Source organism: Pyxicephalus adspersus, chromosome 3 (genome assembly GCF_032062135.1).
Source record: "Pyxicephalus adspersus chromosome 3, UCB_Pads_2.0, whole genome shotgun sequence".
NCBI lineage: Eukaryota > Metazoa > Chordata > Amphibia > Anura > Pyxicephalidae > Pyxicephalus > Pyxicephalus adspersus.
The window spans coordinates 25,054,433-25,126,521 of NC_092860.1; the positions used below are offsets into that span (position 1 = coordinate 25,054,433).

At 37.2% G+C, this 72,089-nt stretch overlaps 1 protein-coding gene across 2 annotated transcripts; it reads right to left on the reverse strand.

Annotated features, from left to right (window-relative positions):
- Positions 1–10,093: 10,093 nt before the first annotated feature.
- On the reverse strand, positions 10,094–53,025 carry STAC2 (SH3 and cysteine rich domain 2). Of its 2 annotated transcripts, XM_072403997.1 has the most exons (12): positions 52,280–53,025; positions 51,902–52,021; positions 32,871–33,174; positions 25,849–25,946; positions 25,648–25,729; positions 24,039–24,151; positions 22,937–23,009; positions 22,763–22,809; positions 22,586–22,689; positions 19,909–19,960; positions 17,322–17,459; positions 10,094–14,262 (listed from the first exon to the last, which is right to left on the reverse strand). In XM_072403997.1, the coding sequence occupies exons 2-12, from the start codon at positions 51,992–51,994 to the stop codon at positions 14,161–14,163; spliced, it is 1,206 nt and encodes a 401-aa protein (XP_072260098.1). In that variant the 5' UTR covers positions 51,995–52,021; positions 52,280–53,025; the 3' UTR covers positions 10,094–14,160. The 2 variants fall into 2 exon arrangements, with proteins under 2 accessions (XP_072260098.1, XP_072260097.1); XM_072403996.1 differs by having other exon boundaries at positions 51,902–53,025.
- Positions 53,026–72,089: the final 19,064 nt, after the last annotated feature.

A 72,089-nucleotide genomic window follows, 5' to 3' on the forward strand; every position in this document is an offset into this window, starting at 1 on the left:
TTGGACATCAGTCTCTAGCCTGCCTTTTCTGATTCAAGAAAGTTAAGAAGAAAACAAATATAACTTTGTATTGCTTTTAATGTCCCAGTGCCAGATTATATATCCCTGATCACTTGGGTATTAATGATTTGTTTGTTTTATTATTTCATGTATTAGTTTCAGTTTATTTAAATATTTCATTGTTTCATTCGTTTTTTTTTCCTCAGAAGTATTTAAAATCCATTCTCTTCCTTCATAAAGACATTCCAACCACTGAGCACAAACAAGCCAAACTTCATCTCTTTAAAGACCCCATGAACTTCAAATACTTGAACGCTATACTCCACTTTTCTAAACTCATAGGCACAAAGACTAACTAGACTTTGAAATGTATACATTGGATGTAGATGAAGCTCTGAAAAAAAATATTTCCTAAAGCAGGACTAAACTTGCTTTAACAAGAGTCACCAGGAGGTAAAAGTTTTGGCAAAAAAATACCTTTTTTTTCCTGAAAAACCCTTTCCTGACTCCTGGTAAGATTTTGTTTTGTATTATTTGTAGCCATCCAGTGGCCCAACAGAAATGCCCGGTGATCCAGAAGCACTGGCATGAAAGTTTGCGGAGGGTGCAGCAATGATGGGATTCTGAACCCATCATTTTACTGAACCAGCTCAGAGACAGGTAGATGTGTGCCATATTCTGCAAGAATGCTGTAAACGTTTAGATTATGACATAAGCTCATGAATACATTTACTTCTGCTTTAAGAACTCCTCCAAAGGTCTTTAAGTAAGAAGAGCCAGGGAGTGCAAATGTCTGTATTTAAACTAAAGTCATGTGTCTCTTATTTATGTTTAACTGTTGGGAAGATACTTGCTTTAATTGTATTGTATTAAAAATTCACAAAGTGTCTTCTGAAATCAAGTTTATGTCTTGCTAGGGAACAGCTGGGAGTTTATCTAGAATCATTTTATGCCAGAGTGTGAACATGTACTAGTATTGGAATGACGCCATTAAAGCTAAAGTTGAATTTGCTTATCCCGCCCCCCACACACTAATCAACATTCTAATTAACATTTAAAATTGAACATTTTATTGTAGACCCAAAATGTCATTTCTAGGCTACTATAGTAGGCTGGCTCTTGGAAGAGGTTTGCAAATAGACAAGATGGGTCTATGTTGGTCTACAAGAGTTAGAATTCCTAAGCAGACTGCATTCTGCAATGCCCAAATGGTTCGTTGAGCATCCACGATTGAAAAAACTGAAATCCAATCAAATAAATAAATGGCCCAGGAACAGCCAAGCTGGTGAAAAAGGCTTGATGATGATGGATGTCCTCCATTCAGGAAAAAGGAGCTCTGTCTAATTTGTGCCAGATTTTTTATACACTGTAACACATCAACCTAATGAAAGCCCTGTTGCTGGTTTCATTACTTTTTGGTGTAGCAAACACATTTGGACTATTGTTTTTGCATTCTGAACCTATCGCATTCATCTCATTGTGCAAGACAAGCACAACATTGGAAATTTCTCCATAAAGTTGAAAGTTACATTAATAGTTATTATCAAAGGGGTTCCCTGAAGACCTAAAAGTTATTTCAATGGTTCCCCCATGTTAAGGGTTGATTAAACAGTCCTACACACAATGCTGTGAGTTTTTGTTGTGATCACTGACACCAATTATGGGGTTAATATTGTGGTCACTGACACCAGTGTTATGAGTTATTACTGAAGTTACCAACACCTATGCTGGGGTAAATTATTGTAACCAGTTACACCAATACTGTGGCTATTATTGAGTTCACTGACACCAATTATGGGGTTAGTATTGTGGTCAATGACACCAATGATGAGATAATTGTAACTAATGATGCCAGTACTGAAGGTATTTATTGCAGCCACTGTCACCATTGATGTCTGCTGCATTCTCTTCAGTGTAGTATGTTTCAAAAAATCCCTTATAATTTTCAAGTTGACCACCACTGCCCTAAAATGCTCACAGTTCATGACACTGTGCATAAAGTGAGACCATACATAAGCTTAAAATCCCCTAAATTAATAGCCTTAAAAATAAATAAATATTAGCTTTAAAAATTAATAAACCCTTAGCCCACTTAACCCTAACAGGAACTTGCATTTTCTATGCCTCACAGCGTATGTAGCTGTTACACATAATATATAATATATGTAATATAGACCTACATAACAGACATAACAAAATGTAATGTAATTGAAATAACACAGATGCTGTTTCAAATTCCTGAAAACCACTTTAGCCTACATGTTGGCCCCTTCAAGACAAAATAACATTTTAAAAAACATTTTCTTGCATTAAATAATGTTACTGATCATTTGTCCCGGGAGTGGAGGTCGTCTTTAACATACTAGGGAATGAGGGAATGTACTTTGTACCATCACAGGATAATGAAAACAAAAAAATTTTCAATTTTACAGTTTTCCTGATTATTCCCCCTTTATTGCTGCTTAGAGGTAAAAATAATTTTGCAAGGAATGTCAAAAAAAAAACCTTTATGGTCACATAATCTACAAAAGTAATACTGTCTATTACTGCTGAGAAAAATGTCTTGTTGGGCCCTGTGAAAGTAACAGAAAGTCAAGAAACTTAGTGCAGTTTTAAAGGACAAGGAGGCAAGGGTAAAGGTACTCAGTGTTGCTATACAATGCAGCAAGGGTAGGATAGAATATGGCATTAAAAAGCAGTGCAAACCCTAAGGACAATACCAAGAAATGGAGCGGAATGAATGTGAGCAACAGAGCAGACTGAGAAAGGAGAGGAATCTCAGGGAGATGGGGGCGAATGAGTGAATTAAATGAGGACGGGGGAGGAAGAGAGGGGTATATGAGTTTCATTGCAAAACAAATAGAAGGGAGGAGGTTGAAACAAGCAAATTGAGATAATACTAATAAGTAAAACATCATGACAGATTAGACAGAGGAGAGGATAAATCCTAAAACCTATAAAAGAGGTAGAAATCAGAGAATAGAGATATGATTTGAAGAATGGAAAATATGAGGTTTAAGCAGGCAGACAGAGATACCATTAACACTTGATGGAATATAAAAGTTTGGAAAGAGGTTTTATTCATTAAAAAAATGGAGGTAAGAGGCAGTGTACGTTTCAATAAAAATAAGAGAAATGAATGAGGTGAAAATAAATGAGAAACTTTATTACAAAAAAAAAATAATTAAAATAGTGAATAGTGGCCAGATAATAGGAGGTATATATCAAGTGGGTAACCAGAAGGGCTACGGAATTAGAAAGGTAAATACCAGTGACCAAGGAAGTAGAGAAGTAATGAGGAGAGGTCAGAAAATCAGAGAGGTAGACTGGAGAGGACAGGGAATTAGAGAGGTAGACTGGAGACACTAGAGAAATGAAAAGGTAAGTTACAGAGGCATTGGGGAGAAAAGAGGTAAACTAATGAGGTCAGGGAATTAGAGAAGTAACGTGGAGAAGTCTGAAAGCCAGAGAGATAAACTAAGGAGGCCAGATAAATAAAGAGGTAAATCAGAAAGGCCCGGCAATTGGAGAGGTTAACCAAAGTGGCCAGGGCATTGGAGAGATAAACTTAAGAGGCAAACCATGGAGAATATAACTGCCTTTCTCATTTTTTTTTAACATAGGAGAACCCTTAAAATAACTTTCAGGTCCTCAGGGAACCCTTTCTATAATTACTAAATACTCAGCTAACAGTACATTAGCACGGTGATCATTGAGAGGAATGTCTTTTACTTTGCTGGCCAGTGGAAAGAATGTCACCCTTACAGATAGCCAAAATGATCATTGGAGTGGCTCTAGGAACCCCTAGCAACCTCTTGAGGAATGCTAGGATTCCATGGAACTTTAATTGAGAATAAGGATACGGAAGGTAAACTGGAGAGGCCAGGGAACTGAAAAGGTGAATTGGAGGAGCTATGAGATAACTATAAACCCTGTAAACTGGAGAGGCCAGAAAAACAGAGATACATATTAGTTGAAGACTGGGACTTAGGAAAGTAAACTGTAGATACCAGGGAATCAAAGAGGTGGACTGGAGAGATAAGTGAAAAAGAAAATTAAATGTGTAACAGCGAAATTATAAAAGGGAATTTGGTGGTGTACTAGAGAGGACTGCCTAAGTGAATGGGTTGTCAGGTGAACTAGAGATTCCCCACAATGAGAAAAGAAAACCAGAGGACAGAAAATGAGAGAGGTAATCAGGAGAGACCTCCTAATGAGTGATGTAAATGAGATATCAAGAAATGAAAAAGGTAAACTATGCACTTGCAAGTTAATGAGAAAAACTAATGCGAGGCAAGGGAATTCAAGTGAACTAGAGAGGCCAGGAAATGTGAATGAATTCCAGCGAATGAAATGCCAATGTATGAGAAGTAAGCAGGATTTATTTATAAAATAAGGGAGCTAGGAAGACCAGAGAGTCTATGAGATGTAGCCTGGATAGAATAATAAATGAATGAAGTGAATTATAATCTACCCCCTAACTGTTCCAAATTTTGAGGGACTTTCCTTCTTTTAGATACAGTTCCCTGTTCCCTCCTTGCCTTCTCTTGTGCCCTCTTTCGGGTGGATATATATTATATATGTATTGTTCATCTGTTAAAAAGTGTTATTTTTACATTTTTAATCCATTCTCTACCAGTGTTTCTCAACCAGGGTTCCGTGAAACCATAGGGTTTTGTAACTCTCAGGTCAGTTTAACTGACACCAATTATCTTTTTGGCTGTCTGTAAGGGTGACATTCTTCCCCTCGCCAACATTGTAAGACACTAATGTACTGTATGAGCTGTGGATATAGTAATTATAGTAGGGGTTCCCTGAAGACATGAAAGTTATTTCAAGGGTTCTCCCATGTTAAAAATACAGAGAAACACTGCTCTAAAATACTTTGTTATTTCGAAAAGCTAATAATAAACTAAATATGGTGGAAAAAATACTTGTTGGTATAACCAATTTTTTGTTTTTTGTTGTTATTACTTTTGGATGGACTTTAAAATGGAGGGCATGGTAGAGGTGTGTTGTTGGCCAACAAAGTTCTTCATAAGTTGGCAGGTATGCAATAAGCAAGATGACCAAAACTGGAAAGCCAAGACAATAAATAAGTTGTGTGAGAGGTAAGAAAATATGAAGGCAATCGCTCATGATTTAGTTGTTAGAATATTTCTAGACAAGTAGAGAATATAATTAACAAAGGGGTGGTACATAGGGCTATGGAGTGGTGAGATGATAGTTTGTCACCCCTCTTCAGTGCTCTTTGTATACCTTTAGGAGGATGCACACCCTCTAATTGCCCTGATCAACAATGTCAATGGGAATAAAAGTGATAGTAAATCCAAATTTTGCCATTAGAACAGAAATAAAGAGTGGATCTATCAGTTGGGACAACAATCTAAGTGGGGATTTCATTTTTATTGCAAAGATATCCTCTAAAATTCCTAAAGTCTACAAGAATAGAAAGTGAAGGTATCAAACAAATGGTATTAAACTTAAAAAAAACAAATCACAGTGGTTTTACCCATCTCCTACTCTATCCAAAATTAACAAAAAATACCATTAAAATATATGTCTATTAAAATAGGTTAGGAAGGGTTGGAGCCTTTGTATTTTAACTACTATCCAGAGCTCTCCTAGCTTAGATTTAGAGATTTATCCTCTATATTCCTGTCCTGAGGAACCCTTGTCAGATCTTTCTTTTTCTCTGTTTGAGATTTTCCTTTATTTTTTGTTTGCAATTGTTAGCAGAACAGAAAGTAAAGCCACAGATGGCAGTAAAAAAAAAAAAACAAGAGTTGTAATCCATCCCCACCCTATCCAAAGCTAGTAAAAAGTTTTTGGCTTGTTGAACAATTTAAGGGTTCCTGGTGGCATTTTTGACTTGTAATTTAAATCTCAACGCAAAATAGCAATTAAAAAAACAGTGGGGGACATTTATTAATTATGTAGCACAGCAAGATAATACTAAAGAGAAGCAGTGGGGTAGAAACATGGAAAGGTCACAGGCTGCAGTCATAAATTTCTTCTTCAACTGCTATGTAGCACCTAAGACCCTGATCACTACTTGTCTCAGAGCTCCACGAAAGGTTGTAACCAATAACTGATAGGAGAGCTTTCTGCAGTTTACTGTAACATGTCATAGCTGCGTGTTATTGCACATGGTGGGGAGTACTACCATTGGATTCTGGTTGTTAAGGAGCGACATAAAAAAGAAAGGAGGCAAAGTAGAACAGCACTCAATTAGGTAAAAAATGGCCAATCTTGATTAATGTTTCATTGATCAACAAACAATCAATTGGAAATCCCCTAGTTTTTGATTTACAAAGATTAACATTAGACTTTAAATCTAAAGTTTAATCAATTGACACCATTGACCAGTGGATGTCCACCTTTAACCTGCAGAGACTTTGCTGAATTGCAACTAATAGTTTTACTAATTTGCTCCCAATGAATCTTTCATTATCGGTGGCAGTGTTCAAGAAGTGCACATGAGAATCGTTGAGTCGTTTTAGAATGTAGCTCATCTTTTTGATCCTGAGCAGATAAAGCACTGACAGTCAAAACACTTTATAAAAAAAAGAAAAAATAGAGGAGGAAGGGTTAATAATAAAGAGGCAACAAACGTAAATGACTAAAAATATGGAGAGGCTGCAGTGGAAGAACAAATAATGATGGTGTGCAAATTCACAGAAAGGTCAGAGCATAACGGAGTATAATATGCAGGTAGCTGGTCCAGAGAAAATAATTCTAATGGGCATAGGTGAACATGGATGTAACTATCGCTTTTTATAGCCCACATGGCGGTCAAGAAACCTCAAAGTACTCACTCACACAGTTTTTCTCCCACTTACTGCAGCCATTGACTGAACATAAATCATTAGGAAAGGTAACTGGGTAGACAGAGTGACAAGGGTGACTATGAGTAAAATGCTTAAGACACAGTTAAAATATACATTTGTGGATGATTTTACCTACCAAGGAATTGTGAATCACTGTCCAGTTTTGTTCAGTTCTGTCTTGTGAAATTGAATATTTTGACTTGCATATACATTTGTCCCACTTTGACTATTTAAACTATTGAAGGCTACGGCTACTGAGTCCTCATGGTAAATGCAAAGCCTCTGAACATTGTATTGGTGCTTAAATTGTTGCACATTTCTTTTTTTTTGCCATGTAATTACCTTGAAAAGTCAGTGGCCATAAAAAAAAAAATCCTAGAAAAGTTGAATTTTTACTATAGCAACTTTTTTGAGTCACAATTGACCTAGTTGAAATATTAGTGTCATCCCTCCTAGGCATTGAAACAACACAAAGTAACCAGTCCCTATGTTGCCATGAGGAGGGGGCCCAGTGACCCTTAAACTTTGGATTTGTAATATTTTGTGACAATGCATTTATATTAAAGGAAGAATACTGTATTTTGTAGTGTTGGTGATTGTTGCACCTCAAGATTGTTCATGAATATGTAAATAGATATGTATATGTATATAGAGGTGTGTATGTATGTGTATATATGTATATATATATATATATATAAATATATATATATAGAGAGAGAGGTATGCATAGGTATGTGTATAGGTGCAGGAATGTTGAAACCTGTTTTTCTTTGTACTGGCCATCTGGATCACCTAGGGGATGTCTTATCAGTGGTCAACCAAGGAACAACAAACAAAACAAATAATAAAACATGTCAGTACACAAGATCTAGTTCCCATAACAAACTGGTTACCAGTAGGACCCTCACGGGGCAATTAATCCATCAAACCAGAGTGGGCAGAAGATGGATGCATAATCAAACAGATGGGTTGGGTTGATAACCCAGCTGGACCTCTGGTTGACCCTTACATTTAGATTCCAGCAAGAAATTGTTATATCAAATTTAGTTGGGAGGTTCATCAAATGACAGTAACCAATCCCAATCCAGTGGGGTGGGTGCCAACTGATGGTCATCGTACCAAACACACCCACTAACCAATCAAGGAGTCCCAATGTTACCTAATGGGACTTAAATATATAAAAAGGGGAGCTAGAATATAACAAAGGAGAAAAGGGAATGATGGGAGGGAATCAGGCTCATGGAGTACCCATCAACATCCATACAGGTAGCTATTACACATTCTTGAATTGCATTCTATGTTATTTGATGTATTGTGTATTACTTAGTTACTAGATTATTACAGGGGTTACTATTAATAACTTTATGTTCATGTAATATATATATATGTGACATTGATTCAAGTTCCTATGTGTTTAAATATCTGACAATATTGCTGTGCACTTTGTCTTACCTTGTTGTCTTAATTAAACTGTTTGAATGACTAGCTATTATTTGTGCATGAACCTTCTTTAATTGAATATCTATATGCATTGATAGGAATATAATTTCCATATTTATGCAGATAGAAGATAGATAAAATATACCTAAATAACAGTGATGTGTTTGTATTTCCACATGGCGTTATGTGTGGTTGTCATTTCAAGCATACTAATGCATGATCTGTTTGAATAAATGAGTTTTACCTATCATGGACATTCCTCCTAGCCAATCTGATGCATCTAATGGAATAGTGATGCCATATAGGTATGTTGACTATACGTGGTTTTGGATTTATCGCATATTATTAATCTACTAGGTTTCACCTGTATAAAAATGAGATGAATATCATCTGAGTGCACCTTGGAGATATCATAGAGGACTAATGTGCCAATTTGAATAATAGATAAATGTTTGTAATAATTTTGATCTTCAGGAATTTCTTAAAATCATTTAAATAAGAGAATGAGAAAATGTCTGTGATAACTGCATACATTGTTGAACATCAATTGATGCTAACTTGGGAATATTGAAAGACTTTATGACCCTAGTAGTAGATTTTATTTAACTTGGCAATTATATTACATGATATTACAGTCCAGTGGTTCATAGGATGTCATACGTTATTTAAATATCTTTGTGGCTCAGAAAATTAAGTTATGAAATTGCTTCTATGATTGATATTGGGAACATTTACAATTATGCTCCTTTGAGCAAATTGTTACCATCCAATATAATATTTTATAAGGTCATTACATTGGATGGAGTCTTCCATATTCTGTTTAATGATTGTGTTCTTGTTTAAACACTTTTTATTATCTGGTTTAAGAAATGTAACTGCTGAGTAAATATGATATTTTTAAATAAAGATTGACCTTGTAAGGGAATTAGCAGAGTGTCTTTTTTTTCAATTTTTGTTCAGGGGCCCAGATTTTGATTTATATTGGAGTATTTAACTAATCCTCAGTTTCTCTTTGCTTAAAATATTAGGTGTGCAAAAGTTTCACATGGTATAATGCCAGATTTTGGTGTGACACAAACCATTAAAGTTGAACAGCTTACATAAACTGTGCAAAGAGCAAAGCCATGAAGGACCTAATAGGTCTACCTACGTCAAAGTGCCTGCAGGAATATACAGGGGAGCAAATACAAGACCAGTAACCCTACACAGGAAGAGAACAGCACTAACTGGTCTGTATACCAGGATGTTCCTACAAAAAGGCAAAGTTTTCTATTGGATTACTGATATATCTGGAAGGAGTACACAAAGGAAATCATGATCCACATGTATTTGGACAATATTTGATTAATCCGACTGGTACTTGCCACCTATGGTAATCTGATAACCTGTGATTTTTTTTCTTTTTTTTGAAGTCCTAGTTCTTTTGGGCCCTGTGATTTCTAGTAACACCCTATAAAATAGTTTTTTCGGTGAGAATGACTGAAGAGAATAGAATATATATATATATATATATTTATATAAAAGACCAGCTGATATTTATTTACATTGCCTCTATTTAGTTGATAGAAGTCAATGAATAAAGAAAGCAAGTAGAACCTGTAATCATAAAATGATTGCTGATGTATGATGTATATGTGGCGTACCTCCAACATTTCATAAAATTAGAAAAAGAAGCATCAACTTTTGGAAGCCAAGCACAAGCCCCTGCTGTGCTCTGTTATATTGATCCCTTATACGCACAACAGAAATAATAGATCTAGACTTTCTTTTTAACCACTAGTATTTCTTTATGCTGGCTTTTTGAAAAAGCAAAAGCAATAATATAGAGGTTGAAGTAAAGTTTTAATGTAATATAACACTTTCTGTAGGTAAATAGTACATTTTATATAGACCTGTGCAACAGAAAAAAAGAGAAGTGGGATAAATGATTTTGGTAGCAATAGATTTTTTTAATTTCTGCCCACCTAGTTTGTTTCTATTGTGTTATCTATGATCTTGTGTCTTTTTGGTATTATAGTTTATAGGTATGCAAGTCACATTATACACACAATGATATTCCAGAGATTATAAAAAATGAATCACTATGAATATCTACAAAACAGAAGACAAGTCTGGTGCCACCTAACAAGGGCTTGACATTTTTTTCTTGACAACTTTTTTTTGAAACAACTTTAAACAAAACTGCCAGTTATTAGTAAGAAGTGATTTACTTGTATATCGCTAAAGAATCCTATTTATCCAGACCTCGATATGGATAGTTGTAGTTAGTCAAATCCAGCTAGACTCGATGGAAGACGTTTCCTTGATTTTGTTCTTAACATTTTCATGTGTTATTAGTGTATGTGTGGTGAAGAAGGGGAGAGGGTTAAAGGAATATGAAATGAAAAAAATAGGAAAACCCAACAATGAAATAACTAAAGATGGGTCTGAGAGGAATGTAAAGGGGAACATTAGGCTAGAGAACAAAAAAAGGATCTGAAGGTGACTGATAAAGCAAATAAAGAAGAGTGACTGGAAAATGAATTATTTATCCGGCGCAAAGAGCTGACACAGCAATACTAGAGAAAAAAGAGAAGCACAAGAAGCGCATGGATAACCGTACAGCTGGCATGTTGGAGATAGCATTTAATCCACCTGGCAGACATTGCCTAAATCACAAACTTATACAGACACAAAAATACAAGGATATATTTACCCCCTTACTCCAAGCTATGTTCATCACTGAAAATAATGATACAACCGCTACTACTGCCAGAGGGGCAGCAATGATTTGCTCGACATGGGGTAGATATGGTATAGACAGCACAGGATGTGATATCCTGAAGAATGGATGTAGAAGTTAGACATATGTACTGTATGTATATATGTGTATATATATATATATAAATATATATATGGATAGATAGATATGTTACTGTATATTTCTTCACATACAGACAGTGATGAGTAGTAGTGAAAAAGAACAGTTACGTCTTCTTCAGACTTCTTTGCAATCTTTCTATTCTCTCAGCCAGTCTGATTGACTGACAAATCTGCTGGGCGAGAAACGTCATATTTTCATAGCCTATCAGAAGATTATTAGAAATAATAGATGAATTGAGAGTTGAAATATTGAAGGAGTTCAGAGTGTTCATATAGCAAAGCAAGTTATCATTTTGCAAAGGACTCTTCTCATTTGTTCCTGGATGTTCATGAATGTAGTGAAACCCTAATTACTAGAATACCCAATCACATACAAGGAAAAGTTAAAAAAAAAGATTTTTGCTTTACCTGATTGAATGGCAGATTGGCAGAATTCAATAACTCAATAAATAATAAAACTCCTTGCAAGGTGATAATTTACTAATCTGCCTGAACTTCTTTCATAAATTACCCTAAGGTTTCTTTTCCTATACTACAGGTTGCAAAAATTATTAGAAAGCTAATAATTGATCAGTTGCTATGTATAATTTCCACTTTTACCATGCCCCTGCTTTTTGAACTGATAAAGTAGATCCTAGACCTTGTTTAGGCTTTATGAATTGCCTTCTGCTCTGTATGTCTCCAAGGAATAAAAAAGTCCTGCTCGCTAAACAACTACATCCTACTTGTTACAAATTGCTGTCACCATAGGCTTTGTTTTACTCTGCCTTTATAAAATGCCAACTGTTAAGCTGTTCCCTTTTTAAACCTACGTGCTCTACTCTATAAGAGGACACATCATGCAGTGTTTGCCATGCTCTGTGTTCTAAAATAGGCTTTTTGTTTCTAAAAAGTTATTTAGTCCACTCGTGCTAAAAATCTGCTGTACCCCATGCTGTCTCTAAAGATCTGACTAATGTTCTTTCTAAAATTCTTTCCCATACCTTTGTTTCTATAAAATTCTAGCTTCTCTCTGTGAAAGCTGTATACTGCCAACCTTAAGCAGCTGTTGCCTACTTTGTTATAAAAAAAAAGGCTTGACTGTTCTTTTTACAAAACCAGACAGTGCTGCTGGTGCAAATAGCACTGTTCTTTGTGTAAATAATAGCTACACATTACTATCTAATTAGACAGCTGCATAATAAGGGTTTCTTTGTAAACATTGCTTCATTTGTTTTTGAAATGTTTGTTTTTATAGAAGATGCTAGACTTCCATTACTGCTACTCTGGGCTCAGTAAATAACCAGAGGCTATTCTAATTTACAACCACTTTTGCTACCATTTTATCAATCTGCAACCTTCCATCCTTTGTATCTTAATACATATAAGCACTGATGACCCTCCAAGACTGTGACATCTGTCTGTTCTTTGTGGACAATTCTCCTAAAATATAGAGGAAGGCCACTCTTCTTCATATATGCAGTGACCGCTGAACCCCTGGCATCTGACATTTATTATCTAGGACTAAAGATTGACCATACAACATGCAAACTCTACACATGTTCATAGTCAAAGTCATGACTCTCGGAACTAAGCCTGTCCCCTAAAATTATAATTGTCCTAACATAAAAAGGACATTTGGAACAAAGCCATAAAAACTCATATTTCTCCAAACATCTTCAAAGTCATGAACCTTTACATTAAGCCTTTCCATTTTAGGTTCAAAAATCATAACTGTCCTGACACAAAAAAGGACATACATGACAAAACCATGCAAAGTTCACATATATCTGTCCATACTTGGTCAAGTCATGACCTTCTGCAATAAGCTTGGCCTTCTTTGAGAAAGGACATCTGAAACAAAGCTGTGGAAACCGTACACATATATGTTCAAAGTTCTTCAAAGTCATGGCGCTTTACATTACGCCTGTCCCCTTTCAGGTTCAAAAATCATACCTGTCCTGACATAAAAAGAACATCTGGTGCAAAACCATGCAAACTCCACACATACCTGTCCATAGTTGGTCATGACTCTCTGCCCTAAGCCTTTCCCCTTCTGGTTCAAAAGTCCTGTCTGTCTTGACACAAAGGACATCTGGGTTAAAGCCATGCAAACTCCAAATACATTTGTCCACAGTTGGTCAAAGTCAAGACCTTCTGTACCAAGCCCATCTTCTTTGGGATAATAAAACCATAACTGTCTTGACATAAAAAAGACATCTAAGACAAAGCCATGCAAACTCCACACATTGGTCAAGGTCATAATCTTCTAAGCTAAGCCTGTCCCTTTTTAAATTCAAAAATTACCCCTGCTGCATCTGTGACAAAGGACTTGCTACAATGATTATCACCCTTTGCTGCATCACACTGTTTTCCATGTCTCTCTCGGCTTGTTTATCTTCTGAAGGTATGAGATCACAGGTTTAGTGAAAGACATGTAAAAATGAATATTTCATATCTGTTCCATTAAAAATGTACTCAGTGTGTCATTAAAAGCCCTACTTGCAACAATCCTTCTGTTGATTCTGCTCCCTCTATTTATTTTATGTGTACTCTTCATTTAAAGAGGTATATAAATATTGATATATATACTCCTGCTTATTTCTAAAGAAAGGTGACATAGCTGATGGTGACTGTTACAGAAACCCAACTCCTGAGTCGCCTTGTGCTAAAGGGATTTTGCTACAGCAGCAAGCCGCACATAGGCAGGGTTCGGTTAATTCTGGTCCATAATTCATGACATCAGAACCTTGGCATGGGGTCACTGAGTGATTTTCCCTGAAGAAATGGTCCTGATTGATGATGTCATAGACACCCAGTGTGAACATATTGCACAGTACGCAGTTATGTACATCTATATACATTGTGGAAGAGGCTTGATGCAGCATGTAAAGGTTCTGCCAGAGTTGTCAAGGCAGAAGGTGGGTTATCCAAATGTTATCATCCCACACAGTTTCATCACCGCCCTGAATGTCTTATTGCTTATTACATGGAGTCTGTGAGCTCAATCAGGGAGCAACAATTTCTGTGCTAGAGCAAATACGCCCACTCAGATCTCAACCAGACAGTCCTGAGGCACCAAGCCTCTTTTCTTTCCACTGGACACTCTAATGAGGCCTTCCGAATCTGGCTTTTCAACTCCCACACAGACCTGAGGATAAAAAAGATTAGAAGTTGTTAGGGAAGTTAAGTGTCACAGCCTCCCTATATATATATATCATATTTGAAGAAGGTTGGAGAAGGAATTGATTGTCAGTTCAAGTGTAAATATAAAGCTCGGTATGAATTTAAAGATAGATTCATATTAAATAACACTACAGATTTCTCCAGTGTAATTGCTTTTATATTATTTTTATGTTTTCTTTTTTAATTTACCCCCTACTGCTACTGAAAAAAAATCATTTTAATTTAAGAGTTTAATTTCTGAGAACAATTTCTCAGAGCAATGTAGATGTTTGTCGTGTATAATCTACATAACCCTGTGTTGTCCTCTCTAATATAGCAAAATGTGCCTGAATTGACAAGCCTAATTCTTGCAGAATTGAAGTAGGATTTTGTCAGAGATAATTACATCAGTTATTATTATATGGTGCTTACCATGGCTTTAGGCTGGTGAAAACTATATGGGTTTTAATAACATATCTGTTGAGGTCAGTAGCAAGATAAGAACAATTCAAGAGAAACACCCTGGGGACTATTTATACATGTTTTCACTAAATTAACACAATTTTCATCCAGGATTCACATTTTTTTTAATTTATTAAACTATTTTATTTATTTTATAATGTTATTTAACACTGTAAGAACTATGTCATGCAATTATTAATAAAAGCCTAGCTTCTGAGCAGAGTAGCCTAGACTTCCATTGTAAGAGCTCAGCCCACGCAATTAGGCATTGAGGTTGTTTTTGTGTCATCAGAGACAGCTGATTTCAGTGTTCCTAGTGATTTCAGTCAAAGAGACCCTATATAAAAGACAGTTAGATAGCCATACATAGCCAAATATGTATAACTACAAACTTGCCAGAGAAACACACATTTTTAAGAACATTACGATATACTGTAATTATTACATTACAACAAATGGCAAACCTATGTACAGCGGGGAGAAAAAGGACCTCCTGTGGTTTTTAGTCACTTGTTACCCAACAATCAAAAATCTTGCAAGTGTTCACCACCTCATTTCTGTGGCTACCTAAGGAGTACTGCTGCTCATGTAGACACAGGTTTCTACCATAATACAGAGATAGAAAAGTGAGAAGAGGGTTTTTTCAGGCAAATATATATTGAAATACAAAAGCATAAACAGCTTGAGTAGTAGTAATGATAACAATATTACGGATAGGATTGGTATAGTCCCAGCCCCTTAGATAGTTTTAGATTTTTTCGAGACTGTATGTTAAACAATTCTCTTCTAAGAGTTACTTAAAGTCCATAATCTCCATCTAGGAATACAGTGACATAGAACACTTGTAGGAAACATATAGGTCTTAAACCCGACGCATTTCACCTGACTAGACGTCCTCAGGGGAGCATGAGACAGAACTATAACTTAGTATGAGAAAACATCTAGAAAGACTATCATAACTACATTTTATCTTATAGTATGATGAAATAAGAGTACAACATTTGTAATCACATGCCATTGTACTAATATACTAATAATAAGAAGATAATCATGATAAACATCATATGATATAGATCTATGTTGTATATAGCACGTGATTACAAATGTTGTACTCCTATTTTATCATACTGTAAGATTACAAAATAATTCTGATTGTCTTTCAAAATGTTTTCTCATACAAACTTTTAATACTGCTCCCTTGAGGAAGCCTAGTCAGGTAAAACGCGTTGGGGTTTGAAACCTTTATCTTTCCTACAAGCATTCTATGCCCTGTGCCCCTAAATGGGAATTATGGATGTAAAATAACTCTTAGGAGAGAATTGTTTAGCATGCAGTCTTAAAAAAACACAAATATCCAAGGGGTAGACACTATACCAATCCAATCTGTATTACTGTTATTATTACTACTACTCAAGCTGTTTATGCTTTTGTATTTACCTTTATAGTTGCCTGAAAGAACCCTCTTCTCACTTCATTTTTTTCTTCTCTAATTTTGATTTAGGGGGTGCCACGTACATTTAGTTTTAAATTATTTGAGTAATAGTAGGTAACCACTTCCTTGGTCTATAAAGAGATAGTAAGAAAAATAGCATGGATTCTACTGATTTTCCTGCTTTGGTTGTCACATAGAGACATTTGATAGACCCGTTCATTGGTTAAATTTAAAAATAATTTAATTGTGACGGAGTAAAAGGGGATAGATGGCCAGGCTGAAGGGTATGGGAAGGAGGCATGAAGATTGTATAGTGAAGATAGGCAAAAGAATGGGCAAAAAGACATGAAACAGTGACTTTTGATTGTGGAGAAAGGGGAGAGACTAGGCAATGAGATGGTATGGAAGGGGCAGTGAGGTGAAAGGTGGTTAAACAGTAAGGATGTGAGGTAGCAAGTCCAAACTTTAGAAGAGCAAGGTAAAAGAAGCAATGTGGCTGAATTATGGAAGAGGGGAGAGGAGGACATATGTGTCAATCTTTGGTTGAGGTCTTAAAAGGTTACTAGCCTCAATTTATTTATTCTGTATTGACCCAAAAGGTAAATTTCCCATCCTTCTAGAAAATGACATGCAATGCATCTTGACCATAGGAGGAATCCTATGGTCAAGATGCATTGCATGGCATTTTCTAGAAGGATACAGTTCAATTTTTTTTTAGGTAGGATGCTCTGTTTCTAATTCTGTATAGTCATTGGAGTTCTGAATAGTCAATAGAAGTTGAATTAATTAATAAATATGAATTTTCTTCAGGCTGCTGATTCTCCTAATATTATTGAGCATCAATAATGTTAGTTTCCATTTAAATGTTGTTTCCATGGTTTGGGGACACTACAAAGTAATGGTCCTGTCCTGTATGCCTGCTTTGACCCTGGTTATATAAGAACACAGTTTTTACTATATTATAGATATATATGGAAAAGTATCTGATAAAAAAAAACATTGCTCATTTGCATTTAGCAGTTAGTTTTTCCAATTTATTGTGAAACATTATCAATTAGTGTACACAACACAGTTTCTTTTTTTAGACATTTTTTGTGACCGTTAGACTATGAGTAGCACTGAAGACCCAGGGACCTGTGAATTGCACTTACTTGTCCTTCCTTTAGGCTAAGTTGGCCTTGTTCTTTGACTCCATGGAAATTCCTTATGCTCTTCCACACTGTCTCCCCCAGCCGGACCCTCTGAACAAAGTTTGCTGGAAAGAAACCAGTCCGGTCACCACATTTTCCCTGCAAAATCAAGTATGATATAACAAGTCAAATTACTGTTCACCTTCACTGATACATAGCTGCATAGCTACATAGATTAAACAAAAAAGTGTATTGAGTTTAATTATCCCTTTCAAACATTCCCACTTGTTAAATTCTGCATAGAGCACCTGTATGGTAATGCCTGGGGACAATGAAGCAGAGGCAGAAGGGGGTGCACATGGTAGCAAGCAAATGAAAGTAGGGAAGAAGATAGAGAGGGTTCAAGTAAATGTCAGGTTAGTAGAGGGAAGGAATGGGGAAGGGTGTGAGAGAATAGAAGGGGAAGATAGAAACTGAATGAGGTCAGACTAAAGTAAAGAGAGTGTCACATGGAGTTGAGTTGAAGTGGATGATATAATAGGCTTTCATTCAGATGAGGGAACAAGTTGGTTGGAGAGATGATTCAAGGACCTTCAGGACAGTAATTCTGGTATTATGGGACGGTGGTAGGAGACTCATTTTAGGAGTGGTGGAGTCCAAAATAGGGTTCTTTGTTGTGGATGGAGCTGCATGTTAATATTATTGTTTCCAAGGCGGTGTAGTGAGGCTGGGTAGTAGTGTGTGCCCTACAGAAAAATGCGGGACTCAGGACAAACAGGTAAATTCTATTTTCTATTCTATTCTATTCTTTCTATTCTTTTCCTGTGGACTCTGGGTCAAATATTAAAAAACTTATAGAGGTTTCAAGTATCCTAAACTCTATCCATAGATTATGTAATACCATCCCATATCACCTTAATTCACAGGACCATAATAGTGTATTTACTGTTGCATCTCATGAGCACCTGGATGGATTTTTGCAGTTGGTGCTACCATCTATCCATCACATTTTCTAGCAGAATTACAGAGTTTACAGTTGAAGTATCAACAATACTAATATATATGTAGTGAACCCCCAGTGGTAAAAAGGAGATCCAACTCCATCCTTTTACACAGTGCTCGTAATTGTAATATCTTAATACTGTTGGCTCTGAAAGGGGAGTGATTGACAATCTATGAAACTACAGGGAGGGAAATGACAGGTATGAAGTAATAATATCCAGTAAATGGCAATCTAAATACACCCATACACTAATATTGTTTTTATTTATATTATAATAATTATTAAATTATTATTTATATTAAGTATTTATTTAGCACTAACATATTACGTAGCGCTGTACATTAAAGTACCTTATTGGAGGAGCGGAGAGAGCGGCAGGAGGAGTATTGTTCTATCAGGTCAGAAAGGTAAGTGGGACAAGAACTGTGGAGGGATATGGAAACAAAGCACAGGAGCTTGTATTTGATTCTCAGGTGAAATAGAAGCCAATAAAGAGAACTACAAAGAGTAAGCGGTGGGAAGGATGGATGAGTCTGGCTGCAGCATTCATAATAGATTGTAGAGGAGAGAGTCGAGTTAGTGGAATACCAGAGAGGAGGAGGTTACAGTAGTCCAGATGGTAGATGCCAAGAGCAAGAACAAGGAGTTTGGTGGTCTCTGGGGACAGGTAGGGGAAGATTTTGGAAATGTTGCGCAAGTGAAAGTGACAGGACCTGGAAATGTTCTGAATATGGGGGGTAAATGAGAGGGCAGAGTCAATGGCAATGCCAAGACAACGTGCCTGAGGGGAGGGACAAATAATAGTGTTAGGGACAATTAGGAATATGTCAGGGGGAGATCTGGAATGTGAAGGGGAGGATGATGATGAGTTCTGTTTTTTCCAGAAAGAGTTTCAGAAACCTTTCCGCGATCTATGATGAGAATCCTACTTTAAAAGACAAAGTATTATCTTTATCTATAACCCTGCTTCGGAGGGGAACATACCCGTACCTTAAAAATATACAGAGTTCAGGTAGACTTGAACCCTGGATCTCCAAGCTCTGTGATCTATGTGACCTACCCAAAACCCATGCTGTTCCTCACTTCTGATCTTATTTCCTGTGGTCCCTAATATACATGTAGCAATCCTGCTACAATGTGCTATTATTAGGTTGTATCACAAATATTTTTTCACTCTTCATTTTCGCCTTATTCCTCCCTCTACCTGCACTTCTGTAAACAATATATGACCCCTCCTGTGTTTATCACAGCGTGACCCCACACTTCTACCCACACACAGAGTGGGGCCTGGGCACTGTGACAATGAATTATTTGCAGTGAGGCAGTAGGGTGGATATTGTGGGTGTAGGGGTCATCATGAATAATTACTTCCTTGCCCATATATAACAACAAAAAACATATTTTCTCTACCTGTCTTTTCACTGCTCACTCCTCTCCTTCCAAGCTATTTCTTCACACTTCCCTAATACTTATTTCTTATCTGTCCTTAGTAAAAAACAAAACATAATCCACAGACAAAGCCTATTCTTCACTCTTATTTTCACATGTTTACTGTATTTCTCTCCTTGCTCTACCTGCTGAGACCATAAAATCTGGATTTCTCACCTTCCACCAATCCTCGTTTGAGTCATCCATCACCATAACTCTGTCACCAGGCCTGTAGGGAGGTAGAACAAGAGATAAATTATAGGAGGGAGGAAAGGTGGAGAAAAGGGTGCTGTGTAGATAAAAGGATGGGAGACAGAAATAGAACAGAGTGGTGAAAGCAAATAATAAAGAAGAAAAAAAAATAAGAAGCGTGTAAAAAGACAAACAAGTAATAGAAAACACTAAACAATGTTAGGGATGTCATCCATATATCAACAGCCTTACTGACACAAATTTATGTCATATATCGGGGACATAAATAAACAATATTTCAAAAAAGTAAGGACACAATATACATGAAAAGGACATGAGCAAAAAAGAAAATTGCGCACATGTATAAAATCTATCTGTATATTATGCATGTAATAAAAACAGTCCTTTACTCTATATTTTCTAAATGCATAGAAAAAGAAAAGCATAACACTTGTTATCTTTTTGGTAAGCTGTTGAACAATAATGTTATACTGGGGAATTACATCTTTTATTATAGTTTTTACAGTTTAGCGATTCTGTATGTATTAGATGCCAGGGTCTGCATGCTTACTGCTGTTCACCTCCCCTCCCTTCCCCAGCAACTTTATTAACGGTGTGTTTCTGAAGCAGTGTGCAAGGACACTTGTCAGAGTTATTACTAATATTTATTTATATATCACCGATATATTACACTGTACTTTGCAGAGTCCATAGTCGTGTTAGAATTTGTCTCTAGAGGGATGCAATCTAGTCCAAGGCCGTTTTAGGAAGGGTGGCACCAATTAACCTGCCAACACATTTGACAGGTTCAGAGGGAGAACATAAAAACCCCTTACAGCTTGTTTCCAGATTGGAGACTTGAATCCAGAAAGCCAAAAGTGCTAGCCAATGAACCACCATTCCACATTGCATATGAAGATTATAATGGTAAAGGAACTGTGGAACTTGTTATATGGTCTTATGCTCATAAATATAATCTAATATGGCTTAAACTATGACTATGAACTGAAAAAAAATATATAAAACATATAAATATGGACCCAAAAGGATTCGTTTGTGCAGCAAATATTTTATACTTTCAACCATGGAAATTTGTATTTGTTTATGCTTAATGGTAACCCCACTACCACCTCTACCAAAAAATATTTATCTGTTTAAAACACATCTGTTTAGTAAAAACACTTTTTTTTTTTTACTAAAAGTGTTATCCTTTAGTGGATAACTGAAGATATTATGTCATGCTGATTTTGGAAAATAATAGTTGGTTGTTATCAATATATAATAAAGTAAAATATTTTACTGATGGAAAAGGATGCAGAAATTACTTTATCATTGATAAAACATTTATCTAAGTTTCAGGTTCAGAGGCAGTCAGTTCCCCATCTGGATTGAGTTTATAGGTTCCCCCCATGTTTGCATGTTTTTCTTCCAGGCATTTTTTTTTCACCACATCCTTTATTATTATTATTATTATTATTAATATTATTATTAATAATAAAAAAAGGATTTATATAGCACCAACATATTATGCAACACTGTACACTAAATAGGGGTTGCAAATGACAGACGAATACAGACAATGACACAGGAGGACGAGAGACCCTGCCCCGAAGAGTTTACAATCTAGGAGGTTGGGGAAGTAACACACAATAGGAGAGGAGATATGTAGATATCTAGTAGATTGGTAAGTAAGTTTAAAAATGGGTTTTGAGTGCTTTTTTAAAAGAGCAGAAAGTAGGAGCAAGCGGAATAGGATAAGAAAGACCATTCCAGGTAGTTTGGGCAGCTCTAGAAATGTCTTAGAGCCGTGCGTGTGATGAGGTTATGAGTGAGGAAGTCATTAGTAGGTCATTGGAGGAGTGGAGAGAGCGGCTAGGGGAGTTTTTTTTTTATCAGGTCAGAAAGGTAAGTGGGACCCATGAACTGTGCTGGGATTTGAAGGCAAAGCACGGGAGCTTAAATTTGATTCTAAAGTGAAATGGAAGCCAATGAAGAGAACTACAAAGAGATGCAGTGGAAGAGGAGCGGAGGGAAGAATGGATGAGTCTGGCTGCAGCAATCATATTAGATTATGGAGGAGAGAGTTGGGTTAGTGGAATACCAGAGAGGAGGAGGAGTTTGGTGGTCCGTGGGGACAGGTAGGGGCAGATTTTGGAGATGTTGTGCAGGTGAGAGTTACAGGACCTGGAAATGTTCTGAATTTGAGGGGTAAATGAGAGGACAAAATCAAAGGTGACTCCAAGACAATGTGCCTGAGGGGAGGGACAAATAACAGTGTTGTTAACAGTTATGAATATGTCAGGGGGAGATTTGGAAGGTTAACTGGCTTCTCCCCCAAATTACTCTAAGTTATGGTAAGGACATTACTTTGTGAGCTCCTTTTGGGGACAGTTATTGACATAGTTATATCATGAGCTGTAAGGCACTGTGGCAGATCTATATTACCACATAAATAAATCAACCTATTAAACATTCTTTTATAGAATGGTAATTATAATTATTATTTATGTATGAGTCAGTGGCAAATGGTACAAGGAACCCAGCAGCATAATGTGGCTAGGAGCAAGATTTTAATAAGTTGCAGTTTACATTAAGATAAAAGATCATTTAAAGCTTCGGCAGGTAAATCACAGGTTAGAAGGACACAGTATCATGCACTTACTGCAGGGGAAGATCGTTGATCTCTTGAGGTAGGAACTTGTATAGAGCCACATAGCAATACATGGGAGATATCTCCTTTCTTGTTCTGCCAGTTGACGCCAAACTCTGTACACAAAGACATGCTGGTTAATTGGATGAATCCGAAGTAACAAATCCCTTTTGGCTGCCAATTACTCACCGACATGCTGCGCGTATCTTCACTTATGCTGGCCTCATCTGCAAACACTGAGAATAATGAACATATCAGTAAGATCACAGTCAAAAGTGTTGACTGCATAGAGAAGACAGGAAGATGGAACTGAAGGATTGGAAAAATGAGAAGAATGGAAGATGTTGGAGATATCACACCCACCTGGGTGACTTGGGCTTTCTTCACTGCTTTGGATGCTACCCTCTGGGTCATCTGTTCGTTCCTCTCTCTCACTCTGCAAATGGTATTACTTACAATAAACTTGGCAATTTTAAAATCTAGTGACGACAGATAAACTTGTCCTTAGTTAGAATTTATTGGTGTTAAAGTGGGATTTCACTTGAGAATATAAGTCCCTGTTTTACTGAGAAGCAGATTTACATTAATTTCCCTAAACACTAGCCAACTTCCAACAGCTTATAAACAATAAGCACATACATACATCTGCTGGGATAAAATGTATTTCATTCTTGCATATTTCTATGTAAGTGAACTGTAATAAAATAAAAAAAGGTAACCAGTCACATGCTAAACCTTTGCTACTAATAAGATTTTTTTTTTTCTGCAAACCCCTCGTGTAAAAAAAAGATGGGCCAAAAAAAGGTAAAGGGCCTCAGCAAAGGGAGAGTGAAAGACCCAATCAGAAGGCAATGTGAGTTATGTGGTATGTAATATTTCATTAAAACGTGAAAAACATTTATTCAAAAAATTATTCAAAACAAAATACAAATCCAATAAAGATGTATACATAATAATCAACACTGGACAGTGACGTTTGTGTAAGTTCTGACCTGTTATATTTAAGGTTGTATATGGTGTTTGTATACATGGTATGTTCCCTGCAGAAGCAGGTATCCCGCGAAACGTGTCTGAACTTATACAAACATCACTGTCCAGTGTTGATGATTATGTATAAATATTTATTATTATTTGTACTGTGATTTTAATACTTTTTTGAATAAATGTTTTTGAAGTTTTAATGATGTATATTGAAATATTACACACCACAAAACTCCTTGTCTTCTAATTGGGCCGTTCTATCTCCTTTTGCTGAGGCCCTTTACCTTGCTTTGGTTGATGTCATTTAAACTAGTAGGCGGTTGATTGTAACCAGCTGGGAATTAAGGAATCTATACAATAAGGATGGGCCTTTATGTCTGAGTGAGAATGTCACCCAACAACATGATATAGTTGCACTCCCTGCCTTCCCTGTACTTATTATTTATCTTTCTGAGCACAGTACAATCCTGCTCTGTACACTTACCAGGCTGCGTGTGGGGGACTCAGATACACTGCTACATGTTGAACGATTCAGATGTGCTAATGATGTGCCATAGCGCAGTGTCTCATACACAGGATCAACTTTTTTTGGAGCAGCTAAAGAGGAAGAGATAGGGGGGATGAGAGACGTCATCGCAGAGACAAATATACTCCTAATAAAAGACGTGATACATCTGGGTACAAAGAGAATAATAAATTTGTATGCAGAACAGCCAGTGCCATGATAGTTTTAGGCAGCAGAGCATACATTCCCTTTAGTAGGACACAATTAAAATTTGTAAATTCTTTTTTAAAAGTTGTATGAAAAGCAGAAATGTTTATTTACTATATGAACTAACAATTAAAAAATACTATTTTTTGTGCACCAAAAAAAAAAAAAAACACATTTAAAAGGAAGAAAAGGGAAAACTGTGAGTGCAATACAAGGGTGACTTCCATGTCATAAAAATGTACACGTGTTTTTCCGTGCTAAGTACAGTAAAGTGCAATTCTTAAATCAACTTAAGCCTTTTGGTATTTTTTTTAAACTGCTACAATATAATAATATCCAAAGGAAGTAATAATACTGAAGACAGGATATGAGTTTGATCTCCAATAAGCCACCTCATTTTCTCATCTCTTTTTCTGTTGCCAAAGATTTCTAGGCTACAATAATCTAAAGCCTGTACTCCTGACATATTATACTGTAAATCATTCTACAAATGGTAAAATGTGGTGATATTGTTGAAAACTCAGGTCTGGCAGGAGCTTTGTGTGAGACTAAAGCAGTAGGTATAGGTGCACAATATGTGTATCACTCAGTCCAAAAATTGTACAATAATAGCAATAGATATTGTTCGGAAATTGGTCTGTCATGAACCTTGGAATGGAAAAGTCACCACAGTTGTGGGTACATGTGCACAATTAATGTGAGCCACACATTTCAAAAATTGTAATAGGGATACTAAATTAGAAGTGTCGGATCTGGTAATCTGGCATAATCAACAGTCAACAGCAGAAGCAAATACAGAAACAGCTTCTTCATGTTGCTTCATGAAAAAAATACAAACTGTAATATGGATATTATGATAGAAGAAGTGACAGTTCTGGGGTTTCTAGGAGGGACACAACAGTAACTCTGGAGGTAACAAAAGCACTTTGGTAGGGTTGACATGCTGAAACTTTTAAAATATTTTTTGGAGGTAATTTGGAGAATTTGGAGGCAAATGGCAATGATGGTCAAATCAAAGCAGAATATGTGGCAGGTATATTTAGAAGCTAATTCCAAGTAATTGATGAAATAGGTGATTTACTGAAGAAAGATAACATTTTTTAGCCAGATATGTTTGCATTACTGTTTTTCTAGGTTTTAGTCCACTTATTTTCCAGTCTCTCTGTAGCTACACTTCTCCTACACTTCAACTACTGTTTCAAAAATATGAGCCTGAGTATCACTATACAGAAATCCTGGAGGAGATTCTGATGGTCTTATAAATTATGATGGTCTTATGATATAAATATCATGTAAGTTAGCCAGAAATGTTAACTTTAGCAACAGCTTTAGGTCATATAGACAGGCGGCACATTATTATATACAATGGTTTATCACTTACCAATTGCAGGAGATTCTTTGGGGCTGGAAAGTGGCTCATGGATAATGAGAGGAGAGCTGAAGTTACGCCGAAATGATGTGGACTAAAATGAGAAAAGTATTAGACAGGAACGAAGAGGGAAGGGTAGCATAATAAAAGGGAAAAACAAAGCAAGTGACAGATGTCTTATAAGTTAAATAAGAATTAATCATAGAATCTTACTGTTTTTCCCAGACATTGCTGGTGTGACACTTCTTCTGAACACCACAGATGGACTCCAATCTTACACATTTTACAACGCAAGCCTTGCTTGGAGTTACCTGGATATTGGAGAGAATGGTGTTAACTGTATACTGTAATTATCCTAACAGATTAAGATAGATTGACATGTAAAAAAAAAACTATAAATTAACAGGAAGTCCCTACTACCAAAAAAAGCATAAAATACTTTTGTTATATCAATAATATATTCATGTTATTGGTAATTACACAACAATATAATGAATAGATAGGCAGATATACAGATAGTACAGATCAGCAGTCATCAAACTTCCCAGTCATTAACACACTTCCAATAATTATTGTTAGAAAACGAGCGATTACGACTGATCAACGATTATGCACGATTATATTTGAACAATCGTAGTGTGCACAATTCTGTACATGTTGTAACGATACGATCATTCAAATCCACCAATAGTGTACACACGCTAGAAACAATCGTTTGAACGATGCAGGGAGTGACATGTACAGGAGAAAATTTATTGCAGAAACATGCACGATCACTGAACGACTTTACACACGATAGATAGTGAACGATCGTCAGCCAATCAGATCCGCTGTGACAGTCGTTCATTTCCAACAACAATCCTTGTTCATTGGTGTTGTTGGTCACCTTTTTTGTGAACGATTTTCTGCAGATCAGTCGTTCGTCGTTTGTTTCCAATGATAATTATTGGAAGTGTGTACACAGCTTAAGAAGTGGGTGCCAGGCACTAAAATGCAGAGTGTTCCATCATCCAGCACTGTATCTCTTGGTGTGATTTCCAGTCAGATGCAATTTACAAAGTTCCACGCAATGAGCTTGATTTAATAAACCTCCCCAAGGCTGGAGAAGATACATTTTTTCACTGAAGCTGGGTGATTCAGCAAACCTGGAATGGATAAAAGTGATTTGCTATTTGTTAATCCTGGACCAGATCCATTCCAGGTTTGCTGGATCACCCAGCTTTACTGATGAAAGTTAATCTTTTCTAGCCTTAGAGAGCTTTAAGAAATCCTCTCTACACCAACAATGGGCTTTCTTAATTCCGGTAACACCAAAGATGGAACTTTTTCCCCATATGGTAACAATTGGGCACTATTCCTCCCTCACTGACAATAGTGCCCCACTCCCCCTATAGACATTAATGATGAGGTATCTCTCCTCTGGCTGATACCAGCCATGGGGCACCATTCTCTTACTGACACTAAATGTGAGACACACTTTCTCTCACGCCAACAATAAGTCACGTATTATTCCCACTGACCACCAAGTTTTTTTTCCAAAGTATCATTACACAACGTTATTTTTTACTTTAGTTTGTGTTCTTTCAAAACCAAAATTAATCCATTCCTGCATGATATAAAATTTAACAAACACTTTCCCTGGGGTTTCGGAAAATTCACCACTACTAATAATCTCTCCCCATATGCCATATTTGCTTTCTCTCTGAACATTGCATTTTCTAAAAGCCACTTGACAGTTCAGTAATCTTTGAATTTTAAATCTCTACTTAGATCAAATCTAACAGAAATATATCTCTAAACCAGAGACCATGGTATAAACTCCTAACACAGCCACAGTTTTCAAGTTCTGGAGTCTAAAGTGTTCCTTGACATCAATTTTTGCTGTTTTATCTTTGAATTGTACCTATTGTAGTTTCAAAATAAAATACTGTTTAGCATAAAAGGATTTCAGGTTTTGTTATCCTGAACTTTGTTTTCAGGATCCTCAGGATTACAAAAGGTTTTAGCACAACACAAGGACTTGTAGCTTGATGTTGAGAACAAGTCTCCTATTGTAACTAAAGGTCCTTCTTTCCTTTTCTATCCACATAAGCCAATATACTTTAGGTTTAGCTAAAATATCCTTGGCTGCCATTCTCACCCGCATAAGCAAAGCCTAAACTAGAACTCAAATTTCTGTTTTTCTGCATCTCTCCCTTGTGTGTCTTCACAACCCCGTGTTCTGTTAGCATTTCTTTTTGTAGGCCTATATTACTTAACAACCTTTAAAGATATCAGTCCTTGGACAGCTTGTCATCAAGGTGTCAGATGTGCCATTTGAAGCCCTAGATAAGATTTCACACCTGTGTTCAGTTCTCCCAAAAAGTGATCTGGGTGTGAGGTGCAGTAAACAGCTATAATGTAGTGTATATAGATGTCAACAGTAGCATTGGCAGTTAGATTTTGCCATGTAATTGTATTGAGCTTCATTATTATGTAATTAGGTTTGTTTTTTTTACTTTCTTTCTAAATATACCATTTAAATTCTTTAGTTTCTCCTATCATATAATAACATCTTCTACATATGGCAAGTACACACATTTATTAATGTTTTTCAGCAAGAAAACTACTTTTTAGTCAACAGGAAAAAAAACAGAGCAAAACGAGAGCAAATTAACTTCTTATTGCACCAACATGACTAGTTGTCATATTTAGCTGATAACTTCACTTCAACTTCATTACTTACCAAGACATTGACATGGTACAGTAGTGTTACAAAATAAAGGTTCTGAGTTCAGTGGATTCTTTCCTGCAATGAATCAGTGACTTGATAAGTAAAAAGCTTTCTTATGACTCCTAGCTATCCTGTAGCAGATGAAATCCACAAGTAGACAGCATGGATGTGTCATTGGCTTTTTTCGATTCAAAAATGGGAATAACTTTATAATAGTGGATGTAAAGAAATGCAGAGGATGGCAGGGATTGTAATAATATTGCTGTATATGGAGGGAAAGAAAGTACGGAAGGGAAGGTATTAATCTAGATGTACAAGAAGAAAAGGGAAAGGAGAACAGTGAAGGTAATAATGTGTTGTGTAATAGGAAGAGCGATGAGGGACATGGGAGTGTTAATGTGGTTGTATTGGTAGAGAGGAAGTAGAGGTCAGTAAATTTATTATTGCTGCTATAGACAGCAATATAAATAGTAATGTGACTAGCTGGACATGCACAACCTCACTTGCATTCATTTCCAAACCTAGTACTACCCTACATGCGTGACCCTATGTCCTAACCACTGCTACACCATGCTCAGTGCCCCAGTATAGAGAGGCCCATAGCTGTAAGAAGTAGGTGCAGGGCCTACATGACAGGGTGCTAGGCCTAGCGCAGAGGTGTTAAGGGGTTAAGAAAAGGTAGTGATGCTGGAGGGGGCTGGGCTAGTATAGAACGTGGGGTAGGAGGAGATTAGGAATAGGAGACGTTTTAAAGGGCTCGATGAAAGTGAGAGGCCCTCTTTTGGAAAGAAAAAGTTTCTCACCCACTCGCCCCTTCTGTTAGGGTTAAAGTTGAAAGTTTGGTTAGTTTTAGAGGTTGGGGTCTTGGAAGGCAAGGATCCAGTGCATTGGAAAAGTGATGGATTTTGGCAGGGGGGATCCTCTTTGGTGGGGTCTCCCCTTTATGGTGAACGGATGATTATGGCTCCTGAGGCGGTGCAAAGCGGCTAGGGGCCAAGGTGGAGATGCTGGAAGAGTTCAATTTTTGTTGGGTGCGGATTTTTCCTTCTGAGACCTGCAGCCTGGTTGTTTGGGTGTATAATTGGGAGTTTGATAACATTTTAGATATTGTTGTAATGGTTATGTATTATTAAAAGGGGAATCAGTTTGTTGGTTAATTAACCACCTGGGCGTTACATTGATGTCTAGATTTCTGTACCAAAAGCGGTACACTGTTTTTCATGAAATTTTTTTTTTAAATTGTAGACCTGTAACTTACAGAAATATGTCCGAACAGGGTTCTTGTAGATATTATGAATATAAAAAAAGTTTGAAACACACAATCATGTAAAAAAAAAAAATACTTTTAATAAAATTAAATAAAATACACAAAAATCAGCTTAAACAAGAATACATAAATAAATGAAAAATACTGAAAATGCGATAATTCGGTATACTGTATAGTAATATATTTTTCTAAAACACCTCCCTAGTGTCCAACAGTCCAACGTCATATATTTTGTAATATTTTGTATTGGATTGGATACAGGACTTTGTATTGAATCCAATACAAACGACAGGCGCACGCACGGACATCATCAGGAATCGCCGAGGGACGTGTACGCGAATGCCGGGTGTTCTAATTCTTTCCAAACTTGTGTTGGTTTAAAGTGTTAAATTTTTTGCATGGAAATTTATTTTAGATTGTAGGCTATAATTCACCGAAATACTCAATAATTACTTATAATTCACCTAATTACCGCATAACTCACCGAAATATGTCAAATAAAACATAAAAAAAAATCTTAAAAAAAAAGTTAAAAAAAATAGTGTATAATGTAATGTACCTATACAGTAGCTTATATAATATATATATATTACAATTATATATATACTATATAAGGATTTCTTTGTATTGTACTCAATACAGCTTTTTTGTATTGAGTTCAATGCAAAGGATTTTGAATTTCCCGCCCCGCCTCCCGCCCGCACGGAGGTTATGACAATGGTGTTGGTAAAGGATGGGCTAGAAGGTCCGAGCTACCCTGGTCATGACATACACAACCCAGCTAGGCACTACTCCACCTTAGCATGCAACCTCACGCACCTCTATTGCACTGACATGTCCATTAAAAAATTCATACTTCTCCACTGAATTGCACTTTTCTACTCTGTGTTACTAAACAAGCAATGATGTAAAATAGTTTTCACCTATTATTACCTAAATATACCAATGAAAGTGACTTGTATTTGTTCATCCTAACCAATGCTACACATTGCCCTAGTTATCACAATACATTTACATAATTCATTGAATTATTATGTGGCTTCACCCACTATCCAAAATGCATTATTCCTGTTTATGGTATTTAAAAAACTAATATTACTAGATAACCCACTGTATACTTTTCCCCCCCTACACATACTTCTAGTAAATTCTTGTTAATAAGCCCCAACAACACTAACCCACCTTCATGGACTTTTTATATAAATATAATAATATTTCGAAATAGGATTATTTATATATTAATAAATAGAATAATATTATTCTAAAGAGTAAGAGTATATTTGGACAGGTAAAGAATCATATGAAAATGAATTCTACTATATTTTTAGCTGATCTGAAATAAGGCAACAAGATGAAAGTTTATCATCTCACTGATACCCTCTGGCCCTTCAGCAATTACCAGATTTACTATATAACCACTAAGGGCCTGAAACTTGGTCTGATATCATCTCGATCAAAAGTTCTGAGAGACTGAATTCTGTATCTTTAGATAGTTTGCCCTCAGTGTATTTCAGGTATATATATCTCTTCAAGATAATGAAAAGTACAGACAATTCTTTTCTAGGAGCTGTCATGATGAAGCGTTATAGAGTGGCTTATTATCACAAATCGGATATTTCTGCCACTTGTCAGAGCAGTTCTAGACAACCTCCTTGAATGCCTAGGATGGCCAGCCAAGTCTTTGGAAATATGACACTTACCGGTAAAAACCTTTTCGGTACAGAATGTCACTGACATGAGTAAGACTATGCAAGGTGTGCAGCTCGGATATTTCCTTTTTTAAAGAGTAACTACCATCAAATGTGAACATTTTGCTTGGTAACTTGTGCAGGATGAATGGCCTATTTTCCTAATTGTTTTAACTTTCAGTCTGCATTTTATTTATCTCCTCCTGACTGCACTTCTGAAAAAATCCCAAGCGTCCTAATCCCAGTGTGGCCAACTAAGCATCCAAATGTGTTTTCATTGTTCCAGGAAATGCCTTCTTGTGCTGGTTAAAAAAATATGAGCCCTTTATTCATCTACTTTTAGGAAAACTTTTGGCAATATTTTCAGCATAATATTACTGTTTCATATTGATAATTTTAGATAAAGCCTAATGTAGAGTTTAATTAAAACAAACATGTACTGTAACACCTAAATATAGGCACATTTGCTCCTTTGGTTTTCCTTTTTCCAGCGCTGATGATTAAGGATATAGTTTTGTTTCTTCCTCATAAGAAAATGTTTCTTAAAAAATAACATTATAAACTTTTTTCAGCTTTATTCCTTATAAGCTCCAGATGTAAAAGTGATTTCTTTCACAAAAAAAAATCTGTTGTAAAGACAGAAACATGAATTGAATCTCTTTGGCTATTCCTAATGGGAGAATCAGTTTGAAGCTCTACTTCTTTTTCAGTAAAGGCCCTTCCTTACCGTCATGAAAGAAATTGTGTTCTAAGTGTGGTGTGTTAAAAGTAAAGGTGCATTATACGCATTCAATTTTCATGAAACAAATATTGCATTTTTAGTGCATTTTCAGTGTGTTGCCATAGACTATATGCAGGTAAAAGATGCTCCAAGCAATAAAAATACTATGGACTACAATGTAACACAATACACAATATATAGAACATAACAGAGGATAATGAAAACTATTATAGTGAGGTTTTTGCATAGTTACAGAGTGATGTGTGAATACGCTCAATGCTGTTACCCCTTGTTTTTTGGCAGGACACAAGTTAGGCAAACATTTACCACTTAACAAATAGAAACAGGCAACTTTTAATATTAGTATGTAGTTGTGGCCTGAAATGTAGTGCAACTTCAGTAAAGATATATTTTAGGTTTTCCCCATTCTATATGCATTTTACAAGCAAGCCTGATGCAGTAACCTCCTAAAATTGGATAATGAGTCTTGTACTGACTTATTCTTTAAATATCTATTTGTAAGCTTGATTGCACAGGGTCCTCCTGTGTCATACTTTGTACATATTGCATATGAAGACTTCTCATTTGCAAACCCTGTTTATTGTACAGCACTGCATAAGATGTTGGCATTATATAAATAAAATATGAAAATAATTTGCAGATGTGGGGCAGGCAGGTTTTTTTTGCAATTACATCCAGCATACCAAGGTTTTAAAATGTTAAAGAGCATTACAATAGATTTACTGTACTAGCTATTAATTTTTACATATATATGTTACTATGAATATTGTTTAGACCTCATACAAATGTTTGTTGTATAGTATTTGACAGTTGTCTGACACCTACCAACAATGATCTGATGACATAGGTGACAGGGGCACTGCTTCTTGAAGACGTGGTCCTGGAAGCTGTGTGTACGGACCGGCTGTAGCACAGATAAAGGCTTATGATGTGAATGTGGGGACTGTTCAGGTTGAGGTGGTGGCTCAGTAGGGACAGGAGGAGGAGAAGGAGGTGGCGGAGGTACTGGTGGTCCAAGGAGAACATCAGAAGATATCTTTGCTTCATTGTTTGGTTTCTGGAAAAAGTTCTCAACGCTCTTGCTCCGAAGGATGGTCTTCAATGAGATGGATCGTCGGAAACGCTGTAGCTGAAGAAAAAAAGAAGGAATCTGATAATACTTGAGGATACTTAACAGAAGAATATGTATAGTGACAAGAAAAAAAAGAGAAGTAAAATATTCCAATAAGTAGAGGCAGGCAAAATGATCAGCGGAATATGTATTCATCCTATCTCTATGTAGCCTTGTGAAACAATTTGACATTGGCTCTCTGCCTGCAAGGAGGGTCAAGGGGCACTCAGGATAAGAAAATACTCAGATGGAAAGTGACAGACCCTGCAGAATGGTGACAGGGTATAGAGTGGGTATAGGGAGGAAAACCAATGCCCAGGGCGTAACGCAGGCAGAAAAAAATCCCCCATGGCAGACAGCGAAAAGGAGTGAAGCAAAGGGGGGAAAAGGGAGCTGAAAATAGAACAATGAAAAACCAGACAATGGGAGGTGTCTCCCCTAAGCTTATATACACAGAGTGAAATAGAGATGGACAGGAGCCTAAAAACACAAAATTCAGATGCTAGACTAACTAGGGTGACAACAGCTAAATCCACAATACTACATTCATAATCAGATCATATTAGATGAAGTTATGACTACCATGTATTGTGTTGAGCACAATACTGGCTCACCCAGGTGCATCTACTATCAGACCGGGTAAGTCATCCGTCACTCAGAACTAACCACCTTGTGGTTACCAATATTGTAATAAATGTTCTTTAATCTATCCATGACCTCCCTGTTACTTTGTCAACTCCTTTTCATTAAACCTACAAGTGCTGTCCTCCTGACACTCGGATGCTTTACCTCAACTAAGAGGATAATACACTGGAAATACATAAATCACTAACAATGGTGAACCTATAAAACCTCTCCTATAAAATTAAAGTCCAACCACCATACTTCATTATCTCCCACTTATATATCAGGGGTACATGAACCCCATATACCGCATCCTCTTGCACGCTACACAAATCTGACCGCTACCTATCAGGTATGTGATATGCACGTTGACTCTTACAATTTCTACTATGATGCACCTATTTAATCTCTCTAATCTGTTCTTTAATTTATATGCTTGTGTATTGTAATATGTGTTTAATATATAGTCCTGTACCTCATGTCTCAGAAACCTTCCAATGAAGAAGCCAAATAAAGGTGAAACATGTCAGGATCACAAGACTATTCAGCCTCTGGAATATCTCCAATCTATTTATTTAATATTGGAACTCTGTCTAAAAACATTCTTGCTAATACAAAAACTACAACTTTACTATGACTTTATCATATTGATTTATGCTCGAATAAACCAAATTGAATGGCTTTGCCAAAAAAAATGCTTTATTTGTTGTTACTGACTCTAAGGGAAACAAATTCCTTGTCCACCATTAAACACAATGTAAAAATAAGGCCCAACAGGTATCAAATTAAGCAGTCTGGTTGCAATACTTACTTTCAGTTTGGTGCTGGGATCTTTTGAATACCAAAGCAATAGATAGATCATTGATAATATAAAAATACTTCTAAATCAGAGGACAATTTAAGTATAAAACAATTGTATTTTGATTGTAAAGAAAAATAAGAAAACACATACCACTCTACACCACTCCACAACACATCTACATTATTGACTACCCCAACATTGGAGGAGGGTACACAATCTTGTTTTAGCAAAACTGTAGGACCTATGGGTGGGAACTGTAGAATTTATGTATCACCATAGAGTTGTAATAGTCCTCATTGCATGAAACAAAATCTACACCCACATACTGGAGGGGAGAAAAAGAAAGCAATTCAGTTTGGTGACCATTGGAGCGGTTTTTCGCCACCAATATATGTTGTCAGCCTTCTGGGCCACATGACTTCCAGCATCACTTAACCCATTTCCTAGAGTTACTTCAAAATTTACTAAGGCTTCATTCAGATGTTCCTGATTGACCCTCCATCTGATGGTACCTGTCTAGTTCTAGGTCTGTTCTAGGCTAGTTTTAGATGTCTGTAAAGATGGTATTCTGACCACCACTTTATAGAGGAATAGAACGGCCACCAATGTAAGAGGCATTCTTTCCACTAACCTTTTACAAAGGGTTTCTTAAGACATGAACATATATTTTAAGAGTTCCTATGGGGTGAAACGCTGGACTACAGGGGAGTGACAAGCCTCCTGACCAAAGCTATCTACCGCATCAAAAAACTGTAAGTTTGAACCAAGCCCTAGGAATTATTACACAGTATTTATATAGCACAAATATATTACACAGCACTTTACAAAGTCCATAGTCATGTCACTAGCTGTCCCTAGCCTAGGCATATGTCTGTAACACAGTCTAAGGTCAATTTTAGGAAGCCAATTATCTTAACCACATGTTTTTGGAATATTGGAGGAAACCCATGCAACACAGGGAGAACCAGCAAACTCCATGCAGATGGTGTCCTGGTTGAGATTTGAACCTGGGATCTAGCGCTACAAAGGCCAGAGTGCTAACCACTGAGCCACTCTCAGTGCAAGCTTATTTGGATTTACCAAGAGCGATGTAGCATAAGAACCTAGCTAAACACTCCATTTAACTATATCCATCCAGATAGGTCCTCACGCTACACGCTATACACTACTAAAGTACAAACCCAAGGGAGAGTATAAATAGATTATAACTGCAGTGGCCAGCATTGATTTCAGGTTATGAGTTACATTCCTCTATACTGGAAATAACGATAACAGTTTTCCCAAGAGTACTGAATCACTTCTACAAAGTACCAAAGGAATAACTTTAAAGAGTTTTTGATTTGATATATGTCTCATATTTCTGTTTCCTGTTCTTAACCCGATTTAAGGAAAGAGTATAGACTCATATAGCTTACCTTGTCTGTAGTAATATCTTAATTTATATGGGTTTACCTCAAAGTGTTATTGAACACCTAGCTATTCATATAATCCACTGTTTTGACCCTTGGATGTACAGTAGATATCACAATGTAACCTCCATCATCATGATTGTAAAGGGTTTTTTATACATCAGCATTTTAGAACAATAGAAAAAAAGAATAAATAGGAAAAAAAAAAAAAATGATTTCTCATATGTTACAATTAAAAGCATACCAAAAATGACCATATCTTCACCCTTTGCATGAAAAAGACAAAGAGAATTTATTTACATGCAGGGAGGAAAGAGGAATATTGGACACAGACTGTCTGCTTATATATGATACCTCTTCGTCTAGCCATGTCAAAGCACTTCTCTTTACCCAACAAGAATAACTGATGAAAAGTACTGCCCCTTATCATAGCAACTCCCCTTGCAGACAATGGACCTTTGCCAAGTGTGAGCTCAGTCTGAGCTTTAGATATCAGTATAGAAAGCAGATCACGCTGCCTTGCAGGCACAAAGAAAAAAAGGGTGGGAAAAAGACACTGTAGATTTCGATGAGGATGGTGTTGTTTTTTCATACAACAAATCGTAATTACTCATTTAGGTATTTGCCGAAAGACAAAATAGAGATTGAGGTACCAATTATTGAAAGAATATAAAAGCTACATGTCACCTTTCAGTGTTCTTAGGGTCTGGGAGGCTCGGTTAGGATAGCGCAGAGCAATATAAAGCCAACATTTTGCTTTTGTGTATTGAACTGAAAAAATTGTATTTTTCCCAAGCTCTAGATAGCACTCAAAAATTACCCCAGGGCTGACGGCAAAGGGCAGCACAAAACCAACCTTTTGCTGATTGCATCGTTCTAGAGAACTGTTTCTCTGAATATACTGTATTTGTCCAAAGCACTAGAAAGCATTCCAGTGTGAACAAGACATAAACGGCAAATGATGTATGGTCCAGATCTGACAGATAATTAGCACTATTTATCAATGTGTCTACAAGAAAACTTTTCCTGGTTAGCAGAAGTAAATCAAAAAATATTTTTTATATCTATTACAGCATGAGAAAATTATATGGGATAGAGCAATAGAAATTGATCTTAATAACATGCTCAAGCTACCAGCAGCATTACAAATTTACTGATTTGGCTAAAAGATAATCTGGGTCAAATACTTGTTTCAGAATTGAATGAAATGAAAAAAATTGGCGGTTATAGAATAAACTCTGTGCACATGTCTTGTTTGAAAATGCAGAAAATTTATCTGCAACCCAACTAGTGCCAAGTACCCCAGGCCCTGCACGTCTGATCTAGAAAAATGAAAGGACAGTGGCTTTGCTGATTTTAGCAATCATTCCATAAATTATAGTATAAAATGGCAGTAAATGTTAAAGCTGATTTCCAGGCAAAATATCACCATTCCTTCCTAAAAATGTTTAATTTCTTGGTAATAAGATATACTCAACTAAATCTTCCATTCTAAACCCGAGTAGGACTTCTAATTTTGCAGATGTGCTTCCCTGGATAATCCCAGACAGTTCCTTAATTAAAATCTCACTGTTGCTGCATCCTTTTCCTGATTCCGAAAAGGCAATGCCATGGACAGCCAACATCCAAAAAAAGAATCTGCTTCTTGTAACAGAAGAATATAGAATACTTGGTAGCGGAGCATCGTATGACTGTGGCTTTGGATAAATAAAACAGGCATTTTTTAATGCCAGCGGGTGGGAAGCATGGCATGGATAAGGGAGTAAAATATTTATCCATGCTTTGTTTGTTGTTCTTAGCCAATCAGATTCTCCTTCACATTTTCCCACAATGCAATAAAAAATAAAAGTAATGGACTCCACAAACAAGAACACTTTTTCAGACACTGTAAGGAACAAGGCCCAAATAATCTAACTGGTGTCCATACAATATATAATTTCCATTTACTGGAGATTGAAGTATTCAGCTGGTGCTATGCTTATGATTCAGAAATGTCTGGGCCAATAATTCCTGTGTAGGAAGCTTCTGAATCGTTTATTATCCTCGATCATGAAATGCATAAATGGCTTCATCTTCAGGCTGTGAAAATAGAGGCTCGGAAATACAGAAGTAGAATGTAGACATACAAAAAGAAAATGAATTTAAAGGATTATAGAACACTTTTGCCAGGGCTGATTCATGGAATTAGGCTGCTGGGTTTTTTAGACGCTCATATTTATGAAGCTGAATATGCTCGCATCATATTCAGCAACTCAGCCAACTCCCCAATTCAGCAACAGGCAAGTGCAGTCTCCCTCCCATAGACAATGGAGACTCTTCAGAAAGATACTTGACAGGGTATGCCATAGGCAAAAGGTACAGTTATAATGGAAATGTTGGCTTCTGCTTCTGAGTGCCTTATTACCTTCCATCTCTGGGACTTGACTGTGTATGACAGAGCGTGGGATTTGCCTCTGTAATTACATAGCACACTATATCCTAACTAGTATGTTTGCAGTGGTCCTTGTGCACAACTTGTAATTACCCTGCCACACAGTCCTGCAAGTATTGCTTAGCTCTGACTCAGTATAGCACAGGTGCCGAGGTAAGTTATGTCTCTCAACAAAAATGTTATTTTCAATCATGCAGAATAATGTATAACAGTTTTCTTTTTTTTATTCATAGCTATATTAATAAAGCAGCAGCATACATTAGGTGCCGGTTTCAGGATATTTATTTTCAGCCTTGTTGCTATAATTTTTAAATCCATTGGCTTGCTTGAAAAATAAGTGTCCTTTGTTTAAAATAATGATTCATATCCTGGTGTGTTCACTATGTTAATCAATCCTGCAGAGGCTTTCTATTATGAATAAGTAGCCTAGCACACTGGAGAGAAGAGCCCCGGCTACTGGGGGAGTAGGGGATAAAGCAAGTAAAGCTTGCTTTAATGTTTCTATCTAGACAAACACAAGCATTTACACTGGCAGTGCAAGAGGACCCCCACTTTGGTAACTCACCAGCAACAGGGTTGCTGGAAAGGGCAAAAATATACCCCTATGTTGTCAGAACAGCAAGGAGTCACCCACATGTTGGGAAAATTTCTGTAGAATCTCGCTGTTAAGCTGAAACACAACACCTCTTGGTACTGGACTACAAAAGAAGAGACAGACTAATGATGTAGTAGATGGTGGGTGAAACCACATGAAGGGGCAGGGAATGCAGATATCCAACAAACCAAGAAGTGTTGGATCTTGGAGTTGCCCTTGGTTTTTGCCACACCTTTGTAAGATTGTACAAAAACCAAACCTTGGAAGTGGGAACGTCTTAATAGAAATAAATATAGGGCATGGTTTAAAGAGGTACAGTAAAAAAAAAAATCAATGAACTGTATATACAGCCTATGATTGCCACAGTCCTTAAAAAGCCAGTGTCAATGATAGACCCTTTGGTGATAAATCCACCCTTAGTTCATACCCCATTGACAGACCCCCAGTGCAGACCTCAGTAACAGACCCCCAGTGTCAGACCCATTGTGCAGACCTCACTCACTGAATTCCAGGCAGCCTATGCTTGGCTTTTTTATTTCTGCCTCTTTTTTGTGTCTGATCTCCCCCAACCCAGAACATGCTCTGGGGTCTTTTCTAACTGGTTCTATCACATACCAGCTTCGCGTGTTGGAACAAGCATCTTGGCATTTAGAGTTGGTATAAAGGTGGATTAGCGGAACCGCAAAATTAGGTTTAATTCCTGAGACAGTCTAATGGAAAATGGGAAAGTTAAGAGTTGCAAAATACAGTGCCTCACCTAACTGCAAACCCCTATCCCTATATTAATATAATAGAAAACTATCTCCTTTTGTTCAGCATGAGCAATTGCCTCAGCTATATTCATCAAAAGGGGGAAAGGTTACCTAAGAAGTTGTTTTTTCTACTTTTTACCCTAGGATGGGCAGTCAGAGAACAATTTTGTGCGTACAGTTACATAGAAGACTCTGGATCTGCTGTCACAAGCAATTAATGGACAATCAAGACCTTCATGGCAGTGATAATCTGCCTTGCTGTCAGTGCCATGTCCGATAGGGCCATCAGTGCAGCAGGAGAATTTGTGACTGTCTGCAGACAAAATGGACAACTCAATTTTATTGAAAAAAGTCAGGCATGAATAACAGAGGAGTACAGAAAACCTACTGAGGATTTCACTGACTAGTTTTAAAAAATGTAATATATTTAATCTATTTTACAAAGCAAAGACTAAACACTTTTCATTTTTGCTCTTCCTTTGGCTGCTATGGCTTACATCTGTGTAAGAATTTGTGGTGCTGCTAAAAATCAATCAAACCACTAAAACTCAAAACCTCTAATTTGTTTACAAATTAATGACTTATATCTTTATATTTGGGCCTGCTGTCTGACTGTTCCCAAATGTATTATTTAAGACTTAAGCCCTAGGCAACACATTCCTACTACAGGTCAACTGCAGCTTCTACTGTCCACTGGTCAAAGCAGTATTGCTCCTAAACCTGAAATACTTAATGGATAAGATTCAAACAGAAGTAGATTTAGCTAATGCTGTTTCTCTTACTGGTTCAACTACAATCATAAGTCATCGATAAAACCTGTAGTTCAAAGGATTTGTATATTTTCTATATAATCCTCAAAGCCATTTTCCCACAGCAGGGCCCAGCTTCCTATTTTATTGGTTAGGCAATAATGAATTTTGGAAAAAGACAAATCTATTTTTTGGCAAATCAGAATTTTTCACTTATATTACGGCACCTTTTTTTTTTTTAATAGAGCAGCCATCTTTATTCACTGTTGCCTATATGTTCATCCAAATGAATTTATATTCCATTCTGTCTCAGCTGGAACGCACCCTGTTCTACTATGAGGCTGAAGGCGCTGTCAGCAAATACACTGGCTTTTCCCGCACAGATACTCTCATTTATCACAGGTGACATAGTGTCAACCGGGACTATTCTAACGTTGAACTTAACCCTTCTTCTACCAGGAATAGCAAAGTAAGCCTTCCTTCAGCATTGAGGTTAATTGCCTGTGAACTAATGTAACAATATCTAAATAACACAGCTGCTGAGCTTTTCTTTTTCTATCCACGCATTAAAGAAACCTAGTTGAATGAAGGAAGTCAAGGCATTTCCCAATAAAAAAGTAAAGAACCTAAATCACACCTAAAACTATTTTAGAGCTAGTTTAACCTGCATGCAGCAGCTTTTTGTGAGGCAGGTGTAACAGACAAAAAAAAAAACCAATAAAGCATATACTGTATAAATGATAGCTTCCATCTGCCCTAATCCTGCCTATAAATTAGTGTTCAACCAGGGTTCCTCCAGAGTTTGCTAGGGGTTCCTTGAGCCATGAGTACATTGGAACTCTCAGGTCAGTATACCTGTCACCAAAGAACTTTTTGGCTATCTGTAAGAGTGACATTCTTCCCAATGGCCAGCAATGTAGATGGCATTCTTCCCAATGCCCTCCACACTAATGTACTGTGAACTGTGGATGTAGTAATTGTAGCAAGGGTACTCTGAAGACGTGAGAGTTATTTCCGGGGATCCCCTGTGTTTAAAAGGCTGAGAAAGTCTGCTCTAAATAATGAATTATTATACACAGGTAATATACCAGTAAAAAAGCACATGTTGGTTTAACCACATGTTTTTTTTGTGTGTGTCATTTGCCAACCTTCCTCGAGTTAAAAAGTGTCTGTTTTAAACTGAGAAGCATGATAAATACCTGTGAGCAGCTGAGACAAATATTGGAGTCTTGCTACCAGTTAATATATGGACCTAGGAATGCAGGATTTATCTCACTTAAATCTCTATTAAGCCTCTGTGATCCAGGACCCAGAGCAGGACTTATTAGGATTCTGAGAAAGCCAGAGATCAACCCCAGAGACCTGATTCACCAAGTGTAGATGAGAAATGTAAATAACACATGTACACTGTCTACAATCCTGACATTCAGTACTTCACAAAATTCATATAAATATAAATTAATAAATTCTATAGTGGCATAATGTAGGGTTGTAAACAAGCTCAGGATGTTGCAAACGGGAGCACACAGAAATTTTGAGGTTTTTCATTTTTTAGAAAACAGTCTTTTAAATGTAACAAAAGATATTATTATAATACTGTATTTGTGTTTGCAAAAATTAAAGCATATCTAACCATTAAACCTTATTATTATAGTAATCTAGGGAAAAACTCGCTTCCTGTCCTAGGATGGCTACACTCACTCTACTTTATCAATAGAGAGAGATTTGGTTGTCACCCCGAGGCTGCTGTAGTGATATCGACTACAAGTCTGTTTTCCTCTCTTCATTTTATTTACATGGACACGAAAATCTAATCTGGTTTATATTCATTTATAAAGATTCAAAAACACTTTTCAATTATAGAAACAAGAATTTAATTAAAATAGAGGTGGTATTTTATATCTATATGTGGAAGACATATGAAACATAAAACATTGGATACAAGAAAGATGTCCTTTATATTTACTGTTTAATATATCTTGCATCTATTATTCAGGATTCAGGAGTGTAGTGTACGTTGACGTGTGCTTTTAAAACGTGGCATTGCATTGTTAAAATATATTGAAGTGCTTTTTTTTTTGGAAAAGTGGAAAGATGACCTTTTCATAAGGTTATTAAGATATTATCTAAAACTCCTGGAACCTAGAAAGAACTGAGCAATTGTTTCCATTATTTATTTATGACAATATTTTTATTTTTAAAGACGATAGGGAGGTGAAAGGAAAGACCTTTTATTAGTATAGAAGATCCACTTTATTCATATGTGTCGCAGCACATTGCCATGTGCTATAGTGCGTTAGGATGTGCTACACAACAATACAACCTGCCCTACTTCCTTCAGCACCATGATGCAGCAAATTGGTGTGAACTGAATCTATAGAACATAATGCAGGTTGCCTTGTTCTTGCATTGTGTGTTTAGCAACTGCTAGTGCCCACTGGTGTAAATGGGTTCTCACATAAGGATGTAAATCCTACATCTAATTTTTTCAAAATCCGTTTTATTCCCCTATATAGTCCATATGTACCTATTTAAATATATGTAAGCCACTTATTACCTTCCAATTATTTTATAGTGATATTCTGCATTACTTGTTATAATGCTACTTGTATATACATACTGATTTTGCTGAATACACTATTCTGGCAGCAGAATAGCTATGTTCCATGTGAAATGATCACTAGTCCATCAGCATCCGCAGAACCCCCAAAGAATCATCCTTTAGAGTCTTTTAGCGCAATCCCAATGTTTCAAACCTAATCCAGCTCTTAGAGTGTACTCTATGGTTCAGAGAAAGAACTGGATTAGGCTCAAAGTTACCATTATATCTAGATACATTTTTGCCGTCTTTTTATATGGGAGTCAAATTATTTTTGCAAGGAATAATATTAATACTCTTCATTTTTTTGTATGTACAGTTCTGAGATTGAACCCTCCAGCTACACTAGCAAACGCAAGCTTTGCTATTTGACTGCCATGGTTAGGCATGCAGGTGATTTTTTTTATTTTCTTCTTGTACTAACCTAATATTTAATGGCAGATAATCATTTCATAAGGAAATCTGAAATTTCATCCACACCCTGCATGCTTTTTTCTCCTTTTTAAATACAGGCCCATTAAAATGATAATCACCTATCACCTTCTATAGGACGAAAAATACACTCTTTATATTGTTGCAGAGATTTTCAAGGATGCTAATAAATATGTATGCATGTTAAACCCTACAAAGAAAGCTTTTAGTTGGGGTATTTATAGCAGTTACTTATTTGAGGCAGACAAGAAAACCTTCTAAATAAAAATATCAGAAACAGTTTACATGTCTCTTGTATTTTTGCTTTAGCAGATGGGTTAGGATCTGGGGATTTTTTTGTACTATTCATTGAATTTTGCAATCATTTTGCACATTTCTCTAGTCATAAATAAGGTTTTTTTCTGAATTGATGTGTATCCCTATTTATATTCAGGGCTGGTTATTGTCTGGAATATTAAAGGATTAATTTGGCTGCTTGTATACAATATATTCAATACAGAGGGATTATATACTTCATAGAATCCATTTATCTATTGCATAGTACATACATTAACTCATGAAAACCAATTAGAATTCATCTTTACCTATACATTAACCTGACTGCTTGCTCTCGATTACTATGAACTGCACATTGCATTACTTTACTAAATCCAGAATAGATAAAAATCCCTATTAAAGGCAAACTTCAGCAAAGAGCTACATGGGCAATTAAATTAAATGTATGCGAGCCTGTTTCCTTGCTATCGTTTTGATCTTAGGTCATGTCAATGGGTGTTACTTTCTCGCATTTGAATGCAGGTCAGAAAAATCCATTTGACTTTAAATGAGCAGTACATGTGGCAGTTCAGAGGCTGTGTTTGGCCTGCCTAGCGTAGCATTCTGTTTCTTCGGATGCAGCTTTGTGTTCTTTTGAAATGTTTAAATTGCAGGCAGAGCTGGTCAAACACTACTTTGCTATTCAGACACATGCGTTTGTGTTCAAAAAGCATACGTTCATCGCTCATTAGGCTCATTATGAATCACAGCTCACTTGACATGCTTTAGTTAGGTATGAAATGTATCAGTTTTCATGTCTCTGTAGTTGGAGAGTAACAATAATGGGAAAATAGTAATTTTTTCAATGCAACTGGCAAATACATTTTTTTTCTTGATAGTTGTAAAAATATGACGAACAGGTGAGTTCCGATGGTTCAAATTTTCATTATTATATTATTATAATGTTGTGATGTTGGAATATGAATTCATGTTAGGATGTTGTTAGGTATTTTGCATGTCCAACTAGCGATATTGGCCTTCTGGTGGTATGGTTCCTGTGGCTCATGTCACTTAATATGTAAAACAAAAAAATACAGAACAAAAAATAATATTAATATACTGCAATAGTTAAGCCCCTTTCATACTCTATCACATTCTCATAATTGTACCACACTCCCATCTGCTTCCATTTACCTATAGGAACAGTTGTACACCACTTTGTGTGCGCATTTGCACTGCATGTTGCTTCTAAATGTGTGGTTGCTTTTCCTTATCTGGAGGAAAAAACACTCCATCACCACAAACGCATGCAATCGCATTGAACGGTGGTACGGTTTGCTGCTCTGGGGTGCGTAATAGCAGTTTTCTAAGCACCTGGGAGTGCTGTAAGGTGCTTTGTAAAAACTGATTTTTTTTTTTTCAAATGCAAAACCAAAAAAGCCCTGCTATAGCCCCTATGGGTTCATTGTATTGAAATTTATTTTGCCAAATTTGAAACGTACTTTTTGCCCAATTTGGAACTGGTTTCTTGTTTATTAAGTAAATAATTCAGCTTGGGTTTTGGTAGGTTTATTGGTAATGTTTTGTAATCTTACCAGTCCTAAACTATGTACACATATGATTGTCTCCAAAGATGAACAGCCATGCTCGTCTCAGTCGAAAATCTAGCATGTGGACAGCAATCTCCCAATTTAGTTTATCAGCCCACCCTGGTGGATCAATAAACAACTGAGTGGGGAGGATCACTCCACTTTTCTATGGAGTTGAGCACAGCAGGGTGCTGTGCACTTGTTCTCCCCCTCTCCTCTCCACAGAACAGTATGGTGCTGTGCGTACAGCACTTGTTCGTTCATCTGTCACTGGAAAAAATCACAAAAGATTGTTTCCAGCGGCAGTCATCTGACTTCTATCTGACGTATGTATGGGGCTTTAGATACTTTTTCCCTAAGGCAATTTAATAAATGAGTCCCAATTATATAGTCTATTTATACACACGCACATATGCGCACACAGTGTTTCCCAGCATTTTGCAACATAAGCAATGTGCTTGGTCCCCAGACTGATATATACTGATTGCATTACAGTGTTGGTAAGAGTGATGGTTCAGCTGGGTAAGGCTGATGTAGGATTGTGTATATTCTCATGTAACAGAGCTTTGGTAGTAGGATATTATTAGTAACATTTAGAGTATGCAGATGGGTGATGATGGCATCAAGATATTTTCATAGTATTAGGCATATCATTTCTTTTCTGACTGCTGTTCTTGGTGTATATAATAGCTTAGTCTTATATAATAGCGTAAGGATATCAGATTTCTTATTGGTAACAATGAAAGTGTATCTATATATGATTGTAATGCAATATATAAGGTCATGTAAATATATATGTAAAATGTAAAAGCAGTATAGTTGGGTACTAATAGATCAATGTGTAATATTTATATTTGGCATTGGCAAACATATTATAGTAAATATAATATTGCAATCTACAAGTGGTATGGTTAACCAAAAGTCAAAGATAGAGAGACAGAGAATAGGGTCCTTAACAAAGTAAAAGCTTTGGCCCCTATCCATTCTATTGACAATCATAAAGATTGCAAATTGGAGAAAAAGCTTCCCTGGTTGCTCTTTTTGTACTGGTATGGTCCTTTAGAACACCAACTGTCTCTCTTAAGAAGTGACAGGGGAAACACAGTTCCAACAAAGTGAAATTTCCCTGGTTTACTGCAGAAGTATGAGGGTTGTGGCTGGCCCTTCAGGGCATCAATCTGGCCCTAGGCCTCTGCCTAGGGTTGCCTTGTTGGTGATCCAGGTCTGGTAACATTATAGTTCAGATGTCGCAATGGATAGGGGGTTGGAATATTAGCAGGTATACATGCTTTTACTCTTGTATAGTTTCCCAAGGATGATCCAGAGATGCTCTCAAGAGCCTTGTTGGTGATCCAGCTTTGGTAATAGCAAACTTGAGATTATTATAATTGGGGTATTAGTAGGTATAAGTGTTTTTACTCTTTGAACAATCATACAGACTTGTATGACTTTGCATAAAGCTTAGTTCTGCATCCAAATAGGCATATTATGTAGCAGTATTGCATAAGCTTTGTGGATGGGTAAAGAGTACTTGAAGTACATCATGCTATAAAACGTGCTTACTTGAGCATTTTTTTGTAACTTTGAAATACACCTTGCCAATGGCATTTATGCAAATGGTATGGGATTCTGGTTGGAACTAAATCACAGATAAGTATATATACTGCATTGAATAAATTATGACATTACAATAGTGGACAGACAGGGCAGGTAAAGTTCAAGTAAATCTACATGTTAATGGGTACAGATGGCAACTTGTCAAAGGCAGAATTGCCTATACTCAGCGCATCTTCTCTTATATCTCCCTTTTTCACTTGCTATCTAATTCATTGAGTTGTTGCTTCCTTGCTGGTGAATTTCCCTTGGACCCTTTTTATAAAACAGGGAATCAGACATTCCCTCATGGTAATCTTCTAGGTCTATGACCTTGATTTATTAAGGCTCTTCAAGGCTGGAAGAATGCACTTTCATCAATGAAGCTGGGTGATCCAGCAAACCTGGAATGGATCTGGTCCAGAATTGAAAACATTTCCTAACAAATAGCAAATTACTTTTCGGAAGTCCATTCCAGATTTTCTGGATCACACAGCTTCACTGATAAAAGTGTATTCTCTCCAGCCTGTGTTTCAATGTCAGTAATTGATTTCCAGCAGGTAATGTTTGAGGGAATGTGAGATTCCCTATTTTATAAATAGAGCTTATTGTGTCTCAGCCAGTGTGGGAGTGTCATCCATTGGTAGATGTCAGTTACATTTAGGTGACTCTACTAATGGGGAGGTTTTACCAGCAGCATAAATGCTGGTATTACATGATTCTTGGAATGTAGTTCTCTCAATTGATAGTAGATGTAGGTGTATGAAATAGAAATAGTGTGGATGTTTTAACACAATTTTATTTATGACACAAAAAGAAGATAAATGGTGTAATACAAGTGAAAAAGGATATTAATCAGATGTAAGTAGAAAACTACTTAGTAGATGAATAAGTTCATTATTATGCATTGTCACATAAATCTGTGTGAATGATTCTGAAGCTGGTAGAGTCTAATGAAACAGAAAATTACATGGGTGACAAATGGGTGTTAATAGTAAAGGAAAACATTTTATATATTAGCTTCAACTACTTCACAATGTCTTTAGACAGATATTTCATGCACTGTTACCATGATGCAAATCTCTGCAATATTACTACAAATGATATGCAAAGTCTTAGTTTAAAGAAATTGACCAATGAATGATGATGATGATAGGATACATGGCTCTTATCAATATTTGTTTGAACAACAATAATTGGTAGTTGTAGTTGTGCAATGAGTCTACTGGTGATAATTAGGGGGCTGTCAATTCATTTCTGCCAACGTTATCGTGGTTTCTGTTCCACTGTTGATCAGATTCCGGTGCTTGGAGAAAGTAAAGGTAAGTTTTCTGTCATTTCTTATAATATAGCCTGACCCTTAAGAGATTAAAGATGTTCACTTGTGTATGATCCTGTAATGCTAATGATAACCTTGATCCTGTGTTATTTTACAGAGAACCTAAGGCTAAGCCTAACCCTACTTTCTGACCTCTGAACACTTTTGCAGTATTAACTACTTGCCCGATCTGTAAGTGCTTACTATATACGGACATCAGTCAAATCTGGGGATTATGGTTTATTTCCATATGCACAACTATTGTTAGGTTTCATATCCATATTTTAAATATTTTTGATTGAATAAACAAAAATTAATCCAAAAGGTGTTTTATTTTGATATTTTTTTTAATCAACATTTGTGTAGAATTTTTTTTAAATGAGCTTTTTTTTTAAAATAAAGATCAATTGTAAAGCAAGTGGATTGTACGTCACAATCGTAAAGGATCAGTTTATATATCTATCGTCATATTAAGTGAAAATAATGAGTACAAATTGCATATTGTATGCCTAGCATTACTTTTATTGCCAACTTATACCACAACACAATTTTAATGGGACATTAGAATGGTTGTTATAAAATCGTTTCATTTCTACTTGATATAATTTAATTCTACAAGATATGTAAATTCCTGGATAAATTAGGTTAGCCATGTATATTGCAGTATGTGTGAAAACAGATGTGAATTACAGACAAATAGACACTATTGGCTTCATTTATAAAGCAGGGAATCTGACATTCCCCCAAACATTCCCTGGAGGAGAATCAAGTACTACAACTAAAACATATGGACCTGGAAGATTCTCCACCAGGGGGACATTCCCTCAAACATTCCCTGATGGAGAATCATTTACTACAATCAAAACATATGGACCTGGAAGATTCTCCACCTGGGAATGTTTGAGGGAATGTTTGATTCTCTACCTTATCAATAGAAACTTATAGTGTAATGCAGAAATTGTAAAAGTGTTTCCATTTTACAGGTGTACTTAAAACATTTATGGCAAGAGCAGACAAATTCAGTAATTAATAGTGATCAACAGGGTTTTTGTGTTTCACTCCTAAAAAGCAATCGAAAAGATAAAACATGATGGCTGATTAGTTGTTAAAGAGTGTTCACATCAATGAGCTTGAGTACAGAAAACTCCCTTTGAACTATAACTTAACTGGATAACAACCATGTTAATGAACCAAGAGAATGTCAAAAGCAAGTCTACATAGAAATGCTGATTGGAAACAGAGTGTATCATATCTAAAAGAACACATTCATACACAGCACGACATACATAACAAGATAACAGTGACTATTTAATTAGATATTTATGCATGCTCCAGTTAGACAGAACAAATCTCTGTATATTACATATGGCTTAAGGTAGATTGAGTTGATGTAGAGGTTGGCCAGGTGGAACTCTCTTGGAAATTTTAAACAGTAAGTACCAATTTGCTTGACTGCAGATAAGAAATTAAGGCCAAGTGATCTAGGAATACTTGAACATGAATGAGATTACAATTGCATGAAAGCTTGAAGGCTGAGCGAAGATTATGTTGTTGTGGTGTTGATTGTATAAGAAGGATTTGGAAAAGGTCTTTGTAATCCTTGATCTTTTCAATGCAGGTGTTAGATGTTCTGCTTTATTCTAAATTACTAAACTCTGAGCTCTTAACCCATGGATAACAAAGTGCTGTGCTTGTTAAGTGCATAAGTGTCAACTGTGCTATGGTAAAGCACCCAAAGATATTATATGATTGACTTTATGACCCTCATGATTAAGTCAGGACAGGGGCAATATTGCTGATATGAGCACATTTACATTTATACATACACCCCTGGCCAGCTGTCATTGTAGGAAAAGTTAATCTCTTGGACTAAGTGAATATCTGCAAATGTAGTTGTCTGTGCACCAACCCATCACCCATTAAGACCATTTGTTTGGACTTTATAACCCATCCTACTCTTATCTAGTATGTATCCGGTATTTAGGTGAGCATGTCCATTCCCTAAGCACATCTTACCTAATTCTGTATGCAGAGAATGTGATGTATGGCTGTCAAGGGAAGGGCACAGATGTCTTTAATATGTGGGCTATAAATAACAGCCTTACCTCATCATTTATTTGATTGGAAAGATACAAGATGGCAGCGCTCAATGGGGGAATAATTGGGTCTATGGGGCAGATTTTAGTAGAGTTTCGTTTACTGATAATGCTCCGGTAAATTGTTAATAAAATAAATAGTTGTAACACTTGTTACTGATAGGCAAATGTTGACTTTAACAATTGTCATAGCTCAGCCACTCCTTTTACTTGTTTAAGTATGAGTGTGAAAGGAAGGGGATAGGTTTTATTAATATGTAGGCGTTAAGTAACAGCCTTGCTTTACCTTCTCTTTGATTAGCAAGAGACAATAGTGGGGGAATACCTGGGTCTTTGGGGCAGACTTTTGTAGAGCAGTTAGCAATAACCAGCAGTTTTCTGTACACATTGGCAAAGCAAATGGTTTCCTTCAAAATTAAATTGCACAATTCACAAATAAGGAACAGTTGAGTTACCTCCTGCTACCAGTGCTGGCTTGTGGATGGAAAAGAACAACAAATGTGCGTCACTCAGTTGTGATGTGTGCTGTCACAACTGCGTGGTATTGGCAACTCCTCTATTCAAGGGACAAGAGGTATAGGAGGTGTGTCCATGACTGCCTGAGCACAGGAGTAGTATTTTAATGGCATTAGTAGTCAACAAAACTAGTAAATGGTGTATCCAAGTAATTACAGATGAAAGTCATTGTAAAGGGTTCTTCATACAAAGTCACTATGCACTTTATTCAAGATAATTCATGTTAAATTCAATGGCATGACTCTTTTATAACTATTCTACTAAACACAACTTTATTGTTTAAATGACCGATTCCTAAACAGAATAATATATAAGGTTGGTAATTAGGAACATGATGCAGTCTGATTTACTGAACATTGAGCTGCCTGCATGCTTTATTTTTGATAAACGCACAGTATACACAATTACATTTTTCAAATTGTCTGCTCTACCTCAGGCAAAAACTGTAACTGCATGTACAGCTCAAACAAATGATTTTTATAAATTACACAATCGCATTGTAAAATGTGTAGGCAATTTAAACCAGACATAAGGAGGGTGGTCAAATGTTAGCTAACAATTCCACAGAGTGCATTTTCCCTCCCCAACATATACTTAGCCCTCACTCCTCTTTTGTGACAAAGAACAGTAGGCTATTGGAAGAATAATTCTAGCCTGATGGTTTTTCTTTTAACTCGTGCTACTCTGCTGAGGATGTAAGGGGAAATAATTGGTGGCCCACAGACACCACAACTGTTGTTCGGTCCTGGCAAATTCACAAGTATCCGCAGGAAGCCATTAGCAGAAGGCCAAATTATAATAATATTATGTATGACGAACAGAACAAATGCGGAATATTGGATGGGACTTCCAATTACGCTGATGGTGACAGATTGGCAAACAAATGTGGAAAACATGCATACTAGTAAAGTTGTAGGATGAGGATGGGATGTGAGTTTCTGGATAAATGTTTATTCTATGTATAATTTTTTTTTTTGCAGTGTACCTTGGTCTCAGGGAGTCCACACCCTCCGCTGCTGCTGGTCACAGGCGGCCGCTGTTCCGAATTTTGTGGATCAATTTCTGTTATTTCCGTCATGTTGTCCAGTGAGTCCAGCAATTAGTTCTGTGATGTCAAAACAGCTTTTGAGTATAAAGATGTTAAATATGCTACTATTACAAATTATCTACAAATTTAGTTGATACTCTAAGAAGTGTTACTATATGGACGTGTGGTGTGCGGTGGTATTCAGGGCTTTGCTCTCATTCCTCTTGACTTGTCGTTGGCTTGTTCTGGCGCTAGGTCTCTAGTCATAGAAGCAATCTGAGTTCTAGGAATGTCCTGTTATGCTGTGTGACAATTCAGGAGCTTTTTCTCCCTTACCAATAAGAATCCTTTTGGTTTCTTTGACTCTTTGCTCCACTGTACACCTGATGAAATCTTCAGCACTCTCTTTGATCGCCAAAGGATTCTTGGCTGCTGCACCTTGGCGTTCCTGTCCCACACTTGGAATTGCAGTACCTGATCTGATGGACAGCAGAACCCTATAATAATCTCAGTGCAATGCCTCTTTAGATTGTGGCAGTCCTGTCTAATGTCAGCACTCTAGCTGTGTGTGATTACACAGTGGTCTGGAATAGCTGCAGTCTGCCTTCTAATCCCCAGAACTGTCTTCGGTTATACTCTTTATTTTTTCCTCCACTGCAATCACTCCCTCCCATCCCTACTCCCCCCCTCCACTGCTCTGCTGCAGACTCAGTATCTCTCCTCTGTTCTCACTGCTGCAGTCTGTCTATCCTATTCTTTGTCATTGAGGCAATTCCTTTTTTTTCCTATCCCCCATTTCTCCCCTTTTGTTACTTTACTACTGTCTTTGTTAATATAGTGATGACATTTCCTTTTCTGCACACTATTGCAATTTCCCACACTGATTGTCACTATGTGTTTGTCACTCTCTGCCACTCAGTTATTCTTGGTGTCTCTGATTTCTTTCTTTACCCCTCTCCCCCTCCCTTTGTCTTGCAGTTTCTGTATTATCTCTCTAATCCTGTCTGCTCCTATATTTCTATCTTTCACAACCTCTTTGTCTGTCCCCAACCATTCCCCCCACCACCTCTTCTTGCTCCTGGGCTCCAAGTGCTTGTCCTCCATACGCCCCACCCATACCATTCTCTCCCTGCCTTTCATATGCTAATGTTCTACCACACCTTTTATTGTGATTGGCCCTAAAATTGAGGGCAGGGTTTTGTGTCAGTGCAATGTGTGTCAGTATGAAATATTGAAGTTTCCCTTGGCAGAGTAAAGTGTTAGAGAAATACAGCAGAGTCTTCATACTCTGACCAATCATCATGTGCTGCTTCCTGCAGATGGATGTTCTAATTGGAATTTCTGGTATATAGGAACAATCCTACTCTTTTGGGAGTCATGATTGGGCAAAAGTTAGTTTTGGTTTTTAAATGAGGATTAGTGCAGAAAAAGCAAATAAATGGGTTATAAATTTCATTTCACTATGCCAGTACAGCATCCACTATTCAAAATGGAATTTGCATACGTACATTGTAACAATTTCCAAGACAACAAAGTAACATTTTGGAAGTGTTACACCTGACACAAAGCAAGGGCTTAGAAAACAGAACCTCTCCACCAACACCTTGGATAACCCTCCAGCAAATCTTTAGACAGTTGCAGTTTAAACTGTTGAAAAAATTTTTTTTAAAGTGTTTGTGTATTGTACTCAGAATTATTTCTTAAAGGACTCCTCTGCAAAAGCAAAAGTAAAGATGCTGATTTGTCATTTGACAATGCTCTGTTTACATGTGGATTGGAAGGGATCCAAGACTTAAAGCATACTTCTAAACTCAGAAATTTCAAGGGTGGAGAACCTTTTTATGTAAGGCAAAAAAATTCTGTTGTTTTTTTTAAGTGCAACACCCTTTTTTTAAAAAAAAAAAAAAAGGGTGCAGCATCACCTAGGCGATCGAGAAATGCAAAGCTTCCCGGGATACCTATGTCATGCATTTCGGCAGGCTCTTGGGTGCTCCTTCTGCGCATGGCCAAGCATCTTTTTCGGAGAATGAAAAAAATTTGCTGATCTCACGCATGTGCAGTTTTTTTTACATCCTACCTCACCTGATCTCGTGCCTGGGTCGGGTGACGTAGGATGAAGAACCAGGAAGAAGTGGAGAAGATGGCAGCACCCGGAGTGTCGGCCCTGGGATGGGCAACGCGGGACCCGATGCAAGACACCACCGGATGGATCAGACCGCCCTGCAGGATTGAAGGTAAGTTTATTTTTTTTAACGCACTTTTTAGTTTAGTTCTTCTTTACGATTGAATTGTAACCTTTTTGTCAACCCATTTAGATTCTCAAAAAATTTTTTAGATTGGAATCTATAGCACTAGAACAAAATAGCAAGTAACCAAATGTCCACTTGTCCAAATGTCCACTTTGTTAAATAAGCCTTGAAGAAAACTAACAGCATAGATTCTGAAACACCACAGTGGAAAAGACATTTCCTGGGATCCAAGCAATGCTAATTTTTTGCTAATTTTTACTTTGGAAAGAGCTGAAACAGGATGCATCACCCAAGTTAGAATGAAGTCAACCCTTTGTTCCCCTCCATAGCCTTTTCTTACTTTTTACAAAGGTGCAGACTGTGAGACTGGACCTGGACTGGATGATCTGCCAGAAAGTTCTCCCATTAAAGAAAAGACAGTCATATTAGCCTACAATTTCAATAGACTGATCGACAATGGAAACTCCGCTGGCAAGCCTGCATTGACAAGTCCCTAGAAGTCCTCCCATACTTTGCAGGCTGATACCTGTGATCACTAACTTTCAATTCAGAAACATATAATCTTCAGATCTTGTCCCATCTGCTTTTTCAAAAAAGGTCCTTTAATGATTAACAGGAACCAGAGAAGGGGCCAGCATCTTGGTGATCAGACAGCTAAGAATAGGCAAATTGGAAGTACCATGAACTGAAAATGGAATACTTCCACCTTGAATGGAAGGAACCGCTGATAACCCAAAATAATTGGGAATGCAGTAATATTTGATAGTAGAAATCGAGCAGTAGGAATTATTATTATTAATAACATTAACCAGTATTTATACAGCGCCGACATATTGTACAAGGATTTACAAAGTCCACGGTCATATCAAAGAGTCTAACTGTCCCTCAAAGGGGCTCACAGTCTAATGTCCCTACCATAGTCATATGTCATTAACGTAGGCATGGAAAAATTAATTATAACTGTCACGGTAGCTGCAAGGCAGGATGGTGGAGATAGGCGCAGAGTCAAAGCAGATGCCTGGTTTTCACCAGAGCCTCTAGAGGTGAGGGTGTTGCGCTGCGGGCAACTGCCAGGTTGCGGCCCTCGTGCACGAAGAGGCAGGTGACTGCTGGCGGCAGAAACAAGACGTGGTACCAGAACGAGAAACAGTTAGTAGTCGGGCAAGCCAGAGGTAAGGGCAGGCAGCGATCAGGAGTAGTCAGGCAAGCCATAGGTCAGGGCAGGCAGCGATAAGGAGTAGTCAAGGTCAAGCCAAGGTTGATACACAAGGAATCAGGAACAAGAGAAACAAAAACCAGGAACCTGGAAGCAGAGCCAAAGGAACTCCTTGTTCAGGCAACTTCCTGTTGCCCTTCACTTAAGGGCTGGTCATGTGATGGATGGGGCCATGTGACCTGCTGCATCCTATCCTACCACCAGAGGGGGTCCTGGAGACTAGAGGTTGGTGATGTTTACATCTCCACCAGCAGGGGAGCACGTCTGGGAAAGACTCTAGTCCTCTGTGGTAGTGGAGCAGCTGACTGGGAGTCACATGACCTGGACCACGAAGTGAGCTGAGGAGGTGATGCCTTAGCAGAGCTGGTGCTGGCAGCAGGGGAGTGTACGGTGGTTGACAGTGAAGGAGGCACAGATCCCTGGTCCTGCAGGGATCTGTGACAATAACCCTGGGAAAACACCGGCTGAGATATGGACCCAACAAGTAACCGCTAACGCAAACAGTCATCCCCTACCCTGCCCAAAATGGGTGGGGGTGCACATTCATGCCATAGAATAGTTATCTGCAGGCTTACACTCTTGGCCTGCCTAGGAATTCTGGGATCTAAGGAGGCAGGATTCCAGGAGGGATGCAGGTGTGCAAGGGACATGGAGGGAATAAAGGATGGCCTTCCACAGGCAAAATAAGGGAATAGCATATGTGGCTGATCTTTACCCTTCTGATTCTGAGAAAGATGCGAGGGTGAGAATAGAGGGCTGACCCCATCAGTTGTTGCTACTTTCCAATCACATTCTGGGGGCAAGGAGGTGACAGCTATGCTGTTTAATTGCAGGAGGAAACAACCTAGGTTGGATGAACATAAATAAATATCCTTTTAGTAGATTAGACACCTCCAATATACAGTTTCCCTTTAAATAGTAAGGAGCAAATCTTCCCTAGTTCGGTTTGCCAAGGGAGTATGGGAGTGAATTGTAGCATACTATTGTGAAAAACAGGCGTGATGGAGCATGGGGGACATGTGAAAAGGGTGTCATTGAAGTAACACACATCTTTTAAATTACAGGCTTGGAATTGATTTCTTTCTTTTACAATTAGCTTGGCTTACATACAGCAGCATCATCCCAGTATGATTAATTTCAGCTTGAAAACAAAAGCATTTTTCAAGGTAGAATTAGCAGCAACACAAGCTTTTTTCATCAAGTGATGCAAGGTCTGATCTTACTGGCAGATGAAAATTGGGTGGTAGTGGAACTGTCTCTTTCACTTTTATATGCAAAACTATCCTGTTGCTGGCAAATTTCCTTTTACTTTAACAATTAAAATACCCCAGATGATGCATCAATGTAAAATTTTCCAGTAGCAGGGTTTTTATACTTGGGGGTAATTAGCCAAAATGCCCCAGAATGTAGGCAGATGTTTTACTAAAGATCAGACTGAAGAACCTACAGGTCATGTCTGAAAACTGTCCAGCATCAGGGAAGTTTTATTCACAGATAATAGGCATAACCTGCTTATAGCTAACTTTTTATTTTACTGTGGGAATAGGGAGTTACAGTAAACAACTAGTAAAAGTTGTGCTTTGAGCACCCCAAACTTTGAAAAAGTCCTACTGCAAAAACAAAGAGTCTCATAAGCCTTGTAAACCAGAAAAACAGTATATCCTAAAAGAAAGGCTCTCTTAACATAAAATAAAATAAAAAAAAAATAATTATTGGTAGAAATGTGGCCTCCTATTAAAAATATATTCTGCAGCACCTAAACATATGTGCATCTGTACATACAGTTTTCAGTTAATCCTCCTGCAAATTCCCACAAATACCTGTTGATCTTGCTAGGGTATACCACCTTTTCCACAACTAGAGAAAAAAAGTCAGTGGTTTGCCATAAAAAAGTATATAGAAAACTTTATTCCATACAATTATTCTTTCAAGTAAAATCCGGAACATTAGACAAAGCACATGATTAAAATCATCTTATACAACAAATGTTAGATAGACAAAGAACTGCTATCCAAGCAATGTCAAATATTACCAACGCGTTGCGTGGATTATATAGTTTCTTCATGGGGTAGATAGCAGGTCTGATACCAAAAGAACCCTGCTGTATTTCAGCAAAAACTAAAGATTACAGCAACATATAATGAGCATCAGCAGCATTTGGTTAAGGCCGTTTCAAATCAACTGCATCCCAATCAATGGTCAAAAGGGTTAAATCCATAGTCATGTGCCAAGTTTTATGAAAAGGTCCTTTACATGCACGAATCCTATTGCTGCATCCGTGTACATGATATCTCTCAACATAGAATAAAATTATAAATAAAATAATTATTAGTAGAAATATGGCCTCCTATTAAAAAATATATACTGCAGCACCTAAATATATGTGCATCAGAACTTACAGTTTTCAGTTAATCCTCCTGCAAAGCTTCCACAGATACCTGTTGATCCTAATAGGTAATGCAGCTGAATTCAGAGCAGAGTTGCCATTCTTATGTAGACTGCACCTGCATGCAAAACAATGGGATAAGAGGTTGCACAAGACATGACTACTAGAATTGATGCTGCTGATTCCCGAACCACTGGTGACAACTGCACTGCCTCTGTTAACAAAATTTAAAGATTTAATTTCTATTGGAAACTTGTAAAACAGAATATCCAGCACAGAATATTCACTATGCTGTGCTTGTGCAAAATGCAGGACAGAAATTCAAATTCTTTACCAGGTATAAGATCCTTCATATATGTATTCATCTGTCTCTTTAGTTACTTGCTTTAGCAGACAGTGTATGTCAACGTAAGGAGTTTACCTACATGTCCACCTACTTTACTACATGATAGCTTCATTGGGTCTAAGATCATTTAGATGAATAAAAGTGACAGGTACATGGACTCTTTCCAGTTCTCCTACAATTTTAATATACTTCTTCCTAAATGTTCTTTAAATGAATTATTGGGTCAAATAAAGTTTATTGGCCTTTGGAGAGTATGCAGTTTCCCATGGAACTGCATATTATGATGAATTAATAAAAAGAACATGGTTATGAATTATGAACATGTCAGTTGTAATCACTTAGGCAGGGGTGGGCTTGAAATTCCTTGATGCTTTTAACTACAGTGTGCCCATGGATGGAGTAACATTTAGTCTTGTTCCCAAAGATCCGTGGTTTACATAAGTTGTCATCTCTTGAAAAAAGCAGCATAGAAGTGCACATGGAATGAAAAAACACTTTCATTTCAATTGTGGCTGGGTAAGCCATTCTCAACATGAAGCTGGCAAAAGTGGTGACATCATACATTGAGACCGAAGACGATAAATAATAAAAACGTAATCTAATGCGATTCTAACATCTTGTAACTATTTCAAGATTCCACATACTTGGGCAATATATCGATTAACATTGAGTGGACACTTTCAGTTATAAGGCAAGTATATATATAGAGGTAAGGAAAGAGCAATACCAAATCCAAATGCTGCTTTTTCTAGCAGTTCTAATGTTAGATAAATTAGTCACTTCTTCTGCAGGCTTTGTACCAGGGTTGACTTTGTTAAAAGGTCACATACACTTTATACACTAAATTGTACATGGCATGTAAGGGTGATTTTTTTTTTTTAGTTTATTTGTTAATTTACTTAGATAGCAAAGCTTTCCATTGACTGATAGTTGCTAGGGATGGACACTACCCACTGTTTAGCTATCAGAACAAAACGGTGATCGAGATGGCAAAGCAGGAGCAAGAAGGTGGTATCATTGGACTGCTTGACAATACACCACTGCATTTTTTTAGGTAATGTGGCATTTGTTTTTTTTATGGGGTATAATTACAAAAAATGATTTGGAACAAGAATTTCAGGCGTTGGCCTATGTACTGTTTGAAATCAGATAGTTGCCACAATCTCTGCATTCAGATGTAAATGGCTATCAGTTGCATGCAGAGTTATGTAATACAAATATATAATTATGCTTTGCATTTGTAACGCTCATTTAATTTTATGTTTAGCTATCAAACATGATTATCTGAATCATTATGGTCCAAGGGAGGCACAAGTTATAAATAACTTATAGCCCAAGACTTGCATGACTTGCAAACACTCAAATCTCTGCATACAACCAATTTATTGTTTAATGTATTACACATGTGTATTGCAAGGTGCAGGGGTTATAAGTTATTATAATTTAGGGGTTATAAATATTTGTTAAGCAGAATATTGCGATAATAAGAAATACACTCTGTAATTGACAGGGTGAAAGTGGTGAGGCCTTTATTCAATGAGAAATAAAGGCTTGCTAATACATTAAAACAGGCCCAGGCTAATAGTTTTGCTTTGAACTGTCTACATACTCTCTAGTCCTATATTCCCAAAGCTGCTAAACCATAAAGATAAACCATATTACACTTCATTTTGTGTATTTCTCTTTTTAAACATCTTTACATTTTCCTTTTGTTTATTAGGAGCTTTTTTTCTAATATAAATTTAGATTTATATATAACAAGGTCTATATTTTTAATTGTGTATACTGAATTTATTTATATGAGTTTAATTTTTTTTTATGCATTTACTATACAACAACAAGGCAAGTTAGGACCCCTAAAATGTATTGGAAATTTCAAAAGACATATTTTCTTGTCTTCTTGTCCACTTCATTTATAAAGTTCAGGCCACAGTGTGCATCCACAGCTCCAGGGAGTGATCTCTACTGAATAAGGTGGAGAAATCTTATCTCGATCATTCACTCAGCTTTCTTTACCTTACAAAGCAGAGGAAGCTCTGTGATTTGTGGGGAGCAGCACATGTGACATGCTCTCTTCCAACCACAAACCTCTCTTTTCTTCTTTGCTCCAAAAAGCAAAAAACTCAAGTGTCCAAAATTCAAACGTAGTGTTTATCTGATGGAGGTGCTGTGTTCAGCCAGTCAGACTTGTGATTATTTTCTGCTTTGCATAGGCTGGGTTTCCAAGCTTAGTATATGACTTCTTGACTCCCTATTGGATATAGAGATTTTTGGCAAAAGGGAGTGAAAGAGCCATACCAAATGACGGGTGTTTATTAGACTTGCACAATCATTGAGGAGATCAGTCAGTGAGGTGGGCTCAGAGGAGAGTATAGATATCTGAGGACAATTGTGTGGTGTGGAGTACACCATGTTCTAGTAGCAACGGGGGAACCCTTACGATTGGGGTGATCCCTATGGGTCCTTGAACTACATGCCCTGAGGTCCACTCCAAGATCCTCTAAAGGGCCCAGTTAAGGCCTATCAAGTGAGAGAGGGAGTTTCTGGATTTTTGGTCTGCCCAAAAATGGACCAGGCTAGTAGATTGTGTTCCAGGGGTACCAAGAATTGTTCCTTCTTCCTAACAGAATGTACAGATACTGAAACTTTGCATGTAAGAGCTTTGCCCCTCCAGGAGACAGGCAGGGTATCACTAAGATGGTGGATGGGAGAAGTCTGGGCAACTACAGCTACTCGATATGAGAAAAATAGATGTGCAGAAATCCAGGCACATATCTGATCTCTGACGTGCATCTTGCACCTAGTTTCTCAACGCTACATATACCAACTCTACATTTGGCAACATATATGCCATATACAAACTATCTGCAGCACTGTAAAAGAGGATCCCATGCTAAATAGCAATGAACATTACAGAAGACAGTTAGGCCTGGAGCGTGTGAGACAAGGGAGCATAGTTGAAAGCCAACATAACTGGGTAGACAGGGATCAGTCAGGATAGGGTAAATAAGTTAGTTTTGGAAGTGAGCAGGGTGGGGTTTAAGGAAGGGGAGGTGAGGGAGGGTTTAAGGAGTTTAAAAGGCCAGGTAGAGGAAGTGGTGAAGTCATTAGAACAGACAGGGTGAGAAAGAAAGTTTCCCGCTTTCCAGACCCTTTTTTGGGTATTATATTTGTTTTATAGTATGAGTTGTTTGGGATAGTGGGGGGCAGGTTGGGCCGTTGAGGTCCTCGAGGGGTGTGTGGTGATTCGTTCAAAAAATGGAAATGGAGTTGGGGACCCATTTGTGGTGTGCAGTCTCTGTGGTTTGGAAAAGTTTAGGTTGGAGAAATATGGTGGTGGTCAGCATAACATTTCTCCCGAGCTGGGAGCAATTCATATCGGGTGGAGGCTACGAGTTTAATTTGGTGCCTTTGGAGAGCAGCAACCAGTACGTTTAAGGTGGAAGTCTAAGTTGTGGACTGTGAAGTTATTGTTTATCATTGTTGTTTATTGGTAATTTATGGTTTTATTGTTGGTATTTTGTTAATATTTTGTTGTTATGGTATTTATGTGTAAGAACAGTATTTTAATAAAATTGTTGTAATAAAAGGCCTTCGGGTCACTTACCAAAAAATGGTATGTTTATTGGGTGGGAGTTTGTTAAGGGTGGGGGCATTGTAAGTAGAGGTCTGCGAAACTCTTTTTTTGACACAGTCATGACATTTTAGAGAGAGTTGCAGTACCAAGAGACTAATAAAAAAACTACTGCACTTGGAAAAGGCTGTGTTCTTACAGTCTGCTCCCGTATTGCCGGAGACTGACAATGTCTCTATAGCTTGCTGCATAAAGTCACTATAATTTAGCAGACTATTACTTGAACCGCAAAGAAAATATTGACAGGGAATAATAATATTCCTTTTTAGATATGCTAAGTGTTCTATTATACTGCATGTATTCCACTGGAGAATTTATGCAATACCAATCAAAACCAGAGATTCAAGGTTGTTTCATTCTACCAAAGAAAATGCTTACATCTTTATATGTGCTTCTGGTTATTGATGCACTAAAGGTCATTCTGAACTAGTTTGTGCCGTATGTCTTCCCACAGTTTTCTCCAAGGACACATGGTAATGTCTCCAACTTAATACCTTCATCATCCTCATCTATAATGTTAGATAAATATCTGTAGTATGCGAAAACAGAATATTGACAGTCTTGACATTTGTTTTTGCTGACATAATCAGCTCAAAATGTATATTTTTATTTTGAAGATAGTGGTGAGTTTAATCAGTGGCCTTTCCTATTTTTCAGGAGCAGTAATAATATCCATAAGCATTGTTAGTGATGGGCACTTAGGGCATAAGCTGGGGCATGGAGGTTCTTCTGTATAACAGCAATTTTGCTTGAGGGTGAGAGTTGAATATTTTTGCTTGCATGGGAAGAGTTTGCTAATGGAGTATTTAAAAGATGGGGGGATTTGCTATTGAGGGGGTATTTTCGATGGGAGGGTAAAGAGGATGTTTTCTTGATGTGGGTATGCATGAAAGAATTGGAGGGGACTTGCTTTGAGTGTGGATTTTTGGGGAAGGGGGATAAGAATTTTACTATGAAGAGGGATTGTACCATCATATGGAAGGTTTTTGTTCAGCAGGACTTTGCTTGCAGATAGGTAAAAAGGGGGATCACTGTGCTGATTTTTAAAGTGGAATTAAAGTTCTTGGCACACATCTCCATTGATGGAACATTAACATTAACATCTTTGCTTGGTTTTCTTTGAGGTTTGGGTATCAGTCATATTGATTGGCCAGCATGGGATGATGGCAGATGATTTTTATCTGATACCCAACACGTGACTACTAATGCCCAGTCAGTTCAGTCTGAAGAGACCTTATTGCAAGAAGGTAAAAAGCAAATATTGCAAATGATTTACATAGTCTTTTGTGCAATAAAAGCTTACCAGCTTGCAGGTTCTTCTTCACACTATAGTATTGCTTTAGGTACCCCTGATCACTCTGTATGCTGAGTGCGCACCGGTTAGGAGTGTACAACATACAGCACAATATCCATAGTTTATAATGTATGCCTTTGCAATTACTTCTAATTGCCACACTCTGTACACTGTATTGTGCATACCCAATATTATTGTATGGTATGTACATATAGGCTACTGCTCTGTGTAAAGTGGACTGTACATTACATGCTCCTGATCAATGTACTCTGTACATGGGACTACACAATAATTACTCCCCACTACCGCACTCTTTTGGGTCTATTCACACTTGTCTATTTACATGGTTCACATTTATACTGCAATATAGTGCATTCTAAAAGGGAAACTACATAGGCCCAGTCACACCATGTGCATGGAAAAAGATTCACAGTGCGAATCCAACCTTAATGCTGGACTGTACAATACATACTCCTGACCCTTGAACTAAATATATTATTTTGTACATTACATACTCCTGTCCTCTGCACTCTGTGCTGTTTAGTAATTATGTACTCCTGACCTGTGTTCATTGCTTCCGCAGTTTCCGGTTGCTATGTTATTTAAAGGTAGGGTCAGAAAAGATGTCAGCTAAGTCTACGTCATTGGAAGTCAACTTAGTAAATAAAGATAGAGGACCTCAAGCGTGGCCTTTGACATGACTAGAGGGTTGAACAATAACTATTAATAGATATTAGGATGATATTATTAAAAAAATCAATAAAAGTGCTCTACCTTTATTTTATAGAAAGTGGTACTCTACTATACCTGCAGTTAACCAAATTGGGTGGGGACTGAAATAATTTGATTAGGTGGATGGGATTGGTTCAGGATGAAGAAGAGGTTGCAGGGAAGGGGAGATTGGCACAAGCTGGGAAAGAGGTGGCCAGGTAGGATTGGTAAAGACTGGGGAAGAGGTACCAAATTGGATCAGTAAAGGCTTCAGGGGAGGTGGCTAGGTGGGATTAGTGCAGTGTCACAATGCTTTTTCCTTAGAGAAATTCTGTTTTTTCCCTCGGCTTTTGATCTCCTCCGGCCTCTTTGAACCCAACTCCAGTTTAAAAGCAGTTGATGTGCATTTCCATTAGAGTAGACTTTCTTATGGTGACCATGACAAAACATGTCTGTGCAATGAGCATCATCATGGCCACCTACAGATTTCACCAGAAGTGCATACAACTACATTAAAATATGTGCAGTAAAGGGGACAAGAAGACCAGGCTGGTGAACTAAAAGATGCTCTGCATGAAGCTGCAATTCCTTTCCAAGAAAAGGTTGTATGTTCCAGTTTTCTTTACTTGTCTGTATCTTTTCGAGCTCTAATAAATAAATACACCCAAAGCCCCCAAAACACAATAGCTATTCAGTAATATTTTGGAAAAAAAATAAAATTAGCTGATTTTCAACTACAACTGCATTGCGTATTCTTACCGATACACATACCGATGACATCCTGTGGACCTATTGGATCTTAGCAGTCTTTAGAAAGCTACCTTACTTTTAAACACCGTGAATTAAAAATATTTCCCAGTAGTACTAACTGTCCAAAAGATAGCTTTCATCTGACTAGTATATAATGGATCAGTGAAAAATAAAATCTAAAACTGTAACACACAGCCTAACATATTTCTTGCTGAGACATCGAATCAACATGCTGTTCTGCGTAGGCAAAAAGTATTATTAAGGAGACATGATTGCCTACCAGCTATTTCAATCAAAGCCTATATTTAAAGCTTTAATTATAAAGCAGTACCTCTAGAATTCTAAATGTCAATACTACAACAGCATTGTTTATATCTCTGAACTTTTTTGACTTGACAGTATGCTCATTGTGCAGTTGTTTGTATATGGAAATTTAATTGGTTGCATACAGTAGTTATTTTTCGGGCTACAGCAGGCAAATTGTTTAAAACACAAACAAAGCTTCAATAAGCTTCAATAATTATCATTGTAAAGGATCTTTCACGATCCTTTCCAACGACTGCACGATGTATGAATGAGTGTTGTATATACAGCACCGTTCTGCTCCATGGAGAGGGGAGGTGGAGAACGACAGAGCCGTACCCCACTGCGCTCTCTCTACCTTTACTTCCATTACAATCGTTCGTGGTCCATCGTCCGTGGATCGGTCAGGACGGTTGTTCGGATGTTGTTCGGATGATGGATGCCAGATTCTTGTCTGATATCGGCCCTGAGCCAATCATCGGACGTGAACAATTGACTGTGTGTACCTAGCCTTTGGTTTTGCACCATACTGAAAGGAACATGGATTAGGATTTGGCTTTCTGCTGGCACTGCAGTTCCTGTACACTTTTCCTTGGCAATTACCTCCACCTAAAACTGAGCAAATGTTGGGGTAAATAAATTTAAACAAATGCACCAAATACGGCTCTACACTTTGCATTTCAATCTCTTTAAAGAGACATTGTCACTTTCCCCAATCAGGGCAAAATTACAGTGTGTGTTAATTGCCCATTCCTGTAATCTTTTACATTTACCCAGCTACACATAAGCTGCTGCATTCCAATCTGTCTAGGCTTGATGTTTGATGTTGGAGCCTAGAGAGAGGACTGACATTATGTTTCAGTGTTGGGCATGTTAAGTGGGTGAATATGTCACATGATGGACAAATTAAAGATGTCTTTTGGAGGAATGAATTGTTTATTATATATATATATATATATATATATATAAGTTGTAAAATAATACGTTTTACCTATGATGTAAAGCCTGTTTACTGAACTCACTTAGTAAAACTATTGATCTATATGGGCATGGTACTTATCTGACAGTTAGAGCAATAACTTCGGTTGGGGTTTTTGTTTATTACAATATACCATAAATGCTGATTTTATTTATTTGGCCCTTAGCTAGACTGCTGGAAACTATTTTAATACAATATGGGCTAACCAAGAAAAACATTGTCAGAAAACAATGGCAAGTGAATATGTAGGGTCCTATAATGCTACACTGATGTACTGGGCAGGAATAATAATTACATAGTTCTTTAAACATCAATGCTCAACCTATACAAATCTGGGACCCTCTTGTATTATACATGTACTGGAAATCTGGCATGCTGGGGTCTTCAAAAACATTGGTGTTCCTATTCAGAGCTGTGCACCTTTGTTTTAGACTGTAAGTTATGCAACACAAATGATCGTATAGTATGGTGAAGCTATATAAAAAATCTGACATTTTTCCCTGCTATGGCTCAGTGTATCTAAGTGTGGGCCTGACAGTTTTATAAATAGCTTGTGTTTAGCCCATTAAGCCCAGCTGCATAGATATTTATATGCCTGCATGAATGTAATCACACCCACACAAACATGCAAAAATCGATGCATGGCACACAGATACATGATGCAGATACATATGTCTATAAAGTGCACATATACTGTAACCAGAAATAGATAAATGAACCATGGTACAAAAAAAAAAGACAAGTCTGGATGTAAGTAGATGCAGACAAAGAAGGCATATAGATCAATATGCATTGATCTGTATACCGCAGCAACCACTCAGAAACCTTCTTTTATTGTTCTCACTGCATTTAGCTGATGAAAGGTATCATCTGCAGTAGTTAATAAATATTCCTACAATGGCACAATGAAAGAGTTGTGTGATGCTATCTGTCACTAACATTGCCTAAATAAAAAGAAGCATGCTTTTACTGCCCATGTGAAGATCTTTGTTAGCCCTGTTTAAGCTGAACTGTAACCTTACCTTAGGCCTTGCACAATTTTTCAGGTATCTCTAATGTACTAAAATTGCTTTATAAATGTTACTCTGAAGAAAACACTCAGCATACATGACCTTACTCTGCAATACACACAGCTCCCTACACCCCAATACACTCCCAAAAACGATTTAGGTTGCCTTGTGAGTTGGCCATAAGACTACCATTATTGCTGGGGGAGTGAGTTGGTGAACGGAGAGCTAGAAGAAGTCAGACTTTTGCCTGGAAAAACAGAGGAAAAGTACCCTGAATTGAAAAGTACAAAGATTAACCTATCAAAGACAGAGTAGATGCAGCATCTGGGACCACGAAAGTAATGCCCATTGAGCACTGCTTTCCCATTACAGGTGGTTGGGGACAATGAATAAGTTTTTACAACAAACTTTATTGTCAAAATGTATTCCATGAAAAAACTCAGGACTTTTAAGACAATTATTCTCACATAACTTAAAAAGTATATCCAAATGTTTTATTATAGATAAACATATAGCCATATCAATCAATATAAAAGCATTTAAAAATTTGCCTCAATCTTTTTTCTTTCAACGCATTTTGAGGAATAGGTCCTCTTCCTCAGGAATCGATTGAGACCTACAAATATTTACATAAAAATCATCACATTATAAAATGTTTATACAAAATACATACGGTTTTATATATATTTAATAGAATTAAAAATCTTAAAAAATCAACCCCATGCATCTGTAGTCCCCTCAACAAAATTGGCAGGGAGCCCAAAAACAAGCAGCATTCATGTAGATCCAGAAATGAGAGTCCTCCAGGGATGATCTCTATTGACGACAATTCCTACAATACAAAATATGCTCAATAATTTAACAGAACTATTGCCAGTCAAGATAAGGATAATTTTTAAACCTCCTCTTTAAAGTGTTGCAGTGATTTTCATACATTCAAAATACATTTGTGCAAGAACTGGCGTCCATTATATATATTTATACCTAATTATCTGTGCAATATAAAAATTACCACATCACCACATCACCCATATGAAACCTTTCAAGTATTAACCAATTACCTTTCATTAGGTGAAAGCATTACATACTGTATAAACTATACTTCCTACATTGCAGAACCTAGCTTAATTACTATGTATCCCTACAGCTGTTTGAACCTAATATTAAATAAAGCCATATGTGAAAATACAAATTACATTAACAACAAATTTTAATGAACAATGTTTTTGTGCCTTTAGCATAGGGAGAAAACTAAAATTGCTTAGGTGCCAAATCCCTAATTGAGTAGCAAAATCAAGTTCAGCTGAATTTTGGGCTCATTCTCGGTGTCCAAAGAGGTTCTAGACGAGGGGTCAGCAAACTCAGGCCTTTAGGCCAAATAAGGCCTAGCCAGTATTTTGTTTCAGCCTAATGCCCCCTGGCAGACTTGGCCTAATGCCGGCCGGCAACCTGAAGTGGAGTCAAACGGCAACAAACTATCGAAGCTGCATGCGGCTCCTGAGCCTCCGTGTGGTGGCTCCCTCCCCTATTTACCCTGGCCGGCGTTAACACTTACCTCGCTGGGGTAAATAGGGAACATTCCCTTCCCTCCATATGTATTGAAGAGGAGAGGAATTTCCCTTCAGGGGGCGTTCCTGGTGGGGACGGAGCCATTAGGGCGGGACTCAAGAGAGAGTCCAGGCTAGTGTGCTCCTGCCCACCCTGAAATGGCCTAGTGGCCAAAAAAGATTGCTGACCTCTGTTCTAGACATTGGAAAAACTGGGCATAAAGTATTACATTGTGATTGCTGGTATCTAGAGCAAATCCCTTAGGTAGCAAAAAAAACCCCTACTTGAATAACTGCAAGCATGTTGGGCTGAGACATAAGGAAAAGGTTCTCACCTTGGACTTTGTAGAGGGGGTTCAACTCAGACAGGGTCCCTCTTGCCTCTGCCTTGGCCTGGTGCTGCTTGCATGCACTTTGCAATCTTGTGAACCAGAGGACTTTGTCCAGGAACTACATGCAAAGATCTTTTACCACCCCTAGCAAAAAATTAATTTAATTGTTTAGTGCAGAAGAAAGCTCAGAAAACTAAAAGCTAAATTGATATAGGGAATGATAACATTTAAGTTTTTCTGTAAATGGTAAAGCAGTAACAGTTCACAAATCATCATCCCCCCTACTTTATATATTTACAATTGTTTTCTGAAATAATGAATCGAATAAAATATAACATGCACAGTTTTGTTGGTCTTTTTTATCTTCACTATATGAATATGGGTCTTTTTTATATTCAACTACCTAATATTAGTACATAGTAATTGCAAGTACTAATTATTTTCAAGACCCTAGTACATTAAAATTCTTTTTTACACTCGGACACAAACGTAGACACATAATAATATACTATACATAATAATATATTATATATAATAAAGGTAGTCGCATAATAGACAAACTTTATAATAATTATTTACAAGTATTTATATTTATGCAAACAGATCTTCAAATAAAAAAAAAACAATTTAGGTTATTGCCCAGGGTACTGGGGGCTTGTTAGTGGTAGCACACAGCAACCAATACATCATACCACTGATTGTCAGTAATGTATTACCAAGAAAAGGGCTTCAGATAGTCCTCCTGTATGTCAGATCAATCCAACTGTTTCCTAATTCTGCTTTCCCTGCACAGATTATGTAGTTTTGTTGCTGAAACTCTGTATATACAGCTCACCCAGGGCCCTCAGGGTCCATATACCTAAAGGTGAACGTCTAATGCAGAGCAGAGCAGAGCAAAGATTTTCTAGGTTTCATTTCTAGGTGTACTTTTGCAAAGTGAGAAAAATTGTCATTTTGATCCTCTAAAACTAAGCAAGCTGGTATACTGTGGTAGCAGCTGGTGGAAAAAACTATTTGACTTTTTATGGTTGTCAATGCTGATTTTCTATTTCTATTTTTTCTATTTGCCTGGTTGTCATGCTGACCCCCTTGCTTCAGTACATAAGGGTTTAGACTTTTATAAACTGTAAATTTGTTCTGGGTCAGTAGCCCATAAAATATTTACACAAAGGGTCAGCATTACAGCCAGACCTCTAACAAGGAAGTCAGCTATAGAGGTTCCTGCATTTCTCTTTTGATAGGTTTACTTTAAAAATTCTAGCAATCACCCTTGACATGATGGAGGCTGTTTATTAAATCAATTTGGTGGCTTGCAGCTGCTGTCATGTTGTTATCTTGCTGAGTGTAGTAAAAATGTTGCTTTGCTGACTCAAACTTAGTTTTAGAAGTCCTCAGCTGCTATGGAAGCCTACAGAAAACTAACGATTACAAATGGGGTTATGCACAGTTCAAGGGTAGCGCTTACATTTATTCTTCATCCCGAGCTGTTTGACTGATCATTTCATTTGTCTAACCTTGGATCAATCAAAGCTAATCCAACCCTGAAAAGGCATAACATAAAAAGCATAAATATAGTCCACAATAGGATTTCAGTGCTTGTGCATGATAAATCACTTGTCCTGTAGATCGTAAAAAGATGGATCAAACTCTAATAAGACTGACATGGCATGCTAACCCAAGAACCAAATTAAAAAAAATTCTGTAAAACATCCCCCCTCGTATCTCATTCTAAAATCTCTGACAGTCCCATTTACATTACTTTCTTTAATAAACCCACTGCATGCCCAGAGGATATCTCTACTTTTCATCAGAGAATTGATATACCATTTATAATTGCTATACAAGACATTTTTTAATTTACTTTTTTCAATCTTCAGCCAGCTCTGATTTTCTGAGCTGGCATGGCGACCATGGGGAATTCTGCACAATGGGTAAAGAACTTTCTCCAAAGTATAATTTCCGGTCCATGTGATTGGCTCACATCTTTTACAGCAGTTGTCTTGTGTCATGAGACCCTCTCATTTAGCACTCAGGAAGTAGGAAGTAGCTGAAGAAGGTATAAAAATCAGAAACAACATTAGGTTAAACATGGCAATGAAATGAGCTAAAATCCTTTTCCATTGGACAATTTCCAATATTCTTTACAAAATGCAATTTGGTTTCACGACTAATAATTAAATGTCTAAATTCACACAGAAAAAAACTAATATATGGTCTTAGGAGAACAGAAACGAGATAAAACATAGGAACCTGTACTCCTCGGGGGTGTGGCTCCATGGTCCTCAGAAGGTTATCAGCTTACAAGAGTACTGGCAAGGTCAACAGGTATTCTGGTAGATACGGTGTGTCTTATTAAAGCTTTCCAAGACTGAAGAAGATAGACTATAATGGGAGAACATTGGTAATCTAGTAAACCTGTAATGGATTTCATAAAATCATTTGCTAATAGTTGGCAAATATTGCATATGTGGAGAGCTTTAATAAATCAGGACCAAAATCTCCAGTCTATGTCTGGTCACTCTATTAGATCTTCTCCCTTCTTCATGGAAGAGGAGGGATTCCAACAATGGAGAATGGGCAAGGACACACTGTTTGATTTATTAAAGAGAGACTATCATGGAATGACCTGAGTGATCTAGCTAACTTGGAATGGATTTCTTAAAAATCATTTAATAATAATTGGCAAATGTTGCATATGTGGAGAGCTTTATTAAATCAGGCCCAATATCTCCAGTCAATGTCTGGTCACTCCATTAAGTCTTCTCAGTCATGTTCAGATTTCTGACTATACCAGACTACAGAATACCTCCAGGTCTTCCCTTCTTCATAGAAGAGGAGAGATTCCAACAATGGAGAACTGGCAGGGAGACATTGTGTTTGATTTATTAAAGCTTTCCAAGACTGGAGAAGAGAGACTATTATGGGAGGACCTGCGTGATCTAGCTAACCTGAAATGGATTTCTTAAAAATAATTTGCTAATAGTTGACAAATCTATTCCAGGTTTGCTGGATCACCAAGGTTCTCCCATGATAGTTTATCTTCTCCGGCCTTGGAGGGCTTTAATAAATCCGGCCCACTGTGGCGTCATCTGAAACATATTAGGAGTTTGAAGGCATTTCCTTGTACTTTCAGTTTTTAATTTAAATTTAAAGTAACCCAGGGGGAATGTTCATTCACTGATATACCGAATGTAGTTTATGGCATTATGTGAATTTTAAAGCAGAAGTAGCTTTGCCTGATATTGTATAGAAGCAGCGATGTCACTGTATGGCTCTACGCTCTGTTCTGATGCTTTACAAGGCCTTCAAGTATTTGCAATGTACGAGGGGCGTTCGTCATGTAATAGCAGCCTCCAGTGGATTAACTACACTTCAGCCATAAGAGCCTC

Coding starts and splice junctions, on each gene's coding strand:
- STAC2 (XM_072403997.1), bottom strand. CDS start 51,994: ATGACGGAAATAACAGAAATTGATCCACAAAATTCGGAACAGCGGCCG. Junction 25,730..25,848: donor AGCAATGTCTGGGAAAAACA/GTAAGATTCTAT, acceptor TTCTCATTTTAG/TCCACATCATTTCGGCGTAA. Junction 22,810..22,936: donor AGAAAGCCCAAGTCACCCAG/GTGGGTGTGATA, acceptor CATTATTCTCAG/TGTTTGCAGATGAGGCCAGC.